The sequence below is a fragment of the Hylaeus anthracinus genome, unplaced genomic scaffold, assembly GCF_026225885.1.
Source record: "Hylaeus anthracinus isolate JK02 unplaced genomic scaffold, UHH_iyHylAnth1.0_haploid 11994, whole genome shotgun sequence".
NCBI lineage: Eukaryota > Metazoa > Arthropoda > Insecta > Hymenoptera > Colletidae > Hylaeus > Hylaeus anthracinus.
Genome location: NW_026534341.1, coordinates 10,101,142 through 10,157,088, shown reverse-complemented (window position 1 = coordinate 10,157,088; position 55,947 = coordinate 10,101,142). Strand labels below are relative to the sequence as shown.

At 41.4% G+C, this 55,947-nt stretch overlaps 2 protein-coding genes across 7 annotated transcripts; one reads left to right on the top strand and one right to left on the bottom strand.

Annotated features, from left to right (window-relative positions):
• The first annotated feature begins 1,289 nt into the window (after positions 1-1,289).
• On the top strand, positions 1,290-48,153 carry LOC128888497 (synapsin). 2 transcript variants are annotated; one of them, XM_054145391.1, is made up of 10 exons: positions 1,290-1,352; positions 4,674-5,066; positions 7,648-7,972; positions 8,110-8,360; positions 8,432-8,567; positions 9,075-9,179; positions 46,272-46,477; positions 46,824-47,088; positions 47,367-47,625; positions 47,889-48,153. In XM_054145391.1, the coding sequence occupies exons 3-10, from the start codon at positions 7,715-7,717 to the stop codon at positions 48,059-48,061; spliced, it is 1,653 nt and encodes a 550-aa protein (XP_054001366.1). In that variant the 5' UTR covers positions 1,290-1,352; positions 4,674-5,066; positions 7,648-7,714; the 3' UTR covers positions 48,062-48,153. The 2 variants fall into 2 exon arrangements, with proteins under 2 accessions (XP_054001366.1, XP_054001368.1); XM_054145393.1 differs by having other exon boundaries at positions 7,636-7,972.
• On the bottom strand, positions 9,208-42,937 carry LOC128888500 (metalloproteinase inhibitor 3). 5 transcript variants are annotated; one of them, XM_054145398.1, is made up of 6 exons: positions 42,576-42,937; positions 42,065-42,259; positions 11,957-12,083; positions 11,663-11,745; positions 11,334-11,570; positions 9,208-10,883 (listed from the first exon to the last, which is right to left on the bottom strand). In XM_054145398.1, the coding sequence occupies exons 3-6, from the start codon at positions 12,081-12,083 to the stop codon at positions 10,662-10,664; spliced, it is 669 nt and encodes a 222-aa protein (XP_054001373.1). In that variant the 5' UTR covers positions 42,065-42,259; positions 42,576-42,937; the 3' UTR covers positions 9,208-10,661. The 5 variants fall into 5 exon arrangements, with proteins under 5 accessions (XP_054001373.1, XP_054001372.1, XP_054001371.1 ...); XM_054145397.1 differs by lacking the exons at positions 42,065-42,259; positions 42,576-42,937 and adding an exon at positions 23,540-23,682; XM_054145396.1 differs by lacking the exons at positions 42,065-42,259; positions 42,576-42,937 and adding an exon at positions 23,056-23,088.
• Positions 48,154-55,947: the final 7,794 nt, after the last annotated feature.

Below are 55,947 nucleotides of genomic sequence, written 5' to 3'. Positions count from 1 at the left end.
CTCGTATAGAAGGCGATTCAGCCTTGGTTTGCTTGCTCCTTTTGCCTAGGCACGCTGGAGTTTTTCTGTTGCATTATTTATAACGTTGGTATACTATTTTTTGTTTGCACTTTCTTGTAGGTACAACCTGTTTCATGCACAGGATAACTTGCGTTGCTAATGGAATTTCCTTTATGCAGAGGGTGAAATTGAGAGACAAAATATACAGTGATTGATCTTATTTGACTCTTCTTTGTTACATTTAATACACTTGAAGTTTTAATACACGGTGAGTGACGTCCTCATTCGACCATTTAAGTCTCGACTTTAATGATCAAAGGAAACCTAGTGCTATCAACATCCACCGAAAATCCATCTCCGGCCAAGTCTATCAACTTCAACTCAAAGACCTACTCCTTCCTGCTTCAAGAAATCCTTCCAAATCTCCAGCAAGAAAGAGCTCAACCCTTCGTGGTTCGACCTTTGATATCAAAGATCTACCCCCTCGCTGTCCGACGATATTTTCATACTCCTATAATCAGTCCATGTTCACCTACCATCTCCTAGTCGGTTTCATTAGCAAGGCTTACGTTGTAAGCCTCACCTTGATACGACTAAACGCTTAACCAGTACATCACACTCCAAACTTCGCAACTCTAAGACATTACATCCAAGTTTTACGAACACTGTCTTTCCACAAGTTCCAGAAGAACTTTTTTACTCTTCCTAACGACATAAGGCGCCATGGTCTCAGCTCCATTAATAAAAGGGAACCTTCAGTGGAAGCAACTTCAGCAAAACACTGCGCCTCATCCTCTCATAATATTCTATTTCTCCAAGCTGAAAAACTATCGAGCAATCGGAGACGAGCGACACGCCCAATGGAGGATCAGCAAAATGAACTTTCCCAATTCAACTAGCAATATTGCTTCTCGAGCAAATATGCTCTTCGCAAAAATATTATTCGTTCCCCGAAATGGAATTTCTCTTTGAAAACGCGAAGAGCCGCGGTGGGTAGGGGAAGCTGACTGATCCGGGCCTTTTCCAATCTCAGAGAGGCCCTGACGCCTGCACTCCCATAGCCTGACGTTTCATCTTCAGTCGGCCAGCAGGTGGAGCGTGTTTGACGCGCATCGAGCGACGTCACCCTGTACAAACACGGTCTGGGAACCTAGGCATATCGGGAAACACAGGGGCTCGTCCCTTTTTTCCCCTCGTCTTTAGCTCGCGGACGGTTCCAGGTGGGGATGATAAGAACGACGCAAGCGCGGACCTATCGACCGACGAGCCCTCCGGGTAACACCCTCGCGATCCTCGTTCGAGGCTCACTGCTTCACCGGCAAACTAGTGGGTAGTACACGCACGCGACACAGGTGAGTACCAGTTTTAAATCTTGCGATCTAAGTGCGTTTAGAACGTAGACCTAAGGATAGAATTAACGATCGAGAGACCACTTTCGGGACAGAGCTCGTTTTCGGTTAATCGTGGTAGAAAAGAAAGGGTTTTGGGAGTCTCTCGATAGCACGGCGGGCTCGCATCCCGGTAGCAGCGTAGTTCTTTGGTACCCTAGTGCTGCGACTCCTGGTCAGAAGATCGAGGGTCAGAGCAAAGCTTCCGTTCCACAAACGGTCACTGGGGGAATCGAAAGAAACGGGGGAATCCACTTTCGGTTGGCAGGGATCTCGTGAACCTCTTCGAACGGGCTATGTCGTGATTTAAGTTGACGACAGTCGAGTCTTAGCTTACCTGTAATTGAATAATGGCGAGATGGTAAAATTTACTCGCGTCGAGATTTATTGGAAAAAATTTATACTTAATGTAAATTAAGAAGAGGAGCAACGGCTTCTCTTTTCTACAGATTATTCTACAATATTCAAATAAAAATTTTATGGTATGTTAAAACTTCGTGCGTAGGTTTTTGTTCGCCTTTTATTCTAATGGAGAAGAGTGTACTGTCATTTGCGATTCCCATCTTATCGCCATTAGTATTCGATTTAGATTTACGCGGGAGTAGATAACCTCGGCGATAGAGTGTTGATCGATGACGACAGGTCAGTAGTTCCGGGCAAGCATGACCTGACAAGCGTTCCCGCGGGTTCGTATGTCAGCCTCATGCGTGTGCGATTTTTATTCTAATCCTCGATCGTCAGGGAAGCACCTGTAAACCGTTTACTATAAATACATTAAGAAGTGGGATTTTAATTAGTCGAACCAGATTCCGTTAGAAACCACTTGATCGAATCAATACGAAAATAATATAATTTTAGTATAGCATGCAACTTTTCCTATGAAAAACGTAGACGTGTAGTGGCAAGACGTTTTACGAGTTAAGAAATATACAAGTAGGAAAGTTAAGGTGTATCGTTCACTTTGAACAGTTCGAGTGAATTGGTAAGTATCTTTTGTTCGAGTGCAATTTTGTCACCGCGAACGGGAACGTTTTCCGTACGCGCAGCTTTGGGCGGTCAATGCGCCTGCCCTTTCCTAACACCTAGGGACTCTTCCGTCATCGATTATTACTAGAGCCTAAGCTGAACCCTCTACAGATAACGCGAATAATAAAGGCCTCTTGGAATATTGATGTTAAACTTTGATGCACTTGCACGCGTACTTCTCGAAACAATTTTAAGAAAATTAATAAAAGAAATTCAACGGGAAACTTTCTTCTGTCGAACTAAAACGGTACACGTCGATATAGCATATTAAATTTTACGTATTTGGTGTTCGAAGAGTAGGGTGTGTCGCGAAATCTATCGATTTGATGGTCTGTGCGTCGTTCATCCCTCCCCGTTGTCAACGCTTCGCAGCTTCGTCGACGCAATAAAATTAGGAACGGCTATCAGGATCCGTTCATCGACTGGCGCAAAGTTCCGAGCGTATCAAATTCGTTTCAACCGGGAAACAAACTGTGAGAATCTTCTTTCGGAATGCCGTTGCAAGGTTGAAACGCGCTAGAACGCGAAGAAATTCTAACGGCGGCTGAAATTCGTCGGAGCTGATTTGAAATTCAATCAAGTTCGGGCGCACTGAAATTAATTGAATGCAGACAGTTTGTCAAGGTGTCGCATGCAGCGTAGAACCGCGTTAATTAAAACTTCACCGTACTTGTGATTGGATAATGCCTTCGGAGACGAGACGGGGATTAATGTCCTAACTTCGACGAAATCCTGAGCTCTCCTCGCTGAGCGCTACGGAACTTTTAAACGAGTTAAACCATTCGTTTAAGTAGTTTATTTCGACGTAAGACGATTTCATTCAACTCTTAGCCAGGTGATTAAACCGTTGGTATGTAAATGCGTTTTGTAGTTGTTGAGGAATATCTGTGAACTAGAAGGTATACAAGGAAATTGAATTATACAGTTTGTGAAAGCCGAGCTTACTTTCAGTTTATGCAACCCACACAGTAATTGTAACTGAATGTTACTTGAAATAGATCGTTAGGGGTTAATAATTATGAATTTATCTACACGCAGATAGTGCAGAACTATTTTTTTAACTATTCGGTTTTTTCAAAAGTCCTGCATTTTTCTTTTTTGACTAGGAACAGTATTGACACATTCTTCCCCTGTATTGAGTAAATTAATTAATAATTGCTTCGGTATGTTTATCTATTTAACAAAGCATCCTGTTATAATGTTATGCGTGTTGCATAATCTGAAGATTACATAAGTTCGAATTTTATTCTTGTACATCTCCTTTCCTTCATTCGCGGAAACAATTAGTACCCCCGCAGAGTGTTGACGGAAGTCAATAACTCGTTATCGGTCGTCTTTATTGCAATCTGATACTTCACACGAAATCACTGCTCGAACACAGAGTAGCAAAACGTGGGTCGTGTAAAAATCCCACATCATGTAAAGTCACGCTGCGCCCCGTATCGATCAGCGGGATATCAAGCTCCACTTTTGCTGTGCTAAATTTCTGCAAGAGGTCTTCATCTCGCGCGCATAAATGTTTCACGTGGACACTTTTATCGCGCCTGGCTTACAAAAGATGCTTGCCGCTGGTTTTCACCAGTACAAAAAAAAAACTGTGGCTTTCAGAAATGTTAAAAATACTTCTCTATGTTGGGAGAATACGACTTGTATTTCATTCTAAAATTCGACTTCAGAGATTTTCTTAAACGTGTGTAACTCAACTTAAATTAAAAAATTACGTATAAATACATATAAAAATTACATAAAATTACATATAAAATTGTATGTAAAATTTATATATTATTTATGTTATATATGTTTTAGAAAATTTCTGAAGTTAGAATTCAATACAAGTCGTGTTCTTCTAACATCGAGAAGTATTTTTAAAATTTCTGAAAGCCACTGTTTGTGGTAAGCAAATTTTTACAGTTATCTTCAGTTACGTGGTCTCTCGGAAATGAAATAAATTGGATATTTATAAGAAAATTGTGAGCAACACGAATCATTTATCACAGACATCCAAGTTTACTCGAATTCTTGCAATCCTCTTCTCCACTCCCAACAAAAATTTCCAAGAGTCCTCCGCCTCATTCATAACCTCTCCTTTTCGTCTGACAAGACCGGTGCAAAATAAACTCGGATGTTTTCTCCAATTACCAACCACCTTCACACGTACCATTACTCCCAGAAAACAAGATCCAAGTGTCCCAGAAGACTCACAGACATCTACCCTAATGAAATACCTTCGCTAACAGCCAGCAATGGTTCCCCTTGCAGATTTCAACTTGGATTGTTTAGTTTCTCCTTCCTCACCTCTCTTAGTTCATCCTTTCCTTTCGGATTACCTTACGTTGAAGTTTATCCCGAAACTCGACAAGAGACGCAACATCGAATCGGACGAACGTCGCGCGAGCAACGACTCGTACAGCCCCGATCTGCCACCTGATCAGGACGAGGAACAGGAAGACCATCGCGTTCGAAAGCCTCGAGAAGCCGAGGGAAGAGGTACCGAGCGGTTTTCGTCAGGCGGACGAAGTCGGTGTCAACCAGCAAAATTACCGGCCGCGGCGGTTGCGCCAAATATTGTGGAACAGCTCCATCACCCGGCAACATTTCATTCTCCAGCTTTCGGCAGTCCTTCACCTCCAATGTTAACTACCTGAAACGGAGGTAAGTTCACTGTTCCATCCCCGAACGCTGACTACATTTTTCTGCATGCGCAAGATCACAATTGTTCGATGGAATCCCTGGAACTTCCCTGTAGCAGGTCTGGGGAAGACTCGAGGAATTCGGAAGCGAGGCGTTTAAGATTGCCGCGATACGAATGCCTCTCGACAGGCGATCTGTATCTTTTAGGTATTTTCATAAATTTCTTTGCGTAGCCGGTAAGTCTCAGGGCATTCCTGCCGCATAATTATTGCACCAGGAAGTTATTCTGTTTCTCTAGCTTCCTCCGGTTTCAAATTGAATGTATCGATAGCGCATCGCGATGAACGACTGTTGTTGGTATGACGAGCAGTTTATTGTTGCTTGGTTGGATAGGTGGTAAAATAATGGTTGGAAAATGTTCGTTTTTAAATTCAAGCAAATAAATAAAATTCTTTGGAACGTTGGTGGATTTGTTGCGCAAAATTATCGTCGACCATTTTTCCAAGATATTTGAAAGCTTCGACTTTGTTTATTTAAGTGTTTGAAAGTACTTCAAAATTGTATATTTACTCCAACTCTCACTTTAAACAATATCTATTTTAGACACTAGATATCTTTAATCTAAAGACGACCGCGTTGAAGGTTGCAAAGATTTATTTTTACACGTACCCGGTTGAACGAGAATAAACTGCTCGAATCACCGAAAAAAGTCATTGTTTATTAATTACTCTCGTTTAATATTAGAAAAGAATTTCGACCCATGCAAATTGCATTGGAGAAATACGAATTAGTTAATTAAGTTATCGAAAAAACATGAAATTCACCACCTTTCTCGTCGAATCCGTGCATAGAGGAACATAATAACAGCCTAAAGTGACGAACAGTTATCTCGATACAAAGTTGATTTAATACGCGTCCATATTGCGCGATACAATATAACGCAGACTGATCGATAAATTGCTCGTTCAATTAACCGAGTGCTGGCTATCTGATTCGTCCGTTAAACTATAATTAAACGATAAATCGAGTTTCACGAGCAGGGAATAACGGAGTGATAATTTTAATTAAGGGCCGTAGCTTTGTTCGCGAAATCAAAATACCGTACTTCGATTAATCACCCGATTGAAAACACAATATCAGAATTGATGGTGTAATAAGCAGCGCATTTATTCACTTGGAACGCTCGTGAACGTTATCGTTCTCGCGGATAATCAAAATTATTTTGATACATAGAAGCAGAGAAAATATTAATTAAATTTGGACACTTGGCAAGTATTGGTTTGTCTGGAAAGTTCATATCGATTTTTGGTAGGTGGTACAGGTCTGAATATTTCGAAATGGTTGAAAACAAATAACATGTGTATAGCCCGTAAAAGATGAAAAAGTTGTGGAACAAAATAGTACCTATATAAGTCAATAAATATACAATCAGTCATCAAACATTTATTTAAAAACATCAAACTTATCATTTAATTTACATAAATTTCTTGAATACACGCAAAGAGTACGAATACTTACGAGACTAACTGTATATATCAAAATTCAAATGGGCTTTTAAATTTTTCTTAAAAATTGACACGAACTTTCTGGGTAATCCAATACATATACTTTCCTTTAGATTAAATATTTGTATGTTGAATAAATGCACTGTTAGATTTATTATAAATTCATAGGCAGATGGATTAATTTTTAAGGAAAATATATTAATGATGACTGTTTGATTACAAATGAAGTAAGTTAAAGAGTTACTAGTACAGGGTTGGCTAGTCTTTATTTACTTTTAAACGTTTCCATCTTGCTATTGGATCATCTCGAGTAACAATTTGTGAGATCTATTGGAATAAACGTTTCTAAAGGAAATAAAATACACGTATTTAAGTTGGACGATGCTCATACTACTGATTATTCTATTTACAATACGGAACGTAAAATATCTTGTTCACTCTTAGCGCGAAGCTCCAATCTGATGATCCAAGGTGTTTGCATGTAGTCGTTTAGAGAATCGCTTTTGGTATCACGCGATGTCAGCCTAAAGCTCGATACTTTACAATAGCGCCCATTCAGGGACACAATGGCGCGGATAGAATCAGATTGAACGCGGTTGTCGTCTTACATCGACTAGTCTATTATCCGGATCACGATCGCGCGGTAACAGCGAAGTTTACACTAAACGCGTACCAGTTTTCATCGTCGCGTGTCACCGGACACGCCACGGTAGAGCCTAATTACTTCGCCGTTAAACGCCACCTAATTATCTCGCGAGGGACAACCTGGCTTTGCAAAGCACGTGAGCGTTACCCCGCATTTCACGCGTGCAACACCGCAAGCGACGCGTCCATCACCGAAGCTCTGGGCATCCGAACCGAATGTGTCGTCACCCGTCACGCATGCAAACCGGCAATCAGCAAATCGTCCATCATCGCAGACGCCATCCACGCCATCCATCCCCCGAGCACTGGCTGATCGATGTGCAGTTTTCCACGTGACAGAAAAAAGAGCTAAATAAAACTAAATAATGGGAATGCGAAAAGAGTTGTGAGAGATAACGGGCCGAAACGACCGATTACCACTATCACGACCACCACCATAGCTTGTCTTCCAGGTTCTCGTCAGGGGATTTGAGCTCGGAGCTCGACGATGAACCAAGCACAGACTCTGGGCTGGCCTCCATGGCCAGGGATTCGTCCCAATCGTATCAAGCGACGCCGGACAGGCCGCTTCAGTCGCAACCGACTCCGGTACCACCAGCCAGTCAGCCACCGGTGCCTGGAGCACCGCCACCAGGCCCTCCTCAGCCTGTCGGCGGTGATCTCAGCCTTAACCTGAGACCTGGATCCAGGACCACCAGCGCACCCTCATCGCCAGCGAAGACTCGCGAGAGTCTGCTCCAGAGGGTCCAGAGTTTGACCGGCGCTGCTCGCGACCAGGTAATCCTTTACACGTTAGTTTGTCGTGATAGTAAATTTTGTGTTCTCAATTGTGGACGCTAGGTCTGAAAGGGTTAACAACCTATGGGGGCACCAGCTCTGTCAATAATTACACAGGCTTTGATTGTGACAATTAGGGTGCATCGATCCTGGGAGCGGCAGTGTCCGGCGCAACGAGGCCATCCTTCAACAAGGACCGTTGCTTCACTCTTCTGGTTATCGACGACCAGAACACCGACTGGAGCAAATACTTTCGAGGTCGCAGACTTCACGGCGATTATGAGATCCGCGTAGAACAAGCGGAATTTCGAGAATTGTCGTTGACAGCCAGCGAGGCTGGCACTGTCGTGTCCATGGCAGTTTATCGTAACGGGACCAAGGTCATTCGGTAAGACATCTGCCTTTTAATTCTTCAAGCTCTGCTGCTCGACGTATACTCGAGCAAAATTCCTTTGACAGATCCTTCAAACCTGATTTCGTCCTGATACGACAAAACCTCAAGGACGCGGGGGAAGACAACAAGAACCTTCTTCTTGGATTGATGTACGGAGGTGTCCCGAGTATTAACAATCTCACAGCAATTTACAACTTCCAGGTGAATATTATGCAAATGTTCGTCGAAAATATTTCAACGCGTTGGATCTCGGTTAAATTGACACCGTGAAGCTGTAGGGCGATTAGTAGGTTGAACGTAGGTCCTAAAAGGTGTCGATCGTGAGTCACAAATAAATCTTTGATCTATATTTATCAGGGTATAAAAATATAAGTATAAAGTGACCTGATATAACATAAATTGCTTTAATAGGCTTCATTAAATTCATACTTGAAAAAAAAAGGTACTGATAAAGAGTAAACTGATTGAGGGGCCTTTCATCTAGCTAAAAGGTTGAGTAGAAAACATGTTCCAAAATAAAATTAGGTATACTCTTTCATGTAGGTCAGAACAGATCAATTAATTTCCTTTTGTCTCCCGCAGACATTCCGTTGAATACAATGAACTTGATTCACAAGAAATAAAATTGAACGTGTTCTAAGAAGGACAATAATACAAATACCGTCGCAAATCTATGAGAAACAGAGTCAATCGCAGTCGTTCTTCTAGGACAAACCTTGGGTGTTCGCGCACCTCTTGGGTCTTCAGCGGCGCTTGGGAAAGGACAACTTCCCCCTCATCGAGCAGACTTACTATCCCAATCATCGCGAAATGGTGAGTAAATGACTGCACTAACAGGACGTCGTCTAGAGAACGAACAAATATATATTTCTCGTTTATTACTCATCATTTAAGTAGTATATAATACTTACAAAAGTTATCAAATGGAAGAACTAAGCTAAAAGTACGTCGTTACGAGTTAACGTGCGTTTTCGTGCTAGGAAATGCCGACTAATTCCCGTCATATCGCGCGTTTAGTGGTTTGTACTAAATTTCTACCCACGTCCAGGGTTTCGTATTGGATACAGAGAACTTAATCGGTTACGACATTCGTAATACGACGCTCAGCAGCTGCACTCTCTGAATAATGAAATAACACAAAAAAAAGGGGGGAAAAAACAAATTTTACAACGATATCTACTTTGCGTCATTATTGTAACGCTATCAGCCCTGGAGCGTCATATTCGATACTGTATCTTTTCAGTATTCAGAGATTCGTGCAAGGCTGCATCCGAAATTAAATACACGTCAGCAGCTTCTTACGCGAATAAGACAAAGCTACGTACAACGAAACAATAAATGAGAATAATTTAAGAATGCGTAATATACATTAGTAGCCTATATGTACAGCTAAGGGGGGGGGGGCAATCGATGTTGAAAATGCTCGTTGCTCTTACTATTTCAGCTTTTACGTACATCCATTTACGTTACTATCGAACCTGCAAGAATTATTGAACTAAACGAAACGAGGTTAACAGCATCGGCTGAGATGGAAGATTGAAAATTCCCCTGAAGGTATTCAGGGAATGAAGACCTTTTTATGAATAATTCTTCTTGAACGTAGCCGACTCGAGTATCGAGTAAATGCACTTTACGCCTTTGATCGTTCGAATATTAAAAGCAGTGAGGTCCGTATCGAGGAAATAAATCATAACGGCGTCTAATTAAGCGAGAAAGATTCAGCTCGATGCTATGAGCTTCGCAATGGAATAATACGTCGAGGAAATGCAAGCAGCTTCAAGTGTTCGTCAGCAAATTGTACGAAACTTTAAACGTCAGCATTCTAACCATTCGGTTCGCTACCTCGTGTTTATTCGCCAACGTCTATTGCTCTCGTCGACGCAACCTTCCGAATTGATACCGCTTGATAGAACGCAATAAACGACGCAATAAACGACGCAATAAATAGAACGCGACACGATGATAGAAACGTGACCGTTGGTCAATAAATTAATGCCATTCTCTCCGAATAAATAAACGTGCATCCAATTTACTCGACGGCAAGTTCTTTCGGAGAATATTGGCGATGTATTACGCTTTACGTGTTTCGTTGCAAATAAATAAGCGCGTCCAAACAAAGAGCATTAATTTTTCGACTCGCGCGATACGGTGTGCTGCGTTTCGGAAACGCTCCTTCGCACAATCAACGGCGATCGCCGTTAGGAATCTTACGAAATTAACGTGTACAGTTGTGTCGAAGGGTGCCACAAGCAACTTCTAACAGAAGGATCAGCAACTGCACGCGGAGGGAAGATCTTAAGGTTCTCGCAACCTTTGTTGCTCGCGTTTCCGCTGGTGTTCCTTGATGCAATTCTTGTAAGGTACAGATGGAGTCCAAGAGCATCCACCTGGCCCTGCCACGCACACCCCGTATTTTTCTTGGCAATCTTGAGGACCTGGCGCGCTCTCCCATAAACATCGCTTCCTTCCTGCGCTTTCCAGAACGGCCCCCTTTTTCCACCAAGGTGTGTAATCGATCTGAAGAACAAAGAACGAAGGCGATGTTACTTCTCTGAAATATTCTGGAGAGCAGTTAACTCTGTCAGCTCCCAAATTATCGGTGTGTAGCCAGGATATTTCGGGCTCGCAGGACGATATTAGAAAATTGAAAATAAAACTCTAACAAATCTTTATTCTTGAACGGCCCGTGGTCAACTGCCGGCTTCTGGCGATTCTCGAAACGAAAGCCATATGGTGAAGCTAGGCATTGGAGAATCTCCGAAATAACTGTCGGCTATTGTCGACTACGAGTGCAAATCTAAAGATTTGTATCATTTTTAATTTGAAGAACGTCGTTCAAATCGAACTTAGAAACGCATTAAGTTTTCCTGTTACTGCTTCTTCAGTTTCGAAAGCAAACAGCCTCGCGTATAAAAAGGTGAACACTTAGGGACAAGATAGCGTTGACAGGGAACATTCTTCGCTCACCTCGCACACACAGCCGCGATGATAGAGGCCCCTGAAGCCTTTCCTCTGTCTGCTGGTCACCTCAGACCACCGCATCGCCAAGCCACAAATTGATATACGCACTTGTCCTCCGATTATTACCCCAGCCACGACGTAAGTGTCGCCAACTTTGAGGTGAACGCCGCACATGCCGTCCGTCGACGCCGTCCATAAAAACTCTTTCTTGGGGAAGTCGACTGGATTCAGGTTGTTCCGCTCCTAATGAAACGTTTTCGTATCAGATAGACGCGTACGATCGTCGTAAAGCGACGCAAGTAGTAAAAGCTAGGAATTTCCATAGACGTACGAACCTTGAAGACTTTATTGACTTTCACGTTGTAGGCGATCTCGTGCTCGTTCACGGGCATCGCCATCCTCACTCTCACCACGGCGACTGGAAGGTAGAAAAGAATGCTGTCAGGGTATAGAGTTATCTCCAAATATTTAGAAAAGAGTAGAAGGCTAATATAGAGGAGCAGTCTTTATTGAAAGTCGATATTATTCTGAATAATAATAATTGCATTGGTGTTTAAACTCATAAGCATTAACCACAATATTTTGTTAAGCATAGAAAAATTCTTTTTAATAAGAATATAGACACTTACCATAATCTGAAACGCAGAACAGCTTTTGGGGATGGCTCAGCATGCAAGAGCATCCTACGACCCTTTGGACCGGCGCCAGCGATAACGCGATCAGCAGAAAATACGTCCAAAATGTTAACTGCCACATCTGAGAACAAGAAAAATTAATTTAAAATTGATGTTAGACAGAAGCAGTTAACAGAGAAATAAAAATTTATTAAGACCGCGAGGAGTGTCTTCCAAGAAAACATGCTAAATAATTGAGTCATCGCGACTAATAGATACGCGGGAATTATGGCAATGTAACGCTCGCTGAATAAAATGCTCCATTGGGCCAAAGACCATTTATCTTCGAAATCCGATTACGCGTGTCCGAATGACTCCGGGTGGCTGTCACCTGTCGGATACTAGGAAACGTATAACTTTATTCAACGAACGCGAAACAAGCTCGTTAAGCGGGGGAATGCGTGTTCCGTTTTGATTTTTTCGCCTTGTTTTTTATTTATCCTCTCGCAAACGAAGCCAACAACAGCGGCGAATAAAACTATCTCTAAACAGCTAATTTCAATTTGTCATTGAGCCATCTAGATCTGGTATCTTCGTCGCCCACCTACGGGCCTTGTTAATGCAAATTTATTCGATCCTTCGCGAGATGGGGACGCGAAACGGATTCGAATTTATGTGCGAATTCTTCGAAACCAGCGACAAACGATTGTTAACGAGGTCGTGGACGATCTTGCAGTGGCGCATACCACAAAATTGGGTCGACTGCCGAATGAATTTATAGTTAGAAGTCTTCTAAATTTAAGTAATAGGACTTGTAGACATTTTGTTCTCATACATTTAAATACTGCTTTCAAAATCAAAGGCTTTAAGTATTCAAAATGCTTTAGAAATATTTTACTGTAATGTTCCGATCTTCGCTTCAATTTTCACAAAGGACTTTTTTGCTTTCCAATACAGAATTATATGATTCGTGCAATTTTATGTACTAACGCTTTATCAGAAAATAACAAGAAAATTAGACACCAAGATTAATTGACGAGCATTATAGTTGTCGTTAGCGATACTGTGTGTCGAGAATAATGGCGAGGAATTTCCTTTGGACCGATAACAAGTATTACGGGAGCGCTTCAATTCGGCCCAGTTTATCGACGTAAGCTGGACCACATCTAAATATAGACATAAAATGGTAACCAACATCGAACACAGTCCAGAAACGCTGCGAGCCGCTTAAATGATCGTATTGACGATGCGTTTCCACGGACTGCGAGAATAGACCAGTGGACAACTAGAATCTAGGGCCTAGATTCTAGGCAATCCTAACGGAACTGCAGTCGAGGAATGCTTCTCGGTAGCTAGACTTAGGATTACGTGAATCGAGGAATTCTTAACGAAAGTTATCATTTGTACGTCTTGATAGCTCTGCAAATTTCACTGAACACGTGCCAATGAGAACGTACACTGTGGCTCGAAATTGCAAGTACTCGAGGAATGATGAGAGTAAAAACGGAGACCAAGTGTCAATTGTCAGATTAATGACACAACCATACCTGAATTACATGGAAAAAGTCAACAAACAATTCTTTAAACGATGCTCAAGATATGCTACTATTTTTATGTTTATGGAAAATACAACAGATATCCAATGAAATAAAGAATTTTCTGAAACACAATCTCCCTGGGCAAAATATAAAATTGTTATTGAACGATCATTACCAAGAAATAATTTCTTCCTTGAAAGATAAAATGGAACTCTTACAATGCAGGTTTAATTGTGCAAAAATTCCTCGGAAAGCGGAAGTAGAAGCATTTTTCAAATATATTCGAACAATAGATGAATGTGGGTGCATACCCCAGGAACATAGCGATTCAGTGTGGTCTGGCGTTTAATAAGTGGGCGATCTCCAGTGAAAGTCGAAGCTCAGCTGTCAGCAAGCAAAGTTCTGACTGGACTTTTTTTAATACAAAAGGAGCAATACTCTTATCTTCGCGAAACTCCCACCGCAAATGCTGTTTATTAAAACAGACTTGTAGAAAATATCAAACAGGAAATGTAAACATCTCCTTGTCCCTTCATACATTTATTATTGATGCACAATTATTATTTCCATTGCTGGAAATGTTTGTATTGGTTGATGATAGAATGTATTGCGTCGACAGAAGTGCAAACGCGAATGCATTCATCGGTAACAATACATCACTCTTGAAAACGTCGGGCTGCGATGCGTGACGCCGTGTCACTGGCAGATGCAAGTGCACTTAGACGATGCAAGTGTTTGTGCACGAACGGCGAACACGTAGGTGAAACCCTGTAATCAGCGTTTAATCCTCGTTTGTATCGAATTTATTCGCCCTCGTTGAACCCTTTGCGCGAGCGCTAATAAAGTTTCGTTCTGCGACCATTTGGGCGAATTTACAAGACAGCCAACGTTGACCAACCACTAGTCGCGCCCAATGGAAGGTGGTGTTAATAATAATAAACGCGATCCGAGCGAATCGCTTCGTAGATCTAAAACTGGAATGTTCGTCGAGCGGCTGAATGAAATTCAATTTCAGTTCGATGGCCGACTATAGTTTACTGATTTATTATCGGCGCAAAGTAGGTAGTACGGTGTCGCCGACGATGATCGACTTTCCATTCGACAGTCGCGAAGCTTGCGGTTCAGGCGCTGTATATTCGAAGTACAGGGTGGTTCAAAGTTGTGGGCAGAAATTGAGAAAGGTCAGGAGTGAACTATCTTTCATAAATACTGATTACTCATTCTACCAAACATTAATCATCGAAATTATTTGTTAATATACATGTCTATAATTACAAATTAAGAAACTTGCTTAGAATGTGTTAATATTAAAGGTATTTACCCCAAGCTATTTTTAAGTTTGAAAATTTAATACACGGTACTATTGAAATTGAACTAGAACGTTTACATCTTTTATTTCTCGAGACCTACCAGCTAGTCAGGTTCGTGCCCACAATTCGGACGTAATTTGTAGAATGCGAATCGTGTCGAAAAAGTGCCGACGCATAATTGCTGTGGGAGGGGGGGGGGGAGGTTCTGCTGGCGAAGTTTGTGGCGCCCACACCCAGATGATACCAACGATATTCTCACATGGCATTCATCCGATGCACTTCATGCATCATCATGCAAAACGGATTGATTGGCCGGCTGATGTCATAGGCAGGACTCGCATTACTTTTATTTCCGTTTGCAATAATAAACACACCGACGATGGTCCGTGAACGTCGGTTCACGCCTCGTGACGCATCGCTGTGACGATCACGCACGCGGTTTCACGCGATTCGTCATACGCATCAGGATTTATTTCGCCACAAATTGAGTTACGGCGCGGCCACCTATCGCGTACCATGCTATTCTACTGCATAATTATTCGCGGCGAAGTGCGCTCGTGTCGACGTGTTTAATGCAGGTCGCGACACGGAATGAATTTGAACATTGCTCGCCACAGAAAACAGATTTAGTTCCCTACTGCCCCACTTAGGCGTTTGTTTCTGATTGCGAGCTTCGGGGACGATTGAACGCGAAAGTACTTGACTAGGAACTGACAAACTTTTTTAATTTTAGTGACCTTTACGTTACATTTCATTTGTGTCGAATTTAAAGTAAATATGGCAAATAATTGTAGACGTCAGAGCGTTCACACTTCAACTCTTTGAGTGCCAAGGAGCGCTATATCGCTCCTCGAAGTTGTAAGTGCTATAACTCATTACAAAATTAGAAAAAATAACTGAAAGGATTCATTTTAACACACAATAAATTATGTTTATTTACAAACAAAATTGAAGTTCAAGTTTATGTGAAAATATTGTTTTTATTCAAATTTACTTTTTGTTAAACCTATGACGTTTTATTTGTATTTTTTTTTTTCTAATAAAGAAAGTCTAGAAAATTTCCTCTGACACTCGAAAGGTTAATAAGAAAAGACTGTTTTCCACTAAACAAAATGTATGGCGGTCTTGAAGTCGATATCAGCTCAAGTGATAAGGTCACCAGGCACGAAGGCCTCAAATTATGCTACATTTGTTCGTCGCCAATTCTCCCTGTGATCAATATTTACGAAAGTATCGCGTACACACTGGTTACTTAATCCGTGTACCTGATACGAAAGCATTTTTACGACTTTCCAGCACGAAAGTGGAAAATTAAGATATTTTGGCAATCGTGCGCGTTCTTCACAGGCGAGGCTAACGCAAGGACCCTTTTCTTCGTTTCACCTCTGTCGAATAAGGATCCCATTATCGTTTCTTGTTTTCGAAACAGGCAACCGTAAGTACACTTCGAGTCGCGTACAGTGTACTAAGTAATTTACGATCGATAATTCCTGTCTAAAGCGGAGATTTGTGATTGCGCGGATGTAAATAAGTGCGCGAGGCTGTGCCAATTAACCTTAAACTCCGAATAAGATTGTACACGATGGAGGGCTGTTAAACGTAAATGAGCGCCGATGCATGCGCTCGCCTGCCCAGCTCATACTTATGGTAATCAAACACGAGTGCACATATAAGTGCAATATTATAACTCTCCTGGCACTTTTTTCGCGCCTACTACAAGCACGGGATAACCCTCGCGATAATTCACCGCTAGCGTTCCCATGAATTATTACAACTACGTGATAATGACGCGGAATTTGTTCGATCTTCCGGTACGAATAATGATGGACAAACATTACGCGATAATTCAAAAGGAAGAGTCTGTTCAAACGTGTATTTTAAATCAAACAAAATAATAACGATAGAATTGTCTTCGATTTTAATTGAGGATAAAACGAATCCATATTAATTAAAAAAAAAACGTAGATTAATAATAGTTGGAGCGAACAAAATGAAACAAGTATACTTCTTCAAAAGAACAATATTAAATATAACTTAAATCACCACCAAACGCTATAACCTTTTACTTTACTCATATCGTCAAGTCTTCCGCTCCTTCCGCGTCATGCTATCGTGCCCCATAATTCGTAATTTGAATTTCGTGTTAAAATGGCCAGGCCCTCGATACCACTGGCGTGTCGTTACGAATCCTTCTCCTAGGATAAAACGCTTCCACTCTCCAAGAGCATTAAACAACGTTATATAATGTTCTTATCGAAGTTGACGGCTATCGATTCGATGGCTCCTTATCGACAGCACTAAAATCACGCTCGTTCTTTCAGCACGCGACTTTACGTAACCTCTGGAATACATGCATGAATTTATTGTGCGTAAATAACGACGAAAGGAGTGCTTCGCGTCCTGTCATAACGGTTATGGCTCGCATGTGTCTTCATTAATACACGAAGATCGGAATGATATTGCATGCGATGACGTTGGACAGCGATAAAACGTGGAACATGAATATCGACCGACGTTTTCATCGCGCAGAGACTTTCGAGTCCCGACCGAAATTCCTCGCGACTTTTTACCAAGCCGACGGACTCGAACGAGCACAACATCGCTCAAAGAACGTCGTAGTGCCCGGTTGACAAAGTGAGACATAATAGACGCTGACGGGAGTGCACTTCCCGTGATTGTAATGCGCTAATGCGTCTACCAGATCCTTTTTCTACCTACGTGTCTACTTTCTCCAGCCTCACGCTTTCGTTCCTGGATTTCATTACGAGTTATGGACTCGCCGTTGCTACTATGTTATGACAGATTGTTATATTCTCCCATCGATCGTATAAATCGGTTCGACTTTTTTCTTGCTTGAATTTTTTTGAAGTGTCAATTGTGGCACGATTTATGTGCGATATTTTATTGAAGCGTTGACTGATTAAAATACTGTTTTTAACATTTTTAGACCTGGCGTCCACAGTTGAGGACACAAAATTAAAAAATTACCGACACTATTGTTTATGACGAATGTCCTTATCTATGCACATGAAGAAATACCACTTTTCCTCGAAAACTATATTATTAGGATTCTTTGTATTTTTTCCATACTAATTTTAGTCCAAGTTAACCCTCAATATTAAACTACGTTAGTACCAGAAAAAAGATAATTCAAGTCTGAAAGGGTTAACACACTTTGTAATGACATAGAAATTTAAATTAGATGTGGTACGAAGAAGTATAGTAAACCAAACTTGAAGAGTCTATTTTCCCCACTTTATGAAAGAAGTTTGTGTTAGTAGTACTTACATACGAAATACCAACACATATACGAAACAGTGAAAACACCTTGACTTTGTATAAATCCAAGGTGCAATACACATTCCAAGATCCATCTTCCTTGACCCACCGAAACGTACTTGCCAAAATCAACACGGAATCACCTCTAGACACGTGATCACAGAACCTTCTTTCATCGCCAACGCGAGTGGAGCAAGCCCGCACAGATTGACCACTTATTGTAGGGACACCCAGTAATTTTGCGAAACTATTAACGCACCTAATGTATCAACTTGTTTGAAAACAATAGAGACACTGAAGCTGCGTTTAAGTCGCTTACATCAAACATACTTACGATTCTTTACAGTGGTGAAGTAGGCGGATTTACGAGTCCATTAGTGTGCGTTCGCAGCGAGTTCGTCGAGTACTGTCTTACGTTATACCTAATATCAGCAGTAATATCAAATGCTGCGAACGTGTTTCGATTCAGCAGTTTCAAATGTGAGAACTTCTATCAGCTTAAAGTTCAACGACACCACTGTCCGCTCAAAATACGCTTATCCTGACGAGTTACGTATCATATAAGCTCGATTCTACAGAAAGAAAAGAATTCCATGCGTTTCAACATCAATTTGATAATCCTTCTAAAATATTTCTTTTTTAAAGGAAGTTTTAAAGAAAGTTTTAAAGAAAATATTTAAAAGGAGACTAATTTTTTTAGTCAAAGCTACCCAACTGTTCAAGTATCACGTATCAAATTTTATTATATTATTTTTACAAAAGAAAATATTAGGATATGTGTTCCTTTAATAAATCAAAATTTTTAGTTGTACTAGTCACATGATCAATCACTCTTGTGCGGTAGTGTAAAATAAATTATGCGTAACAGAAAAAATATCCAACTCACTTTCAACGATATGTAGAGGCAGGATCTATGGCGTATTAACTGATTGTTGATTTGCGTAATTAATCAGTCCATGATAGATATAAATGAATCGCACGCCGATCGAATGATTTAATGTGAAATTAATCGAACTCCTTCTAGACGGAATAAACATCCAAGTGAAAGCAAATTTACGTTTTCGTTATCGTGACTGGTATTCGTAACGAAGGAAATTATTTCTCCTGGAATTATCTCCAAAAGTATAAATACTTCGGTATTTGTTTAACATTGACGAAAGAATAAATAATCCTTTTAGCAAGAAATTGAGCAGCTGACTCTTTTGTTATTGAAATTCAAGCCATCTGTTTCTTTTCCTTTCTTCTTGATTTTCGTGAAATGCGTTTGATTCGCCGATCCAAGTTGTTTCAAGATTTTATTTTCATGTTAATGACTCCAACGAACGAGCACGGAATTTTTTGCGAAAAAGAGGCGAACGTAATCACTATACCAGAGAATAGAGAACCTCTGTCGAAACGTAAATTTCATCTGGCCAATTACCAAGACGCGAAACTGCATCGAAGTATCTGTTAGAATGCATAACTAAGCGAATCTCATTAAACGTAATAACAACCCTTTAGTGACAAGGAGAGATTAGGCTTTCGTAGGAAGTCAAGCGTGCCCGACAGTGAATTTATTGGGAATCGAGGATCGGACGTGTATTTTTCAAAAGTGACGCATTGTAAATGCGATCACGGCAACGCGGTATTTTATTGGTCTACCATTTTCGCCAACGATCATTTGCATATTCATCAGTTTCGTGGTGTTCGATCCACATTAATACGGAACGAGTTATGCGACCTGATCAAATTTTTCTCAATGTATCGATGCTCGCTCGTCTCGGATGGGACGCGTCGATTAATCCTTTCGACGCGTCATCGATGCCAACGTCGCTGTAATTACTATGCATAAAACGCGTGAAGCTGTTTCGATATTCCAGGAAAGCTTCGAATTAATTAGTAGCTTATTCGTAGTACCTCCAGAATTCAATTCTTTTGTGTACGGTATTATAACCAATTAAAATATGAAAGTTGCGTTTAAAGTGCAACGTTTGTGACTTTTTATGCTTTCTGGTTCGAATGTAGATTCCTCGTGCGTGAAATCGCTACGCGCGCACACAGTGACAGGGAATCGGAGCGATGTAACTTTCATGCACACTCAACAGGAGTGCGAACGACGCCGACGTTTATACGGCTGGTAATTAGCATCTCTCATAATCAGTCATGCTAAATACTGCACGGAGGTCTTCAAACACGGACTTATTCGAATAGAATCAGAAACGCTATGAAACGTCGAGAAGAAATGTTCAAGTATTTCGAATCGTGAATGTTTGTGTACTTGTTCCGTTCGTGGAACGTATAAAAACATTCAATGCGATTATTATAGTATTCCGGCTATGACATCAATCGATAAGAGGCGCGAATCTGGGAAACCGTTACGTAAATGAAGTATGCGTACATATCAAATACTGTAGACAGTTCCACTGAGGTATCACCTTCAAGGTTTCGCGTATCAGTTCTGCGATTGCTCCTTTCGCAGCCGTATCTTTCTTCTTCGCCTTTAGTCGAACAGAATTAATAATATACGAGCAAAATTAAGCTTTCTGCTGTGGTTGCCAAATATTAATTCATAAATCAATATTATCGTTTCGATAACCATATCAAGATCATAAATCTGATACTCATATAACGAAACGATATGTTAACAGGCTCGTTCTAAATTCCCTCATCGTCGAAGTAGCAACACATTATCTCACTGTAGACCTTTGTTTGATCCGAAACAACTATGTGTGCCTCGATTAACAAGACGAATCGAGATTTTCCCGAGAAACAGGCGAATCATTATGTGTTCAGAATTCTCGACGTGAACGCAAGTGCACACGCGAATGCAGATGTTCGGACAAGTATTAATTATGTGATCGATCAATCACTAGCTAATGAATGGTCGAATAGCAACGCGATGGCACGAACCACGCGTGATTTCGAATCACATTCGTCGAAGATGAATCGATGGCGTGACGGGCACAGAAATAATTTACATTTTCCGAGTCATTTAAAGCAAACAACGCTCGATTAAACGAGTCAATAAATGGCTATTCAATTTAGAAAGGAATAGTATTCGAACATGTCGTGCTACGTTAAATGTTGTGAATTGGATTACGATAATTGCTAATTAATTAAGAAGTGATTTACGTGCGAAGCAAACTACGCACGATTGAACGAGTTAATAAGTGACTGAGCAATTTTTAAAGACACGGCATACAAATGTGCTATGCTATGGCAAGTGTTGCGAATTGATAATTGTAACGAGCCAGGAAGAGGCTCCAGTTGCTAGGTGTCCATCAAAAGGCACACGGAAGCAGAGATGGGAAGAATTTTATTCGAATAATAGATGATGAATAAAAACTCTCTGCAGCGACTTATTCGCAGCGATTATTCGATTAAACAGTTATTCAGGCAAGCTTTTATTGAACACAATAAGAAGATCGTATAATTCACTGTTATTTTTATTGAACAAATAGCATATCAAAAGCTGGTCATTAATAGTAGAACCCTAAGTGATACAAATTCAATATAAGAGAAATATAAAAAATATGAAAATACAGAGGAAAGATATTTAAAGAAATATTATATAAAAGAATAATATTCACAGCTACTTCAATGTAATGCGGCAAAGATCGTTTGAATTGATGCGTCGAGTTGCAGGAAAGATCGATAATGTCGCTGTAGTCATTAGTCAGTGTGGTCATGCGATCAATAGAATTAATTTCACTCTGCAACGTGCAAAACGGTTCTGTATATTGTGAGAAATGTTGTTTTAGACTTCTAACATGAACATAAAATTTAAATAGTTTGAGAATGTTATTTGTTATTCGAAATTCCTTGCCTCGATAAGAAATTATGCACATTACTGTATGGAAGCAACTTGCCACGCAAGTAATCGAGGTATAAGTAACGCTGACGTTACTGCGACTCGCTAATCGTGATTATCAGACATGTATCTAAAGAGGAGCTACTTTTTCTTTAACTTATCGGGTGCAGTTTACAGAAATTTATAAACCGTCAACAAATACATAAAATATACTTTTTCCATACGATTCAAACAGATTAGAATTTTTCATATATTACGGTGGTATTTAACGAGGAAAGTACTCGTACCAGAAAAATCCGATTTTAAGATGTCTATAGTAAATAAGAAAAATGATTTATGCACGATATTCAGCATGATATCTACTGTGAGTAAGGAAAATTATTCTATTCTATTTCCGCAGGAAAGAAACATTATACTTTGCTTTTCCCCTATAATCTATATTCACATATCATTTGCATTCCAATCAGAATTTTTTTATTTGAAGACTTTTATAAGAAAAATAAAAATGTTAAACCAATGCACGATTCGAATACGCAGAAAGCACCTACTTCGAGAAGTATGTTACTTTTTTTTTGTTCATCGTATCTTGGCGTTTGAATCAAGTAAATATTATTATCTGATACGCTACTTTGTAATATATAGGGTGTGTCAAAGGTAACGTTTAACAGATCAACGCAGAACGGAAGAATCCCATAAATCGTAGATCTGGAAATGCTCCGATTGAAACACCGCAGGACCACAAAGTTTCGCGAAGGGAGTAAAGGTACCCGAAATAACGACTTTACTTTGTTGATCGTTTTGAAACGTTAATTTTGCACTCATATTTATAAGGAGATAACTGAATTGTCTTTTCAAGCAATCTGGGACTATTGAAGGTTATTTCTAGTCCTTTGCTCTGAAGACAGTAGCTTCGGTTACATATTAGGTTGTCCAGAAAGTTCGTGCCAATTTCTAAGAAAAATTCAAAGGCATATAATATATATATATATATACATGTATTTATTGAATTACATAGGTGCCATTTTGTTCCACAACCTTTTCACCTTTTAAGGGATGTATACATGTTACTTGTTTTCAACCATTTCGACATATTCAGACCTGTACCACCTACCAAAAATCTACATGGACTTTCCGGACAACCCAATATTCAATTTCATCTGATATATCCTTCTTAACATAGAAAAACTTTCCACTTACATCTTTTAGAAATGCCATTGCTATCCATCCATAAACGCTGGATCTCATTTCAATTAAATTCTAAGTTTTATTTCGAAGGGTTCTAACGAACTCCATGAACTCAACAGAAATCATCCCACTGTTAATGAAAACCCATGCTAAATAATTCCTCGCCGAGAGTCAGCTTCGCTTGCACGAAGGTACTTCCAGAACCACGGTTTACACGAAAATCCCATTTTATTTTGACCCATAGAGGAACGTCCTTGCAACATGACGGATTCCTGCGGGAACACCTTGTACATACCCAAGCGGCGGCATTCTCGAGTAGTCATTTGAAAGACAAACAAAAAGACGCATCGATGCTCGCGGAACCGAGGAAAGTGACTTTCGACGTGAGTGCGCATAAGTTGACGGTCATCGGTTGCAGATGCTTGTTGCATTCCATCGAGTCAACCTTAGCGAGTTTGCTCGCTACCGTCTATTAAATTGAAGTGGATGAACTCACTCTAGTTTCCCGAAGAGTACACGAACTGGCTCGTCGAGGCACCAACACTATCCCGCTTCTCGAAGTTTGCTCTCGAGCTCTCAGCGTTCACTCGATCACTGGATGTGCACCGAGCAGAGTCCTTTGGAGAAATTCACAAAACCAAAAGTCCTGGAGGAGTTTCAGTGAAGTCTTGGAGCCGAGTCGAGGAAGTTCTGGTGTAATCGTTGCGTATCTCGCGGGAGACACGATGACTCTGACGGTCACGAAGAGACAACAACGGTGACGCGAACGTCGCAAGCTTCCATTCGGATTCCCGTCGCGTACGCGCGAAAGGTTGAATCGCGGCTATGGAACGAACCACTGTCGATCGTGGCTTCCAAAAATAAAATTTCGCGCGCGGAGCGTAGCAGGTGGAGGCTTCTAAGACGCGCGTCAAAGCAGAACTGCCCCAGTTCCATCGTATTACCCGCTATTATATTCCGCGCGGCGTGCCTGCGCGCGTGTACGCATGAGCCTCTGAGCTCATACGCCGTGCTCGGTACGCGCGAATGCCTACATACGTCAGCGACACGCGAAACGATCTCGGCTCGAGTGGTCCCCAGTCGCTTTAGAGTTGATTAGGATAATGGTTCTATCGAGCTTATTTTTCGACGTATGTTTACACTCCTGGGACGAAGGGTAGCTCACTTAACGCACGACTTGCTTCCTGTTGATTTAATGCGGAATTTAATTGGAAATTAAATATGATTATTATAGGGCTTTTTTACGTAAATTGCATTTCAGATTTGTTCGAAACGTTTTTCTAAATTTTCAGAAACAAGATATGTATCCAGGGAAAGAGAAACATCCCTTGTTGATTTAATCAAATACTGTTGATTTAATATTGGGAATTAAATATAATGATTATAGGGCGTTTTTTACGAAAAATTGCAATTCAGATTTGTTCAAAATATTTTCCCAAATTCTCGCAAGCAAGATACAGTTAAAATAAAATTAACAGTTTAATTAACAGTTAAAATAAAATGATTGAAATAACGAGGACAAAATGACAGCATATTTTTGTAGAAAATGGAATTTTCGATGCTTCACATAGCATTTGTAACGACACGTGCGAATAGTTGACGTGATAAAAATATTTTCGCAATGCCATGTGTATTCTAGTCGAGAGTGACTGAGCTCATGTGCCATAATCGCGGTCGTACGCGCGAATGCATACGTCGGCGGCACGCGAAATGATCTCTGCTCGAAAGAGTCTCTGCGTGCGCCGAAAAAGGAACAGGAAGGCGGGCAGCGGCCGTATAGGACCAGCGATTAATCATAAATTTGGACGTTGCGTCATGTTGCGCTCGCGATGTGCTCGGAAGTGCAGTCCGACAAGTCGAACGATTACGTCGATTGCTCCGGGTAAAGACGATGGATCGGTGCTCCGATCAGTGAATTTTAATTGAACCGTATTGATATCATTTCCGGGTGAAATTGAATATTGGACTGAATGGAAGCTGTAAACTGAGTAATAAAATATTATGGGTAATGAAGATTGCAACAGAAACCACTCAACTCTCCAAATGAAAGAAGCATATCGTTGACATATTTCTAGATCATATCGAGTATTATAATAGAATATTTCACAAGTCCTTGCCTTTTTGTGGTCGACTAAATTTTATATCATCTGTAGAATACCCATTTGTCCATACGGTCTCTCTTTATCTCAAGATTAATTCATAAACGTTATTCGGTTTATTTTCAGAGCCTAGTTGAGAGTCCGTTTCGATAATGCTGGATTTTCAGCGGTATGCGAGGATAAATTGGGTAGAAATAAATGAAACAGATAGAGGGCTTAGAAGATTTGTCAGTCGTACGAAATACACTCTGTTTTCAGTCTTCTGGTCCCGTCTCCAACGAGACAGCTCATATTTCTGACAGTAGAAACGAAGACAGCAACAAGTCCTTTAATTACTTGCCGGATGAATGCCCGTGCAACTGTCCCGACTGATTACTCGATTAATCATGAATTCGGACGTCGCGCCGTGTAGCTCATTACCATGCACGAAACTGCACCGCTTGTATCTCGTCGCGTGCGTATTTTGAAACGGTACGAGTGATATCGAGCCGGTCGATTCCTGTACACCTCGATGGCCGAATAAAAATGATCAAGGGAATCTGGCGCGCTCTCGATCCGACGGCAATGAATCTTTCACAATTCCGTGAGTTTGCATAACGGTTACATCACGTGAACCTGCTATTATTTATTCATTCAACGGGAGCATCACTTCGCGTAACTACAAACGTGTCTAAAGGATTCGGGAGTTTCTTTACTTTAGAAAAATGTTTATATCAGAAAGATGCATACAGCTTGATAAGGTCTTAAAGAGTCGTGATTAATTTAATAATTTTAATTCAAAAGATTGTAGCAAATTTGATCAATGTCGCGTGTAAGAATATAAGAAGGTTTGAAAGCTCAGATCTAGAATGCATGGCTTAAGTGAGGGTTTTGTTTACGTCCATAGCGCAAAATTTGCATACGTTAATAACCATTTTATTCATACCCACACCATATCTCTGGATCATTTAAATTAAAGCGCAATAATTTAATATTAATCGTGCACATGATATCGTGATTCCGACAAGGATGTCCCTGCAGCTCAACTTTTGCCTGGCCACTTAACAGCCCGTGAATCAGATCGCACCAGAGCCAGACCGCGGCACCGACTGTTCTACTTGAAAGTAATTAAGCAGATTTCCTTGATTTATGCAACGCGCTGACTTGCCACTTGAACGGTGCATCCGAGTTATCATAACTCGGTGCAGCTACTTCTATTACAGTCGAATTAACATCCATCGAGTACAGCGAAACTAATCGTGTCTCTCACCTGTCAGTTATTAATAAGAATAGTTTATGTTACTCGTAGTTGAGAAAACATATTTCATTGAATACATAAGATTTTTATTGACATGTACAGTTATGAATCTCGACTAATTTGCTTGTTCTTAATACAATTTTCACTGCTAATCGTTTCCATAATAAATGGACAAAATAAAATATGAAGATTGCAACAGGAACCACACAACTCTCTTTCTAGAGCAGGTTGTGTTAAAAAAATAAAATTTTGGGTTAAAGTTAAATTTCAGTTAAATAAATGTATGTTAATCTATTTTGATTCTTAAAATACTTGGATTATTACTCATCCAGAACAACCGATTAACATGTTAGACTTACGCGATACGATAAGAAGGAATAATTAATTAATCAAATAAAAGGAAACCCGTTGGTGATTTTTCACGCGACACGTAACCTATTTTTCAAAACCAAACCCTTGCCAAGGAAAACGACTGTTACTTTCTTTCTCAAGATTATTTATACATTCAGCGCCTCCAGCAAATCGATGAAAACACATCGTGTAAACACATAGTAGAATTGTTTATACGATTTTGCGATGCAGCAAAACGTGTTTCGAACAGCTGTGTAAAGATTCAGAAAATGATGAGCGACTAATGGTTACCAGTGTCTTGTCGTGTCTCGTTGAGTGATTACTTTAATCGGGGAATCGCCGACTGAAATACCCACCGTTGGCCAGTTATACCTTATCGCGAACGTTCAGGCATGTTCCTACATGCGATTTGCAATTTCACCATATGAAACACCGCGGAAAACTAGGCTCGAGGTTTACACATCCGTTAGGTGCACTGACTGTGCGTGCCGTATCATGGGTTTATGGTATCAATGCGTCAATCGCTATCGAGGACGCAGAAACGAGACGCCATAAGTGCACCTTATCCGCAGAAATATGAAAGTCGGTGGCGATAAATCACATTTTAGTGCCCCGACGACTCGTTCGCGTCGATCGATTCTGGGAAACTGTGACTGTTGTTATTAGAAAAATTACGATCATACGATGTTAATATTGAAAAGAGTATATAAAACTGTGAAATGGTACATCTGGATGAGATAAATGGTTAAAAATTATTTCACCGAAGATAGTCCTTTCGTTCGGAGGTCTGATTAAGAAGGAAACCTAATCTATAGAATTCGTGAAAAGTTACTCTACGATCATGAAATGCTAGAGTTCCATTTCTACATTGATCAAAAAATGTATGTTTCTACTCTAATAACCCCAAATTTTTTATTTAGATTAAGTCCGACATCTCGTATCTAAAAGTCGCATTATTTCAAATAAAATCGGATTCAAATAAAATCTTGGTGAAAATCGGAAGTCACGCTTTACTCACTAGTCTCAAATCCTAAACAGCAAAAAGAAAGACACTCGAACCATTCCGCTTTCGAACGCTGCGCGAAAATAGCAATGTCCCAGACAGTCTAATAGCCGCGATAGCAATCACTCGTTAGCGGGACCGTTGAACATTTTTATCGACGGGCAAATTCGCGGTTCGACGCGTTTCATTATGATAATCACGGGGGAATTAGGATAATCGCGTCCGCAGTGGGGGAAAGTCGCCCCGATAAAAGGATTCAGCACGGTTAGCATTCGCTTGGTGAACGCGTATCTATATTTACGGTGTGACTCACAGTAAATAACGGAGGAACTGGTGCGATACTGGTGGTCGACAATTTGCTGCTCATCAAATCACTTGTTAATGTGCTCCGTGTTGGGCGATAACAATCCGCCAGTCTTCATTTGCAGACCGGAATAAAGAATCGTAATCGGTTTTATTAAGCGTCAGCCGTAATGCGCGTCGCGCGCTCGCGTTGCATTAATTCAAAGATTCTGCGACCATACGACTCCTCGGTCGTTCCGCCCGTTGTAATCACGCGTGATTCATCCTCGATTGAGACGAATCGCATTGAAAAACAATGCCTTGGACAGTTCCGATGTGGGAAAGAGACGGGGTCACAATTTTTGGACATAGGTTTCAAAAGTAGTCTAAAATGACGGAATTTAAAATAATTTTGTTTCGTTGCCTTGAAACATAAAATTAATCTTTGTCGACGTTATAAATTCTTAGTTCTCTCTAATGAAACTGTCGTCGAGTGCAAAAGGTTAAATCATGTTTCCATTTAGATTGCCCTATAACTGTCCTGATAACACCACATTGATCAGCAATAAATAACTTCAAATGTTTTTTAATCAGTAAATTTTTCTTTAAAGTCTCCTCTAGTGTCAGAGATCAGCTGAAGACGTTGAAAATTCGCAGAATAATTGATTGATAACAAACCACATCATAATCAAAAATAGCTCATCGAATCTCTGGAATTCAGTATCCAAAGAAAAATAAACACTGATAACGAGAGACGAAATTTACGATTTCCTTCCTCATTAACGCGTCTGCCCAAGCCTCCGAGCGATAAAGTACGCGTTCGATAGAAACGCGGCAAGTAGATGCAGGTCGATCCTAGCCAGACATGACGAGGTGATATTAGACGCATCCTTATTCGACGCAGACAGAGTTTACAGCTTCCGCGTTATGCGCGTTTATATGATAAAGAGGACGTATTCCTGGAATTTCCTCGGCCTGCGACGATAATTTTCGAGAGGAAACTCTTGGAAGATGGGTTCACGGAAGAAAATCGTCGCAGATCGCGTCAGTCGGCCAGCGAAATTGATAATTGCCTCGCCAGAGAAATCTGACGTGCACGCTGATGTGAAATTACGTACAGCCATAAAATCCGTCACGGGGATTAATAACAATAACTGTACTCTTTCTTGTATGGAAATTGCGGTCGCCGAACAATGAAGAATGATTTTGCGGTTGAACCGTGCCGATGGAATTCTGCACGCTGTAATTTCCTTCTGGGAGTACGAAAACTTTCCAAACGATTTTATCGCCGGGGCACAGTTGACAATTAGAGGTTTTTTTGATTATTGCTATTACTGTCATTATTGTATGGAGTGTCGACTCGTTAAATCTTCAGACATATTCAGACTATAAATGGGAGGTGGGGAATATGATTACAGATTAGGGATAGATGGTGAGGACGAAGGGTTATAATATAAAAATTTTATCGTGTAGACATGATTAGTATAAGCTTTTATAATGTTTCATACAAATATTGATAGAAACATCTATCATACACTTATTTTATTCAACGAAGGATACAATGGTTTAAATTGATGCCATTGTCAGACAATACTATTCGTCCATTTGTGTTGTGTTCTCGAAGCATTTATTATCGAATTTCAGATAGAAATGTAAACGAAAATAATTGGTGTGCGTAGTAACACGTAGGCTCGATGCGTGATATATTTACCAGGATGTTTGGATTTAGTAAAATACTGGGCCAAAAATATAGGGCAGTTAAACCGGTACGGGAATAAATGGTCGGCTATTTCCACGCGCGTCGAAAGAAATAAAAGTGTTTCAAAACAGCTCGTGGGTCACAAACCGCTGACACGGATTGTCTGAAACTATTTATATCCAGACGGGGAAAGAATAGAGTCGCTGACTGACGAATAGCTCTATCTTTGGTGCGAATCCACCGCGAGCAATTCCAACGATGCACTTACGCGTGTACCGAGAACAACCCTCGAACAAGTACTTGTTTCATTCTCTGAATGGCTAGCGAATTTTATCTTGATTTGCTTTCGTTTTCAACGTGGAAGCTTCCATTTACTTTCACTGTACACTTGGCATTGCCCCGACCATTTGTTTTATTAATTAAAGTATAAATGCATTTATACTATAAAGTTATTTGAAGCATTTTATACTATAAAAATATTTTTGATTATGATGTGGTCAATTATCAACAAATTTTTCTGCTGATTTATAACTGCATGACACTAGAGGAGACTTTAAGAATACATATTAAAGTGAAAATGCATTTTTAAAGTTGATATGCATGCGGTATTCGAAGAAGAGGCCTGCAACGTCGTAGTTTATCTAAGCTAGTCCAAGAACAGCGGTTTCTAACGAAACCACGCGGCTACTACGAAATTAAATATCGTGGCAATCGATATCCCATTCTAAACATTCACAGTGTCCACCTATCACTGACGGAGCATAGTGAAAATAACGAATGAAGTCACTACGTGTTATCGACCCGTGCAATTCGAATTGCAACGGTTTCGTCGGGACGTGGGCGAACGGTCAGAGGAAAAAGACGGCGTTCCTTTGACGTTGATCCACTATTTGCGCGTATGATTTCATGGAACGTCTGAACGTCAAAACCGCGTGGCGAATCGCGACGTCCTTCGTCCCTCGAAAGCAATCGCCTTCGCGAGATGTATTTTTGGTTAACTGACCGCAGTCGACCGTGGCTATACTACGAATGGTTACATCTTCAACCGAATGACTCAAACAGAATTACTTAACCAACCTAAAAAGAACTTGTTGAGTGGATAAAAAGATTGGGAATTGTTCTCGAAGAAGAATGGTAGCTTGTATTAATTATTTATTTCTGACAATGCAATTCCTTGCACTTGAAATTCAATAAATTCTCAATACATGAAGTTATCTTTCCATTTGTTCGAAAAAATACATAATATTCGTCAAAAGCAGCGATAAACCTAAATAATGTAACAACGATGTGTTGGACAAACGGAATGAAAATTAAAAAGAGGAATGTATGAATACGGAACCAAGGTCTTTAAACCGGTTATACACACCGCATAGCACTCGTAAAACACAGTGCCATAGGCCGTGCTTTTGATTTCGACAATGTTAACATAACAGAAACCGAAAGTAATTACTGCGGAAGGTAGCCGTTTAAATCATTCCAAACAATAAAAGATAACGTAGTATAATATTCTTTACCACGCATAATCAAAATATTAGAAATGTTAGTTAATTTGCTTTCCAACGCTATAATAATTCAAATAGTACACATTCATTGTAAAAACAGTATAAAAGAAATGAATCGACGGAATGAACGAGATGTCAGAAGGAAGCTACACGTGATTTTCTCTAACGATCGACAATTGCATCAATTGGTGCAACGCTTTCCCATCCGAGGAAAACGTCTCGTTCGCCGAAGCGCCGTTGCAAAACCGCTTTATTCGCGGTTATCGCGATTCTCGTTCGCCGATGAATGAAATTGTTGGTCGGTGAGTCACCCCGTAGTAAAGTTACGACGTTAGTTAGCCCGTGAAAGAACGCGGCAGACGTCACTCCCAAGAAAACGCGCGCTGTATCATAGCGTACGCGGCTGAAATTTTTAAACACGCGAGGGAGGATCGTGCGAATCCAACGAAGGTCTTCTGGGTATTCGAGGTTTGCCAAATGCTAATTTATGGACACGCGACTATCGGTGCCAAGGCTGACTCACGGTGGCAACTCGACCGCACTTCAAAGCGACGCTGCCCGCCGGAGATTGATTTCTTCTCGGAGTTGATCTCGTATTTTCCGCGAATCTACGAGAGGAGCACAGTGACCAGACTCCGTATGAAGCGTGGAATCTACAGGGTGGTCATTGTGGAGCTAATTTTGCTGACTATGGTGAGAACGGATTGTGCAAACGTTAGTCCTAACCGAAGTCCTTCGAAAGAAGAGTCGCGAACAATATTGTGGTTAACCTTCGCAGAAGTCTGCTTTCGAAGAAGTCACTCGAAGTGGCTGTCGAAGACTTGAACACGAGCTCGACAATGGTAACACGAATATCAAGGTTCAATTGCTTGTGGACATAGAAAAGAAGACAAAGGCACTCTTCATCGAATATATTTTAACGTTTCGTCCGGGTTGGAATCATCTTCAGAAATGAAAAAATTGTTTTGCTTGACTTCGGAATGTTTAATATAGAGATAATAGCCTTTTAATTGTATACTAATATGTTGCAATGGTTAATTTACATTCTTCTCAACGGGTCTTCTGCACACGTATCACGTCTGATGCTACACTCTCGTGTCTTCTGGTCCCCTTCGTGACGCAATTCTTAATCACGAGTAACATCCCCGTTAATTTATGTAAAACTAATTTGTATAATTACCAACACGCCATCAACGGGCCTTTAATTAAAGATCTACCGGTCTGTGCTACCTCTGAGGACACTGCAACGCGCTGCAGTGCTGTTGAAATAAAGTACAAACCACCGTAAATGGACAGGGACGTCTTGATACGAACAGTGAACACTTTATCCCGCAGTATTCGTGCGTGAATTATTTTCTTCGGAATAAAAAGAATCTATTTAGGAATATTTAAAATAGAGTGACGCCTAAAGAAGCTATAAATTAATTTTTTGAGAGAGACATTTATGGCGAAATAATACAAAACAAATGAGATAATATCACTTCGGATACAATGAAGAAATTAATTATCAATATTGGCAAAAGAACTTTTAAGAACACACAGCAGATACATTAATAACATGAATACTGAACTGTTTTTTTGTCATTACCAATGATTACCAATCATGGTATAATTGATATTAATAGATTCGCAACTTTTATTAGATATTTATTTCCATTAAGGAAGTGTCCACATTTTTCTGGGCGGCGGTGTACGTTCTCATTCCTGAAGAGGTTAAGAGCATCGAACGATTCGACATAAGAGGAATAACCAGTCTTATATTACGATTCTCTTCTAGATGCATAAAATGGTAACGTGCACAAGACACGTATGTAACATCGGTTGTTCTTTGTAGCAGCTTAATGCATCGGTAGCGGGCAAATGTAATCGGCTCTCCGATGGAACAGCGTGCCAAGGAATAATCGTAAATGTTAATTAAGACCCGTGGTCGATTATGTACGCCACGTAATCCTGCGGCGCACGATGAATCCTCCAGTCGGCGGGACGAACAAGATGAAACGAAAAGACGAAATAGGAATGCCAAACCACCCAGAAAGTGCATGACTAGACTGGCCGTATATTCGTGATGATGTAACGGGAGAAACCGCAGTGACCACACCCCGACGATACCGCGGCCACGTGCTGTTTCGTAAGCCGCCGACTTTTAGGCAAGGCCGCCTCGATGTGGGATGCTGCCCGTTCTCCACAAGGTGAATTCAGCGACGTTCCGACAGACATTAATCGTACCGTGCCCTTTAACGCGAACACCACGCTCTTGTCCCCTTGATAAATAACGTCTTTACCGTTCCGATGTCCCATAGTTCATGAATTTTTAACGTTTGGGTGCTATATCATCGGACGTGACAACCTACGCCCGTATGTACCTTAGAGAACTGTGCTAAGTCCAACCTTTAAAGTTGGATATTCTATATAGGTATGAAGTAGCATTAGCGAGTTGGTATATTTATTTAAAATCTTTTAAATTTTAATTTAACTTGTTTTTCTCATAAATGAGTTATCTCCTCTCAACTAACAACTCCATGTCTACATGATTATCGAATTTTTCCTCCACAAAGTTGCAATATGCGTATTAGGACTGCTATCTACGTCTCCGAAGCGCATAAGGAAACCTGCAGCCGAAGCCACATAGGTTTCCGAGACTCGAGATGTGGCTAGGAATGCTGTTACAAAATTAACCTCAACTTTGTCACGTAGACTGTTGCAACTGATCGTTTGGCTAAGATGCGCTTACGAGATTGGGGTTGAGTCGGGATTAAATGGCTCCTGCAGCCGGACTTCTATCGCAGCACGTGTCACATCTTCCGCAGTTCTCACCGCAATCGTCGATAGCTGTCGATAACGGCCTCGCTGGCGAGTTTGTCCGTGTCTGAGCAAGCGTGCGTCTGTCGAAGGTTCTTGAACCGCGAGTAATTACTGCGTGAGAAATGTTGCACCGCGCAGTGTTTCCGGGTAGAAAGAAGTCCAAGCTTGCGGTTTCCAGCATTTCAAGTGTTCAACGTTGTTTCTCGTTAGATTAACCTTCTCGCAACACTTCTACCTCTTAAGACGCAATCGCTAGTACTGTGACTGCGAAATGTCAGTATCGATAATTTAAAATAATAACTCTACCCGTGGCTGGTAATTTTGGAGCGGTAATTCCAGCTATCGCGAGTGCATTTAACGTTATTGATGTATACAGGGTGAGGCACCGAACACGCTCGCCTTGAACAGCTTGTAAATTATACGTTGTTCAAAGAATAGTTATACAGAAAAGTTGCGTGGTTTCAAGGGGGCCATTACGCCGCGTATGAATTACTTTTCTAGGTGGAGGTACTGATTTGAAGGTGAACTTCCGTATTCGCGTATCGATGGACACCTAATAATGTTCTATAAAAGAATCAACAGTCTAGAAAAGTGTGGAATAAATAGCTAATCTTTGGTTAAGTGTCTCGAGATATGTTTTTATATGGTCACATAGGAGATTGTAGATTGATATAAACTATTTTGAAAAATATCTAAGAGAATATGGAAACATGTAAATCAACGTGTATGTGTTAGTATTGACCTCGCAAATGTGCACGTATCCCGTCGTAAAAGAATTACTTCCTGAATTGAAACGCCAGTAAGTAGACGCATTTCAAATGTCCTGAGTGATATAACACTCTTGACAATTCAATCAGGAAAGTATTCGCGAAAGGGTGGTTTCGTGAATTCCGCGGAAACTATCAATTTACAGCTGGCGCCAGCAGCACGTATTGGATAATAGCCAAATGGTGGTGGAACGCCGTTAATCACGAGCCGCGGCATGCGCATTCACGTTGTCGAAAATGCACGAGACTGGTAGAATGGGGTCGTGAAATAACACCGAACTGAAAATAACGACGCAACCGGGGAACTGCCGCTAACTCTCGCGAAGCAAATATGTGGAAACTCGAGAAACTTTTGGAATTGTCAAACATCGCATTATATAACTCTCGACAAACCATGCGGTATTGGAAATCATATGCATGGGACAAACGTGTTTTAATTTGCTCATATTATTCGATGGCGCAACGATGACTTAAACTCCCCAAAATTTTACGTGGATCACATCATATCTCAACTTCAATAGCATCGCTGACGTACATCGCGAAAGGTAATCGATTCCGTGTGGGACGAAGGGCTCAACTGGAGAAGAATGTGCGGGGTGAAGCGATTGATGAATACATGCAGTGAGTCACAGAAGTATTCGCACTCCCACAACAGTGCTGACTTCAAACTTATATAACGTACTTTAAGAACAAAATTTCATTCGCTTTTCTCTGTTGAACTATCACCTTCAAGAAAAGTTGATATCAATGGAAAGCAAAGTTGATACATCTTTAAGATCTTCCAACACATTGTAAAAGCACCTCAAGAATCTAGCCAACAACCGAGATGGTGCGAATACTTCCACACCTTATTGTACTACAAAACCAAGAAAATGTGTGTCCTAACACGCATTGAATGCTTTGAGGAAACGTAAATAAATACAGAGACATTTTCGGATCTCTGGCGAATAAATATTACCGAATGGGTCGTAATGACGCGCGATAAAGAACGCTCGAGCCGTACACTGTAATCAGGATACGGGACAGGCGCAAACCGCCGCCAACGGGCATAAATAACATGGAAATTGCTAATAACTCCGACGCCCGTCCGTGAAACGTTTGATCCCGGAATAGTTAGGGATTTATCGCCGCGATTCACCAGATTACGCTGTCGTTGCCGTAAAGAAGAATGAATCGACGACTCCCGCGGCGTTATCGGAACGCGAGGGCCGTGCCCTGTCCTTTTTCCCTCTCAGCCGTGTACTGCTGCTCCCGATGGCGCGTGTGCGATCGCGAAAAACGGACGCGGCTATAAATATTCGATTCGCGGGGCTAATCTGTTGGTAGACGAGGCCTACCGGCTACGAACGTATTCCTCGAATGGAAATAAAACGTGTGCGCTGGAGCAAAGGTACGCGAACAGCGGAACGGGTACGGGAAACCAGTGGCGTCGCCGAGGGGCACCCCATCGGATGAAGGGAGTTACTCCAAGGCTACTGTTGAGCACTATTAGGGTCTGTTATAGTTTGTACAAACTGTATTTAGATGAACATTTATTTTATTTTATAGTGAGTTCCACAATTGCAATAACTAGTCTTCACGAGAGTGCCACTAGAGTTGTGCACATTTTCTCTGCACAAAGAATAGACAGTTCAGATTTATTTACAACAATAAAAACAAATGAGTTCTCAACTTCATATCTTCCCACGACCAGCTCACTCCCTCCTCAGCGTCACTCGTGTTCCTAAAGCTAAGCAACCAAAGGGTTGCCTCACTTCCATCCTCATGAATAAATGTTAAATTTTTATTTTCCATTTGGAATGAAATTTTCCCATGTCTGAGTGACACCACGAGTCGGTGTATCGGGTGACAGTGACTCTAGTGGCGCCACTGAGCGAAGGTACCCGTGTGTACGTGTGCATAGGTACTCGGAGGCCGCCTGGTTGGCGCCACTCGGTTCATGGCGTATCGGTGTAACGCGTAATAAACGTAATATCGTACACGCCGATATGGCTCATGCATTACGCTCCCTACGAGTCGAACTCAAGGGATTATATCTTCCTCGGTTGGTTAATCGGCGTATCACAATGCGATGCCTCGACGTGGGGAGGCCTGCGAAGGATTTATAACACGTTCGAGGCTACCCGTTCCTGTTTGTACTTCAGGGAAATCACTTGACTCTAATGAACGTCTTGGACGTCGATTCGCGGACGTCACGTGAAACCGTAACGGCGGACGTTTCTTCGAGGACTTGACGTTTGCGAGGCTCTCTGCTTGGGAAACTGAAATGTTTGCGAGCCGTGCCAGGAGTTTGTCGTTGATTATACAGCGGGATGATTTGTTATTGTCGTTACGTGTCGAATGGAACGCTTCGAGGACTTTTCTGGCAGTCATGGGAAGCACTTGCATATGGAAATTCCGATTTACGAAAGATTGTGTGGATGGAGCATGAAGGGGTTGTAAGGAGCAATTTGTGGGGAGGGATGAAATCTGACCTTACAGTTGCAGTGTTTCTTCAAAAACCTCGAAAACTAGAAGCAATCTTCACATACAAACAATCAATTTTTCTAAATCCAGGAGAATTATTACATAACTTTTTTCAAGTCTGCATTTTATAAAAATGATTTAACTTTAGGAATGCTTCGTTCCTGTTACATAAAAGGAAAACATTGATTTCAGGCATCTTCTTTTAGGTAATCATGTGGAGCAGAGCAAACATAACTCCGATAGCACTCACATCACAGCAATATCACTTCCACTGATATTACATTTGTATATGGCATAATAATGAGCGTCATGGAATAGCTGCGTGCTTTAAATAAAATTCCTCCTTTACAATGCCGCTGTCTATCTTCGCGTTCCTATCATGTACTTATCACAAAAACAATGCGTTTGTGGATATCAAACGGACACAGTAATTTAAACTAACTAAATGAAATTTAACTGGACGTAGTGAGCCTGGAGACAGTAAAGAATATTTTGTTAAATATCAGTACAAAAATTGTAAATATTATTAAATAATAATGGTTCGTGAAACCTTGCGAAGAATGCGACCCGACGCAGATATGCGTAGTCATACATCCTAGGGCTAAGATTCCCGTATCGCTAATAGCATTTTATACTTCAAGGTTGACTTCGGTTACAGTAAATGGAAACCAATTCTTCCCTATACGAGAAGCAGTTAGGTAATTAAGATGTTGGGTCGTAATTACGTAGCTAACTAACTGGTTCAACTACGTGCCTTACCTTATATCGACGCGATTGTAAATTGCAATTAACTTATACCGTACTGACAAGTTAATTTTAGTGGTTAATCCGTTTTAAGTATTACTATCTCTAAACTTTTTGTCATGGGGGGGGGGGGGGGCGCCTGTAGCTAGAAAAGTAGCTATAATTTGCTGATTGATCGGAAGTGTATACGGGGAGTTAACACAGGAGAATCGATCGTTAACTCGATCCCAGCGGATACGTTCTATGTCCCTCGATACGATCGGCTCGTTCAGCCAGTCCCGGCCTCGCGTTATCATATTTTCTGTCCTACCGATCGTCGAAATCGATTCCACGGAAGCATACCGAATTCGATTACACAGGCTTCTTGAACCGAACGCTTTGATTTTATATTGTTATCGGCTGGGCAAAGAGGCAATCGAAACTGGATACTCGATAAAGTCACTGCACATTTATTGTAGTGTTTACTGCTGCTCCGCAATCTTGGATAACGTATCTTTATTACGTGATGTAGTATAGTGTAATACTATATCGAATGTGGATCATTTTATGAGCTTCCTGAAGTTAATGTAATCATACTATAACATTCAATACATACTACCTTTGTTTCCAGTAGCAGATAGTATGATGCTGCATGGTTCTTTTATAAACTAAAACAGAAATTATCTTCTTCCTCGATGAAAACTCCCAGAATCGAAAGATCACCCATAATATTCTCCCAAATTTTAAAAATAATTTACTCGTTGGAATATCATCAAAGCTTCCCAATAGAAGACCACAACTTTCTAAACCGATCGTCAAAACTAGATAACAGTTCCCCGCAATAGAAATGATATACCTTCGAATAAATTACCGCAATAAATAACATTACACGTTCGCGCGAAAAATAGGAACGGTCTAAACGTCCAAGTGTTACATTCTGAGTAATAAATTGCCAATTTCTTCGACGTTCGTGTACGAATCCGCAATTATCGGAGGTGGTTCGAACTCGAGGTGTTTAATGACACGTGTATATTTTCGCGTGCTGGAGATGGTAATTAAGGCGACCTAGCGAATGCGTGGACTTTCGCCGCTCTCGATCGCGCGAAGAAAAATGTTGTCGACGTTTACGAGAAAATCTGTTCGCACGGAACGCGTAACCTGTCCATGAATATGGAATTTCATTCGATAGCGTGTACGCCACGTCTGGGATAATAAAATGTAGTGGATTGAAATTTATGCATAGTATCGGAGACGCCAGTATCGTTTTTCTAAATCGATTCTGCCACCTTGTTGACAGCAATTGGTAATGGCACTCTGACATTATTAGCATCTCATTAGCATACTTTGAGAAACTTCTTCTCGGATCGTTATCTGCCATGTTTCATAGGCGAACTACACGAGCATAAATTGTCGGATTTTCGTGATTCCGTGAGACGTTAGAATGTAAAATTATCTTTACATGGAATCCACGAACGACTTTATTTGCGAGTTTCGAGGATGGCTGGTCTCGATCGACCCGGAGAGTTTCAACGGGTCTCGAACTGAAAGTGAATGGTATTTGCGATTTTTTTTAGAGGAAAATACGCGATGTGTCGAGCTGAAACTTGTCGTGCTTATTGGTATATTTGTGAAGATAAGACGTGTATTTATTCATGTTGTTTTGTATAATAATGAACGAGTTATTAATATTCAACCAAACACAAAGAAATGCCCAATTAATTCTTTCGGCATCTATTTCTGACTAATTACCTACGAGGAAAATTATTCAAAAACAAACTGTCCTAATAAATTCCCCTACCACTTATTAATTCAGCAGCGAAAAGGTTAAGCTAATTAATTTTCGTCCGACTGGCAAACGAGCTCTACCATTTCCTTTATCATAGACCAGGTTCTTTATCGCGATCGGCGAAGCCGCGGCAAAGGGAAACGATGATCGCCAGCGCTGGACACGATTGATCGAACCTCGACTAATTAGCACCATGAATTATTCATATCGCGGGATGTCGGTTACACAATATTATGATGATAGAGTATAACGGGGTGAGAATTTCGTTCTCCTCGTGTAGTAAACAGAAAATCGACAGTGTCATTTCTTTTTTATAAGAGAAGACAGGATAAAAGGCTTACTTTGTAAAAGTCCAGTTTGTTATTTTTGCTCCCAAATTGATCAATAAGCAAACACCGTGAGAAATGTACAGTGTGGTAATTGGAAAATTGGCTTCTACATAAAAATGTATTTTATCTGAATGAAATCCTTGCAAGCCTTAATTCTACCCCGTGTTATTTTTTAATTGATTAATTTCATACACGGGGAGGTGAACATAATAAGTCTTGGATGATCGAATTAACGTAATGAAACGATCGTAATCGTCTCCGTTACATTTCTTGATCGCGGCAGCCGCACCTCCGCGTGGTTTTCGCGTTTCCAGCGATCCCGTCTCACGGCTGCAAATGCCGCAATGTGTTTTTATCCGACAGCGTCCGCAACCGAACATAAATGATTCCGTGTCGCCTTAACTGTTGCCGAGCTCGTTTAGATTTATCACCTTATTTACCACGGGCGGTACAAGACCTCTCGCCAGTATTTACCAACAATATCACGGAACCGGCGCCTTTCGATCGCCCGATTTCTGCGCCCTCCGGTCGAGGCACTAACGATTCCAAAAATTTAACCGAGACTCTTACCTTCGTCTTCCTTTGTTCAAAATATAATACTTTGGTAGGAAAAATCGTATTTCCTCTGATGCTATCAAGGGGATACACTTGTTTTGTTTTAAGAATTATTAATCTTCGTTGCTTGAAAATTCTAAGCTCTTGGAAGACTGATAGTAGCGGAATTTATTCTTTAGAAATACAATGAAGTCATCTAATGTTTAAAGTTATTTTTATTTAGTAACTCCCAGCCAACCACGTGAAATTTTAACTCGATAATAACATATTGACCATGTCTGCCTGAAGAACGTCTGTCCGTTCCGTAGAAGTAGCAAGAATTTCTAACCGCTGTGCAACGTAGCCAAAACGGTACTTGCGACTTTAGAAGCATAAACTCTGTGTCGAAGCCGTCGATGAAGTCAATAGAGAGGTTCGTAGAAACTCTACTGCGCGTCTCTTTGGTGCACGACCGGCGAAGTTTGTTTTGGAATACAGCCAAGTGTGATGTCATCGTCTTGATTACCGGTTCAATAAAGCGAATCTAATCTCACGCCGAATGCAAGTTGAAACTACGCCCGATACGTTTGTAAAAGTCCGGGTCGCTATTTTTGCTCCAAATTGATCAATAAGCATGCTTCGCGAGAAATGTACAGGATTGTGATTGGAAAATTGGCATCCACATAAAAATGCATTTTCTCTGAATGAAATCCTTGCAAGTCTTTATTCTACCTCGGATTATTTTTGAATTGATTAATTTCATGAAAACTGTTTGGAGGACTGTGTTACTTCAAGCTAGCACCTCTTCGATAAGTGGAGCCAATGTCGCGTGAGTGCATACAAAAATTAACATAAAAGATGACGACATAAGTGATTTCACTTTTGAATATAATAAATAATATTAATTCAAAACATCACGATCTTCAACATTTTAATTTAATCTCTTCACGCTCTTGCCCACATACATCACCGTTTAGTCTTTTATAATTATAATTACTGTCCATGATAAAAAGAACAAAAATTTGATAGTAACTTATTCACTACAGAATCCCTCAACAAGAGGAGTAAAAATGTTATGGTTTTGCTGCACTGATAATGTTATTTCCGATGTACAGTTAGAGATATAAGAAAAGCGTGAAGCAAAATCGTCCCTGAGGAGGTTAATTAATATTAGAAAGAAATTTTTAACATTTTTTCTAGGTAACCCCATTATGCTCAAATTATAAATTAATTTGGTAAACCACTTAATCCACCAACATTTCCAAGTATTAGTATCTTTGATTAAAATGTTAGGGAATTGTATTTCATTTCTATCGGGTCGATTTCCTCATTATGGATCATAACAAGTTCAAAGCGTCGCGCGGAGCATCGTGACTAGCATAAACGCAGAAACGGGACGAGTACAATGTAAAAATCGCGCGCACGCGGCGCTATACGATACCTTTCTCCGTGACCCCGCGCAGATCCTTCCGCTTCGGCTTTCCTCGCACAGTTTAACTTGCACTCCCGCCTTTCTCTCCGTTATTCTCCTTGACCTCAAAGAGACGCGAGCATGCTTCGAAATCGCCAACGGGCGAGTCCGTCGACGGATCCGACGATCCACCAAAAATGGGCAAAGCTCTTATCTGGATGCAAACTTCGAACAACGAATCAAAGATAAGCAACTGCTCCCGCGCTAAAGAATTGGAGCTCCAATCGCGGAGTAAAATATTTCAACACGTTAGAGTGTCACTGTTCAATCGATGAACAGAGCGACGATTAGAGTTCGTTTGACAGAATCAAATATTCGCACCAATACACTCCAACTGTTCGAGAATGGAAATAAAAATTATGATTCTATGGATAAAATATTTCACAATGAACAAATGACACTTGAACTGTCCAATCGAAAAGAAAAATTGGAACTCCGATTGCACAATAAAATATTTCACAGTGAACAAACGTCAATTTACCTGTACGATCTCGTAACAGAATAAAAATTACAGTCTGAATTACAGAACGAATTAATCCACAGTAAGCAAACAAAGATTGAACTATTCAATCTCTTAAAGTTTGTTTTGGTTAGTTATTCGTTATTTATTATTCAGAATAAAAGTTTGCCCATCTCCGTCGCCGCGGAAACGAGGATCGCGGCCAGCGTCGTCGCTTTGAAGTGAGTGTCAGCGATCACGATGACTGGAAGGTATCTTGAGAGCACACCGTATCGACCACGAAGGATAATCGACTGTGATCTTCACGTGCGTTTCTCGATCGGAGCACACGCACGTACTCGAACCGTTCGCGCGTGAGCTTCGAAAAGCAATGCAAGCGCGCACGACACGGGAGCCTCTCGTTCCTTCCTACGTTCTTACGTTGATCTCATGACTAATACTGTCTCTCTTCCATTCATTCCACCCATCTCTCTCGCTCTTTTCCCCCTCTGTCCTCCTCCAGCTCGTTCAATCATACCTGTTCTCCGTCTCTGTCCTCATTTCTGACTTTTACCTTTCTCACTTCCGCGCTGGTACCATCGTCAACCTCTTCTTCTTCAGGATGCGATCTTTTTTCACGAGTATTCCTCCTCCTTGCTCCTATTTCTTTCGATTCGATTCTCACCGTTTCTTCGTCCACTTTCAACCCGTCTTTGCTGGCACATTTACCTTTCTCTATCTATCGTACTTCTGGTATCGCCATCCTCGTCTCACATTTTCATTATCCACGACTCTATCTTCGTCCTTTCGATACTTTGCTTCCCCTCTACTCGCGTGTTCTCCCACTGCTCGTGTTTCCCCGCTCCGTTGGTATACCTTGCTCACTTGGCGTCTCCCGCTGGCCACCCACAGTCCTCTTTTACTCTCTTGCCACGAAACTTTTCTGTTTCGCCCCGCAGCCCTTCATCTTCGTCTCTCATTTCGAGCTACGTCGATCTACTTTCGTTTTTCTTCGTTCGTTTTTGGATACTTGGTCTCCCTCCGTTGGAGTCGGATCTTCCCTCCTTGTTCGCCGAAACGTGCTCGCAGGGGGTTCCACTCATCACCGTTCGATCCACGATTACTATCATTTAATGTGCCCGCGGCCTTTTTTACCCTTTTGCACGCGAAACACGAACGTCGGCTTGTGCCATATTTTGTCTCTGGCCCCTCCACTGACGTGGAACGACTTCGACGTGAGTTAACTCTTCAGGGTTGCAGCTGGCGGGATCGTCGGGCTCGCCAAATATGGCCAAATCTCTTATCTTGATGATCATTTTTTAAACGACAAACAGCTGTTGAATAAAAATTGATACATTATTGAATCCATAATCAATTCGAAATACGAAATTATTGCTGCAGACAAACGAATTGTTTATACGTGGATACCTTCCCACGTTGAAATAAAAGAAAATGATTATCTGGACAAAGCTACAAAAGAAGCTACAAGAGATCCTTATCACAATCTCCCAGTGGATCTTAAAAGATTTTTAACACGAACATCAAAGTACCACTTACAGAATAGAATATTTGGATTGACCAAATATCATCTGAACGTCAAGAATTCGAGTGTCTGAGTATTTCAAAGCATTGATATATTGGCTTATCCGTCCAAGGATGGCACAAAATTTATCACACGTGAATCTTTGATCTTCTAGAACATCAATAACTCGAGAATTCCAGCCTCCGAATATCTAGCAGCGCTGATCTAGCGTTCTGCTTGCCTAACTCAAAAAGGAGATAAAATCCATCACATTTGCCATCGAATTTCTATCAACCAGGAATTCGAATACCCAAATACCTGGGAACCGCATTGTCCCAAAACGAGCCATTTTTCGAGCAACCTCGACTCACTTATTCGTTACTGTCGGATATAGCGTTCCAGAGATCAATGTTCAGTTCCCGTTGGCGTGAAACATGCATTATTTTTAGTGCGTTAGGATAGGAGCAACAAAATCGAAGGCGACACCCCTGTCTGCCATCGGAGCCTTCGTGAGTCCCCTTGAGCCACGATAAATGATTTATCTCCGTGTCCCTCGCCGTTGATCCCCGTTGTTGGTGTCCGGTACCAGGAGGGGAAGGAACACGCGTCCAGCGGTGCTCAGGAAGGCGCATTCGCGACACCCACGTGGTGGCATGAACACGTGCGCTAAGCGCAGTTTGAGCACTGTCCTATCAGCGTATCAACGCCGCTGGTCTCTAGCACCCGGACACGAACCCGTGGGGGCAATCCGTTAAACAGCCACTTCCTTTTCCGACCTCAGCGCGCTTTGTAAATAGTCGACAATGGCCCCCATAAGCTGCAAAAGAGGATTCTGCGATGAGACTGCGAATTTACTACTTGGGATCAAACTCCTCGTCCCTTTTTTTTATATTTTGGGAGCTGGTGTAACGATGTCTCAGAATCATAGACTTTGGGTTGGCCACTTAAGCTTGCTCAAAATTAACTTCTTTCTATCGGTAGGAAATTCCGTGGCTATCTATGCTAACGGGACACGCGGGAAAGCATTCACATTTTACGGGCTGTCTTTACCCTCTTTTCTCACGACTTGATTACCGAGGAATCGGGCGAGATTCATGGTCGCAGGAGATTACAGTTTACGAGTAATACCTGATTATGGAAACCGGTAGGATGGCGCTTGACAAGCCTTCTTAAATTTTATTCCTTCGAGACCTGTTTTATAAAATATCCAATGCAACGATAGCCTCATCTATACTAATAATATAAAATGTAGAAAATGGCGAAATGGCCTCTGAAATAAATTATTTATTACTCAATAGCCACACAAATTTTGTCGTTTAATGACGCTAATCTTTGTTATTCGGGAAAGTTATTATAAATATAAAAAGTTTACGATACCAAGTGCGTTGATAGTCAAATTGAAGATTTTTCAAAAAGTAGAGTTAATCGATTTGTGCAGTGAACAAATCATACTATTAAAAACTCTGAGGTCTAGAATTTTCATAATTCCATAAGGTCATGATTGCAATCAGGAACACAAGTCCGATATTACTTGATACAATCTATATTATCTATGAGTTGGAAGCATTAATTTGGATTATAATTTTGTGAATAATCGAGCTGCATTTGTACATGCGTTTCAATGAAATCCCCAGCACCGCGTTTCGATCGAAGCGTTTCTCCTTGGGCGCAGAAAATAGATCTGGAGGATAAGTTTCAGGGACAATCGTGCATAGACACCCGCCTCGCCTAACAGATGCAAAGACACACGGCTGTATCGGCGTATAATAATCATTGGCGACCCACGCGAATATCGCAGACTGCTTAATCAACCGCCCGCGTATCGGCAAACTTTGATCATCGTCCACAGATGTCGGTTAATGCATTCGATTATCAAAGACAGGACCGCGATCGCCCGTAGGCGTCCCATCGAGACTGGTTCCCGTCGACTCTAGAACGGAATGTAGAATACGCGGCACATTGTTAGTCGATTCCGCCACTGGTCGATGCAGAAATGCGCTAAATAAATTCTGATCCGGCGCGACATCGTCGTGAAGAGTTGCATCACTTGACAATCCCTGGATTATAAACGAGGAGACCTGGTGGCACTATGGTGCAAGGAGTCGTTGATACTTGAATATTTTACTGTCGTTACCATCCTGGTGACGGTACTTTTCAAAAACTTGCAAAGGAAATAATGAAATTAATTAATTTCGTTGATTGTTTACTTTTTCCAGGTGACTGCATCTCGTTACCCAGTTGTGGTGAAACTCGGCCACGCCCATGGCGGAGTGGGGAAAGCCCGCGCCGAGACGAACCAAGAGTTTCTAGATCTCGCCTCGTTGGCAGCTCTGGCGAACACCTACTCCACCTCGGAACCGTACGTCGACACCAAGTATGACGTGCATGTGCAGAAAATTGGCAATAACTACAAGGCGTTCATGTAAGTGTCACTAAATCCATCTTTGACCGATAGTTCCTCTTCGGCTTGCAAGTTTCGTCAGTACACAGCGCAGAGATACAGTAATATAAATTTGTGATATGGTATCAAGCTTCGCCTGGTTAGACAAGGGATGATTACAGAATAAACTAATATTTTCCACACGAACAAATTACCACTCGATTGGGAACCGACGAAACATGACGCACTGAAAGACTGAAATCTCGTTCCGACCCTAACCCATCGATTGATAGTTAATTGGCTGAGCAACCGCGATGAATGCAGCAAATCATTGCACCATGAAATTGTTGGCGCGGATGGTAATTGCGGTCGTTGATATCCCTTCCAGGCGGAAGAGCATAAGCGGAAACTGGAAGTCCAACACTGGTTCGGCGATGTTGGAGCAATTAGCCGTGAGTGAAAGACATCGCACCTGGGTGGATCACGTGGCTCAACTGTTCGGCGGGTTGGATATCTGCGCGATCGAATTGCTGGTTGGAAAGGATGGTCGAGAGTACATAATCGAAGTGAACGACAGTGCTCTGTCGTTGATGGGTGATTCGCAGGAAGAGGATCGTCGTCACATCGCAGACCTTGTCACCGCGAAGATGCAGGTAAGAGGACTAGGATTTTTCTATTTTATCTATATAAGCGTGGGGTTAATGGCTATTGACATGATTTACTCCTTATCCTTAGTCAGGTTTTTGTAATATCTTATATTTCATTTATTTATCCTAATGAATTAATTTCTTTTCTCTCGTCATTGTAGAAATATAAAAAAAATTTAAACAAAACATCTAATCGACATCTAAACAAAAATGATGCTCATCTAGAATCAATTACAGCAACTAAAAATAAGAGCAGGTAATAAGGTATTATTTGTTATTTCTAGGCATGCTGCCGAATTCCAAGCGTGTTGACGAAGACGACATCCAGAGGGTCAATGTCTGGCTCCAGTCAGGCAACGAGTCCCGTAGAAGATCGCACGGCACCACCACCACCACCACCCACCGCACCGTTGGGCTCCCACGGAAGCATGGGCTCCATGGCAAGCATAGGAAGCTTAGGATCCGTAGGGTCCACGACTGCACTCGCGGGCGACGTCACTAGCTCCGACAGCCACCATCAACTGCAACGCCGTGACTCTCAAGGTACGTACAGCTTTGGTTCATTCGCTGATTAACCCTATGAGTGCTAGAGGGAATTTGCATGTATATCCGAGAAATACCAGACAATTTTAATGAGTTACAGCACTTATCATTTTGATCAGCGATAGATCGCTCTTGACTTTTTTTGCAAGTGTATGCAGAAGCGATGTATCGCAGCTTGACAATTAAAGCGTTAACATGAAATCAAAGCCATAATAATATTCTCTATACTTGTAATTAATTTTCCAATCATCTTCTGTTAATAGCATCGCAATCGAGTACGGTGAGCAGCGCTCCATCCGTCGGCCGACGCCCAGAAGAACCCCCAACATCCAGACTACCTTTCCACAGACAAGGCAGTCAGTCCCAGAGCGAAGACACGGAGGATACCATGAAGAACCTTCGAAAAACATTCGCTGGGATCTTCGGAGACATGTAAACTCATCGAACGGACGTACTGAAGCAAAGAAGATCGTCTCGGAGATGTACTGATTTAAGTTAAACGAGAATAGGTGTTAGGCGGTGAAACGATTTTAATTTTCAAGCTTCCGCAAGGAATCATTGCGTATCTTTTACACTGTTCCGTTGCTGTAGCAAGGTTTTGTGGAAAATTCTGTTCGAAGTTAAATTATCGATGATCATATTACTCTTCGTTGCCTAGTAAGCGAAAACGTTTATATATTTGCAGATCAACGCGCACGACTAAACGACAACTCGTGTCTCGCACGAGTCACGACATAACGATGTAAATTTTGCTAACGGTCCACGGCGATGTGTATAAACATGAACATAACTCGTTGAATCCTTCGTTTCCGTTGAACGATTAGAGCCTCAACTTCGTCTACATTTTTTGCATTTCGTTGAACATTAAACGAAAGCAAGCGTTCGATGATTCTTCCTTGATTGTTCTTTGTCTTCGCGACTGTATATTTCTCTATGATTACCAATTCACACCTGCACGTTTCGCGCATGCGTTGCATCTAAATTAGCTACGTGTTTCGATAAGGGTTGGGGTGAGAAAAAAATTTAAGGGGTTTAAGAAAAAAATATGTCGTGGTCGTTTATGTATATTAAAAATGATGAAGCGAAAAGTAATGTAGGTTCTATGTATTCGATGTATTCAGCATTTAAATAGTGGCTAGGAAAATTCTCAGGTTAAACGATAATTAATACTTTTCCGAGCGTCCGGTTATGTTTCTTTACCATCGACGTATCCGTTCTGCACACTCTCGTCTCGTTAACGGGAACGGTCACTTGGTTTTCGATTCAAACTGGAAGAAACAGTACCATAGGCCCCTGTCATCTCCTCATCCGACTTTACTTCAGGCAATCCACCATTTTTAGGCTTAACTTTCGATTATAGAGCATTCTCTAAAAAAAGGCAAAAAAAAAATGACGAAGAAGAAGAAGAAGTAGAAGAAGAACAAAGCAGCAAAGAGAGAAGGAAATTTATGGATTATAAATTGAACGGGAGAAGGAAGTCTATTTGTAAAATTGTTAAAATACTTGTAAGCCGACGTCATTCAAAAATGATTGAGGAAAACAAAAAAAGAGGAGATTCGGGCATTATACAGAACATTTTGGCTAGAGAAAAGGACTTCGTATCGGTCGCTGGGCGTCCGTTTGATCTTACGATCGTGCGACGCTCATCTTGAAGATCCAGATCGACGGAGTCCTGCATCTTAAGCGCACAAATAGTCATTAAGCTTTCGAGATCGGACAGTACTTTGACATCGTGCATGCGAGCAACGCAAAACGGTTGGATGTAAACGTTACTCGTCGAGTTTGCGAAAACAAAATTTCTCCGTGGGCCCGTCGGTGCGTTCTCGGAACGATACCTAATCTCGGATCATTGAAATTCTTCGACCGACGGGCGATCGATTTGTGCGGCCTCAAAATTCTATTGCATACGAATAGTGCGAGCATCTCGATGTTGGAAACTGTCCTGAAATTCCAATAAACGAACCGCTTCTTTTTCCTAAATTTTCGCGCATCGTCAGTCGTCGGGGGGTGGAAGCGTGTTTCGCGCTGCTTCCAGCCGGTGAAAATTCGCGAAAAAAGAGAAACGTTCGTTCATCCGTAGAATTAAGATGATCACCGTGAAACGAAAAAAAATGTAATAAACGGGGATTTCGTCAGCTAGACACGGGAAGCGGAAGGGTGAGAAGTGGTTGCTAGGTGTCGCGAGAACGAAGAAACATGGGCATTCTACTATTTACGAGCGTGCAAACTCGAAGCAAACCGAAACGCCGGATGATCTGCAAATATATGACTGTTAGTTCGCCGAATGATTATAACGAGCAAGCTTCTTTGAATCAGTACTGTAAATCACGAGTCGTGGTAACATCGATCATCGACGGAGGAGAACGAAGAATGAATTAACCGAAACGTCTTTATCCAATGATCTCAATTTACATTAGCGTAAGGGCTGATAAACGTATTATGACGAAGACAGACCTCGTGGTGTCAGCTTCGAAGGGACGAAAATAATTTCTTACGATACTCTGTTCCCCGTTAATTTCATAGTTTCGAGTCTAACTTTGGTCAATTGAAAATTCTTACGATAATTTCCAAATCGAGTTTTCGTTAGTTGCAGAAATGCAGTAGAGCTATGCGTAGGGTAGCGTTCCCAAATTAGACTTTTTCGCATCGAATTTCTTGTCGAATAAATCGAAGATTGAGTTCAAGAACACGTAACAAGTGATAATCATTCTGTATTGCACAATTGATCGTTAAATGTTCTACAGTGTTTAGGAATTTTGATTAAAAAGATAGTTGTAACTTACAACGACTCACACGGTTACGAATTAATTTCGAGTAATAGACGTCCGACGATTTCGTTTTTTGATGTGCCTTGATACTTAAGTGTCCTTGTCACCTTTCTCACTCGCTCGGAGTAAACGATTTCGACGTACACTCTCTTACCGTGCACTTAACCATGAAATCTATTGTTTATACTTTTTATACGATACGCGCGCGCGCACCAATTGCATTTGCACGATCACTGCAACGAGATATTTATTAATCAGCGCCCTTCGATATCGTGGATAAGTGCAGATACACCGTCCAATGTGTCAAAGATCAGCATCGAACGAAGGCGTTAGGTTCATTTGATAACGTCAATTTCTCGAATTCCCGTTGATCCTCACTAACCCTACGTTGCGATATCGTAGCTTTAGATTGGCTGTCACGATTCGTTTAACGTCACTTTTATCGAGACTGTTGGTTTCTAGAGGCATCGACCTGTAGAATGTATAGAGTACGTGTTTAGGGCCGCAGAGACGGGCAAGATTTCATTTCCAAATTTCCAAATTCGATTGAGCAGTTATTCAGGTCTAGATCAAATCGGTCAGCAATTTTACCTGTCCCTGTCGCGAGGTTAGTCTCGAAGAGTGTTTCATTTTTTTAAACTTTCATTCGACGCACGATCGCAACGAAATCAGAGTAGACGTTTGAACGAATATCAAAACAAAATATCAAAAACCACCGACATTGAAACAATACTTTAAGGGATAAACCAAGTAAGAACAGATGCGAGCACGCGACACGTCCAGGGAGCCTTTACAGCCTGGGAAGTCGTCGTGCTCGACGAAGTACAAAGTCCTCGAAAAGGAAAGTTGAAACCTGCTTTCGGAGCTGACGCCACGATGCAGAGCGATACGAAAGCATAAAAGTTTTCAGTGAATGAGCCACGTTTCGATTATGCACGCGACGTGCACCATCATCGATCGAGAAGCATAGCGATCGCGGCTCCTTCTTGTCCTGAGCAGTCGAGAATCCCACGCGGCGTGTCAGTGGCGACGCAAACGTGCCCTGATAAGACTTGCTAAGCAGGACGTGTTCGATCTGTACTGATACGTAGATACGGTTAAAGATTACCGAATATCTCAGGGGTGCAACTTTATGCACTAGGTAGGATAGAAAACTAGAGAAGGCAGATGGGTTCATGCGTCGCAGCCTAGACGAATCAACGGCATTGACATAAATCCCTATAAAGACTAGCATTAGCCGCACGCTTCATCGAAGACATCATAGCGATTGTCCATTTAGTGGCAAATTCGGTACTACGCCGAGAAACGCTGCGCGATCATCTGAATTCTGTTTGCGTCATTCGTTTAATACTTGGCGATTAATGTCAGTAATTCTTTGAATAGTCACTTCTAACGTCTAGTCGAATATTGTTTAGTCTTTGCTTAAGAAGTTAATTCCTTCAATTTATAAATGTCTGATTTTATAATACGTAACTAATGATCGTCTAGTTAACATCTAAAAGGATGATCTCTTATGAATTCTTTTAATCTTCTGTTCACACGATCTGTTAAATACTTGAGAATTAATATCCCCGATTCTTTTCAAATGTCTCTTTAAGAATTTAATTAGTTGAATTTATAAATGTTTGATTATATAAGGAATAGTCAACATCCGAAAGAATCTTTAATTATCTACTACGATTTTTTTATATAATCTGTTAAATACTTAGGCAATAATGTCGTCAATTTTTTTTTAAAAGTGATGATGTGACACTCGTTTGGTGTATAAATTATATTTTGAACCAGGATCGCACAGATGATCGCGCGCACCCATCGATCAGACACAGACACGCATCGAAAGGCTTCACGCCTCCCGATCGCGTATGACCCTAGAACAACGACCTTGTTAATTTATTCTAGTGCCCGTGTGGTGTAGTGAGCAGCCTTTAACATCTCTTCATACCCTTTTAATCGTATTTATGTATAGAAAGTAACGTTTGATTTCGTCGTAACAACGTACCAGCGATACTACCTAGCAGGTTCATTGTTCCGCGAAACGAAACAGTCCCCATCGCCTCTTAGTTCCTCGTTTCCAACGACGTTTTCCCAACGTCAAACTTTCGTCTCATCCCCAAATTCCTGTTCTTCTTTCTTGCCGAAGTTACACTTAAGACTAGGATAATCTACGTAGAATCTCCTTCTGTCGTGTAATCCCGCTGTTAGCTAAGAACCACCATACCATAGATGATACGTTAAGGCCATGAAAATAATTAGTATTCTTGAATTCCTGAAAAACACCTGTTACACGAGTAAGTTCTAACCTAAACAAAGAGGATTCGACGAGCTCGATACGCACGATGCCGCGATACTAAACGATTTCACGCGACGATGTCACCTTTCCGCGACTGGTATCGCGGTGATCGATCGAGCCCGTCGATGAATCATGCTACGACTTGTTACCAAACCTAGGATACTAACGCTTAGGTCACGTTGAAAGTAACGAGTCGAATCATTTCGGCGAGCGTTCAATCGGAATCGAATACGTCTCTCGATACGAGTATCGTACCTCGTCGTTTACCCGATCCCTTAACCCTATCCTCACACGAAAGAACACGATCGACCAACACCCAGAGATCGTACTTTCGATTCTCCTCGATCTCCTCTAAAAACACTTCATAGATTGTGAAACGATAACACCAAGTCACGAGATACCTACAACGAACGACGAGGAGCTGATACGTTCGATTACGATTCGCTCGACCCTTAATTACGATTATTCAGTGTCTCTGTGTAAACGAATTTAAGTTAACGAGAATAATTAGCGCGTAAGGTGAGTTTATCGTCTCTAGGTTAGTATCTACGTTTAGGGTCTATGTAACCGTACGTTACCTCCTTGATTTCAATGAGTGCTAGTCACATGTACTATAATCACTTGACACTCGTATTCACGACACACAAATATACATAATACATACATATATATATACACACACATAATTATGATACGCGTCAGTTATAGCTTATCGTCTCAGACTAACAACAGAGAAATCGTTTTAGGAATGTAATGGTTATGCGAGGTTAAGAGGAGTTTCAGGTCTAATTAATTGTAAATTGGTGGGAATGCTATTTAATAATATAAGAGCGTATACACAGTTGGCGTCGTGGAGCGTCTCGGTGGGAATTGCGCCACGTTTACCTCCGAACGCTGGCCTTGGTGTCTTCGATCGTCGATCGTTTCTCCCCGATCCTCGAGAGGGGTCACCGTTCTCGCCGGACGAGCCACCGTCATACACGATATCAATTGTACGACAATATAAGGTATTATTACGAGAAGGGCGACGCCACGACGAGCGATCGCCTTCCTCGAACGAGACAAGTGTGAGAGAGTAGTCTTAGAATAAAATTGATGTTCTCCTTCGCGGCGCGGTCATCTCAAACGCGTCGCGGATTCTAATTGAAAACTGTCCACGGGTGATCGGCACGGATGAACCCTCGAAATCGTTCGCGCCCTTCCGAGCAACTATACTCCGCCTGGAAAGGGAGCTTGCAACCTCCAGCAATCGAGTTCGATCGTTCAGCCGGCGCTGGCCTATCGATCGCTGCGTCCACGATCGCGTCGCTAATCAATCCCCACTTTCCCACGCGAGATGACTCGAGATAGATTCGAGCCAACGAGTTCACCTCGCCGACGGATATCGAACGAACAACGAATTGCTCGCGATCGCGGCGCCGCGGCGTCGAGACGTTTCCAATCGAACATTGGTTAAGAAACATCCTCCGATCATACGGTTCATCGCCGATTTATATAACCGCTAATATAAAACGAAGATGAAACGAAGTACGGGAATGTGTTAGGTAAGATGCGTAAAATGCGAGTTCTATCTGTCATCGTTAGGTAATAAGATCAACATTTGATTATTCGGGGGGTAGGTAAGTGCAGCACATTGAGAATTCGAGAGACGAATACAAGTAGTGCAACATATAAGATTCTTGTATAGACGCAGACAGACGGACCCAGGCGTCGGGCGTTCGTTACCGATCGGGACACCGTCTCGAATTCTTCGAGACATGCCGGAAATGCGTGTCTCGGAAACACTCTTCCGTCGACTGTCAATTTGTATGATTCATTCCACAGTGTCGTCGGAAGAGTGTCGAGGAGAGCCCGACAGGCAACGAGCGCAGCGTTTCACGGAGCGTCGAGATAGTCTTCGAAGGAGCCACCTGGACGCTAGAGCGTCCCGGTGATGATTTCACGCCGCTAATGAAATCAACATCGGGGGTCAAGGGTTCAACTCATCAGCCCGTCGCGTCTGGAACGACGGAACAACAATTGGCTCCTACGTGGGCTCGACGAGCAACGCGATAAGCAAACGGAGTACGACGGTGTTGATAGATCCAATCGTCGTCGTATTTCGTACTTCGTCTGCATATCGTGGATCGTCATCGACGATTGGACGAGGAGTTCTTTTCGACGTCGAGCAGGAAGTGCCCTGGCCATAGCGTTGGGCCTTCCTCCGTTTGCTCAGTTCTCCGCAGTACGTCGATAAAGACATTTTGATACGTGACGTGATGCGGAGAATTTCTGGACAAACGCGTGATCGGGTGAACAACGGTCGTGGAACTGGAGATCATTTTGTGGGAAACCATTCGTCGCTGATGTGTCGACCACCGACATGAGTCGACAGTGGTACTGTTGGGATCGTTGCGTGTCGACGAACGGAACATGCTCCTCGGGTCAAGGTCTCGTGTCGCCCCCGACGCCACCCTATATTAGCCCACGGACGAAGGTTGTAGAATTTTTCTTCGATAGAATGGTGTATCGCCAATTGCATACCAACAGAAATATTGTCATGCCAGACTATGAGACGTCGTCGGCACGTTTTGCAGCTCGTTATGGTTGTTAAGACATTGAAATATTACGAACTATTTGACGAATTGAGCTATCTCATTGTGTTATGTACACACATTTATATAAATATATAAATATACGTTGAAGTTACCATTGCGACTATGATCGGAATACTAGGTAGCGTAATCGAGGAATGGCATGCACGCAAGTTAGCATAAAATGTTATTAAGAATCCTCGAATGGAGCGTGGAGAAGTTCTTTCAGACACTGAACGAAGGTAACGTTAGTAACCGTGGAAACGGTGATCCTAGTAATCGTGACGGGAATGAGAACCGTTTTGTACCGCGCTAGAATCTGGGCACCGTGTTATCCTGGTTGGCCCGCGTGGGCTCCTTTCAATCACGATTACTGCGATACGTAAGCTAAACTGTAATATTAAAAAAAATACATATAAACACCAAATATTATACTTCGATGTCTTGTCAATTTCACCACCTTATGTCCCACCAGTTGTGCGCATCATATTTTTAATTTTCAAATTATTAGAAAGTAGAGAACAAGTAGAGAATGATCAACAAAAATATTTTGTAACAATATTAAAATTTATTTGATTATCAGGTAATTTTTAGGCTATGAAGTTGAAAACCAAACAAAGTGTACAGTTATTTTATATTCATTTTGTCCTTTGAATGTATTAAGAAATGCTAATCGACAGAAAGTTGCGTA

Bases quoted from the DNA above. Each gene is read 5' to 3' on its own strand.
- LOC128888497 (XM_054145391.1), top strand. From the start codon at position 7,715: ATGGCCAGGGATTCGTCCCAATCGTATCAAGCGACGCCGGACAGGCCG. The intron at 7,973-8,109 runs GTAATCCTTTAC...TGTGACAATTAG, and splicing joins CCGGCGCTGCTCGCGACCAG to GGTGCATCGATCCTGGGAGC. The intron at 9,180-46,271 runs GTGAGTAAATGA...TACTTTTTCCAG, and splicing joins ATCCCAATCATCGCGAAATG to GTGACTGCATCTCGTTACCC.
- LOC128888500 (XM_054145396.1), bottom strand. The intron at 11,746-11,956 runs GTAAGTGTCTAT...TCTACCTTCCAG, and splicing joins GTTCTGCGTTTCAGATTATG to TCGCCGTGGTGAGAGTGAGG. The intron at 11,571-11,662 runs GTTCGTACGTCT...ACGTTTCATTAG, and splicing joins AAGTCAATAAAGTCTTCAAG to GAGCGGAACAACCTGAATCC.